Source organism: Actinia tenebrosa, unplaced genomic scaffold, assembly GCF_029948245.1.
Source record: "Actinia tenebrosa isolate PJP-AT-01 unplaced genomic scaffold, QUT_ActTen_1.0 PGA_scaffold0__85_contigs__length_37466705, whole genome shotgun sequence".
Taxonomy (NCBI): domain Eukaryota; kingdom Metazoa; phylum Cnidaria; class Anthozoa; order Actiniaria; family Actiniidae; genus Actinia; species Actinia tenebrosa.
The window spans coordinates 29,101,780-29,171,347 of NW_028292569.1; the positions used below are offsets into that span (position 1 = coordinate 29,101,780).

The 69,568-nt window shown below is 39.3% G+C and overlaps 6 protein-coding genes and 1 long non-coding RNA gene across 13 annotated transcripts; 3 read left to right on the plus strand and 4 right to left on the minus strand.

Moving 5' to 3' along the window:
- Positions 1 to 2,118: 2,118 nt before the first annotated feature.
- Positions 2,119 to 3,335, minus strand: LOC148914026 (uncharacterized). Its single transcript, XR_016121582.1, has 2 exons — positions 3,134 to 3,335; positions 2,119 to 2,850 (listed from the first exon to the last, which is right to left on the minus strand). It is a non-coding gene; the product is annotated as an uncharacterized LOC148914026 (long non-coding RNA).
- On the plus strand, positions 2,761 to 16,441 carry LOC116286329 (uncharacterized). 3 transcript variants are annotated; one of them, XR_016121575.1, is made up of 19 exons: positions 2,761 to 2,986; positions 4,132 to 4,309; positions 5,066 to 5,297; positions 5,890 to 6,087; positions 6,279 to 6,383; positions 6,467 to 6,574; positions 7,202 to 7,376; positions 7,570 to 7,706; positions 8,122 to 8,232; positions 8,322 to 8,362; positions 8,678 to 8,846; positions 9,897 to 10,051; positions 10,862 to 10,988; positions 11,490 to 11,675; positions 12,780 to 12,961; positions 13,482 to 14,088; positions 14,390 to 14,595; positions 15,274 to 15,339; positions 15,832 to 15,901. XR_016121575.1 is itself a non-coding variant. In XM_031692804.2 (19 exons), the coding sequence occupies exons 1-19, from the start codon at positions 2,761 to 2,763 to the stop codon at positions 16,053 to 16,055; spliced, it is 3,306 nt and encodes a 1,101-aa protein (XP_031548664.2). In that variant the 3' UTR covers positions 16,056 to 16,441. The 3 variants fall into 3 exon arrangements, 2 of the variants coding, with proteins under 2 accessions (XP_031548664.2, XP_031548665.2); XM_031692804.2 differs by having other exon boundaries at positions 14,390 to 14,468; positions 15,832 to 16,441; XM_031692805.2 differs by lacking the exon at positions 6,279 to 6,383 and having other exon boundaries at positions 14,390 to 14,468; positions 15,832 to 16,441.
- Positions 16,442 to 16,780: 339 nt separating this feature from the next.
- Positions 16,781 to 34,419, plus strand: LOC116286331 (uncharacterized). 3 transcript variants are annotated; one of them, XM_031692808.2, is made up of 9 exons: positions 16,781 to 18,461; positions 19,191 to 19,352; positions 20,184 to 20,293; positions 31,278 to 31,455; positions 31,988 to 32,216; positions 32,690 to 32,899; positions 32,996 to 33,283; positions 33,603 to 33,705; positions 34,043 to 34,419. In XM_031692808.2, the coding sequence occupies exons 4-9, from the start codon at positions 31,334 to 31,336 to the stop codon at positions 34,318 to 34,320; spliced, it is 1,230 nt and encodes a 409-aa protein (XP_031548668.1). In that variant the 5' UTR covers positions 16,781 to 18,461; positions 19,191 to 19,352; positions 20,184 to 20,293; positions 31,278 to 31,333; the 3' UTR covers positions 34,321 to 34,419. The 3 variants fall into 3 exon arrangements, with proteins under 3 accessions (XP_031548668.1, XP_031548669.1, XP_031548667.1); XM_031692809.2 differs by having other exon boundaries at positions 16,781 to 17,838; XM_031692807.2 differs by lacking the exons at positions 16,781 to 18,461; positions 19,191 to 19,352; positions 20,184 to 20,293 and adding an exon at positions 28,990 to 29,591.
- LOC116286330 (uncharacterized) lies at positions 23,198 to 28,814 on the minus strand. Its single transcript, XM_031692806.2, has 9 exons — positions 28,250 to 28,814; positions 26,923 to 27,100; positions 26,533 to 26,749; positions 26,240 to 26,380; positions 25,984 to 26,124; positions 25,239 to 25,790; positions 24,856 to 24,991; positions 24,168 to 24,233; positions 23,198 to 23,538 (listed from the first exon to the last, which is right to left on the minus strand). Exons 1-9 carry the CDS (start codon positions 28,485 to 28,487, stop codon positions 23,288 to 23,290), a joined length of 1,920 nt encoding a protein of 639 aa, XP_031548666.1. The 5' UTR covers positions 28,488 to 28,814; the 3' UTR covers positions 23,198 to 23,287.
- Positions 34,420 to 47,825: 13,406 nt separating the features above from the next.
- LOC148914027 (uncharacterized) lies at positions 47,826 to 54,167 on the plus strand. 2 transcript variants are annotated; one of them, XM_089039321.1, is made up of 2 exons: positions 47,826 to 52,612; positions 52,925 to 54,167. In XM_089039321.1, the coding sequence occupies exon 1, from the start codon at positions 47,826 to 47,828 to the stop codon at positions 48,750 to 48,752; it is 927 nt and encodes a 308-aa protein (XP_088895447.1). In that variant the 3' UTR covers positions 48,753 to 52,612; positions 52,925 to 54,167. The 2 variants fall into 2 exon arrangements, with proteins under 2 accessions (XP_088895447.1, XP_088895442.1); XM_089039316.1 differs by having other exon boundaries at positions 47,826 to 52,260; positions 52,460 to 54,167.
- Positions 52,872 to 57,653, minus strand: LOC116306633 (uncharacterized). Of its 2 annotated transcripts, none has more exons than XM_031716711.2 (3): positions 57,450 to 57,653; positions 54,485 to 54,952; positions 52,872 to 53,193 (listed from the first exon to the last, which is right to left on the minus strand). In XM_031716711.2, the coding sequence occupies exons 1-3, from the start codon at positions 57,529 to 57,531 to the stop codon at positions 52,931 to 52,933; spliced, it is 813 nt and encodes a 270-aa protein (XP_031572571.2). In that variant the 5' UTR covers positions 57,532 to 57,653; the 3' UTR covers positions 52,872 to 52,930. The 2 variants fall into 2 exon arrangements, with proteins under 2 accessions (XP_031572571.2, XP_031572572.1); XM_031716712.1 differs by lacking the exon at positions 57,450 to 57,653 and adding an exon at positions 57,353 to 57,437.
- Positions 57,654 to 61,165: 3,512 nt separating this feature from the next.
- Positions 61,166 to 68,669, minus strand: LOC116306628 (uncharacterized). The gene is made up of 4 exons (XM_031716706.2): positions 68,203 to 68,669; positions 63,996 to 64,145; positions 63,605 to 63,901; positions 61,166 to 62,390 (listed from the first exon to the last, which is right to left on the minus strand). Exons 1-4 carry the CDS (start codon positions 68,300 to 68,302, stop codon positions 62,131 to 62,133), a joined length of 807 nt encoding a protein of 268 aa, XP_031572566.2. The 5' UTR covers positions 68,303 to 68,669; the 3' UTR covers positions 61,166 to 62,130.
- Positions 68,670 to 69,568: the final 899 nt, after the last annotated feature.

A 69,568-nucleotide genomic window follows, 5' to 3' on the forward strand; every position in this document is an offset into this window, starting at 1 on the left:
CTTTTACGGTTTTTCTTCCCCTCAGGGGTGTGGTAGGGGTAATCCATTGGTCATCTTTTTCTACTCCTTCTGATATAGGGTTAGGCCTTGCTTTAAATTCTCTGAGAGCGGTTCTTCTCCTTTCATTTCTGACCAGATCTTCTGGAGCATTCATCTTGGCAAGTCCTTTAGCAAACGTTTCCCATCCAAGAGGGTCAATACCTTTGCGCGCTCGTAAAAAATCCCCCACTAGATCTCCAATGTGTGAACCAGACAAGGGCTTATCTTGGTAAATCAACTGGCCACTACGATCCCACTTCATGATATTAGGGTGTTCACGAATCTTGTTTTGATTAAGAGTTTCCCCCTTCCTTTCAAGGTCTTTGGTAAAGCCCTTAAAATATCTCGTTCGATCTTATCATCTTCTTCCTGCTCTTGTGGTTCTAAGGAGGGTTTCTCTTGTTCTTTCACTTCACTTGGGATCGGAGAATCCAGTTTCACCTTCAAGGGATGATCTTTCCGCTGATTGTAATACGTCAAGTAATTTTGCAAATTCTGAACATATTCCCGCACTTTTTCTTCATCAGTTAATTCTTTGCTTTTCAAGACATCTTGAATATCATGATCCAAATCCTTGAGTCTGGAAGTCAAAGGTGTGGTGTTGACTTTTTGCCTTTGTTGCAATCTCTCCAAAGTCTGTTCAGGGACCAGAACCATCTTTCTGGTATGATTCATTTTACAAAAATTGTTCAAAGACAGCTAAGGCAGGTGGGAGTAATACAGATAGAAAATTACCTCCTTTCTGGATCAAAACCTTTCGATTCTCTGGTAACGCTAATTCTTTATCCACTAATTTCAGCAAAGGAGTTTTAAACTCGGTCAATTTAGCTTTTTCCTTTAGAGTGATAGGTACTGTAGATTTTAACACATTATGCACACACTCGCAAAGAGTCTGGATTAACGAATCGTCAGCTTCTTTCAGGATAGATTTCACTTGGTTAGGTTTACTAGTAGAGAATACCTTCAAGTGATGGTAGTTGTTTCTCGCACGGCGACTCATGGTCAACTGAATAAACTTCCTTGAGTGCTGATCTTTTTATCCCTACTTGACGTAAGCGTATTGCGTATCGTCCGGAAAGATGTTGGTTCGTAATCGAAAATCCTCTAGGGTCTGGGGCTTGAGATCACAGAATAAGTACCCCCGAAAAGTTTCCCCGAAAAAATATCGAGCAACCTCTTCTGCTAGAAGAAAAATATCTAACTGTACGCAAAAAAATAACGTGCAAAGGTTGAGCTAAAAAATAAATATCATGCAACCAAAGATCCTGGAACCCCCCTCCCCCCCCTCATCAATTATCTAATGGTCCATCCCTAAAAGCCAAGTGTAATGACAACGGATTCAGATGATGAAAGGAAAAGACACGAAAAAGCAAGATGCCACGAATGTTGCAAGTGGGGTTTTGTCAAAGAAGCAAATGAACTAAGTGTAGATAGTTATTACCAAAACTAATTTTCTGTGTTGCTAGCTTTATAAAGAGAAGTTACTCAGTATCATTATCATTAAAGTGTGACCCGCGAGGTTTTGATGTCTCGTTCGCCCGACTTAACTGTCTTATATTGATTCAATCGAATCCCCTAAAGGATGAGTAGAAACCTCCTCCATAATCTGAAAATAATAATAATTATGATTATGATTATGATTATGATTATGGTGATGATGATTGATGATGTTGATGATGATTGATGATTTTGATGATGATTGATGATGTTGATGATGATTGATGACGTTGATGATGATGAGGATGATGATGGTGATGATGATTGATGACGATGACGATGACGATGATGATGATGATGATGATGGTGATGATGATGATGATTGATGACGATGACGATGATGATGATGATGATGATGATGATGATTGATGATGATGTTGATGATGATTGATGATGGTGGTGATGATGACGACGACGATGAAGATGATGATGATTGACGATGATGATGATGATGATGATGATGACTATAAGAGTTGGAGCACCTTAAGAGCTTAGGTCTGGGCATCCAGAAGTACATACTGCCATAATAATAATGATAATAATAATAAAATAAATAAATAAATAAATAAATAAATAAATAAATTGAGTTATCAATTTACATTTTTTATTTATAGAGTGCAAACAAAATATCCGTGAAACACTAATTACTAAATTGTTCAAAATAGTGCAAATTAAACAAAAGAAAACAATAGAATTAGCATAAAATAGTGTAAGTTAGTATAACTAATATTTCATTGTTTGCACTCTAATTTTAATTTTTATATAAAACAAAGTTACATTTGTTATTCCCTTCGTTGAATAATGCACAATTCAGGAACATCTGGATAGCGCCAGCATAATATAACGATTTAAAAGAACTAAAACGAAGAATTCTCATATCAAATCATGCACCATTACTAATTACTGAAATATGATGAAACGAAACAACAAGAATATTTTGCTAAGTCTCTTTTCTAGTTTCACTTCAACTATCCATCCCTCGTATTTGCACTCTGTCTTTCGTGATGTTATGAACGATTTCGTGACATCATCACGTGATTACCTCGAAGTTCTGTCTGGGTCAAAACGGTTTTCTTTTATACTAAACATTTTCTTGGAATTCTAAGCTTTCAGCTTGAAGTTTGCTTTTTTAACCCATGTTTCATCGCTTTCTATCGACGAATCTAGTTATTTAAACGTCGCAGATGTAAAATCTTCGGCTTGAATGAGAGTATTCTAACAATCATGATTCTAGGATGTCGAGTTGTTCGAGGACCAGACTGGAAATGGGGCGACCAAGATGGAGGAGAAGGATGTGTTGGAACAATTGTTGACCTACAAAAATTTGCAGATGGTCAAACATTGCCGTCAAAAACTGTACTGGTGTGTTGGGATAATGGGAAGCAAGCTGATTACAGGACTGGATTGAATGACTGCTACGATTTACGAGTCTTTGATTCCTCTTCAGCGGGTACATTTATTTGTTTATAATATTTATGTATTTCACGCATATATGTAGTATAGTATAGTATACCATAATATACCTTCAGATGTGTCATATTTCTGCTGTAATTAATCAGAGAAACCATTACATTGTAACTGTCATAACTTACTTTACCTTGGAACTGCATATTTTCGTGCATATACATCAGCCTCGGATTGCTTGATTAATTCAAACCCAAGGCGGAAGTCAATATTTAGTTCAGTTCGGTCGCTTTGCTTCGTTTATCAACTTCATTTTGTAAGCAGTCAAGAGAAAAAAATGAGATAATTTCAAAAGTTCTTGAGACTATCTTCTCTTCTAGTAGCTATGTGAGATATTCTCAGATTGTTTCAAACTTATAACAATGAAAAACCATTGATGCTAATAATTCCTTGCTTGGTCGATCAATGCCTTTCGATTCTTCAAGATAAATAAGCTTATAGGCACAGAAGTCTATTTTTCTTTATTTTTCGTATTTATCCCCAAACATTTTCATTAAACTAGTTCCTAGTTATAAATTGGTCTTCCTTTATTATTGTTCCGATTTTGATATAGGCCGATCTTTATTTACGTTTTTTCCTCATTAGCATTAAAAAATTTTAAGCTACAAGCAAACCGACTCCAGGAATCGAAAGAGAATGTCTTATTTAGTACTACTGAAGATTTGAGAATAATATGTTCAATATTTTGGGAGTAAAATGTTTTTAAAAGCGGTATGATTAATACAAAGAAACGTATGGTCGTGTGACAAGACTTCCGACCCTCGACTTACTACCCTAGACCCTCGACACTCGACCGAAAGACAGACTCTATTATTACATGTAGCAAATATGATTATGCATCGATTAGACTTCGAAAATCCTCTTTATCTCGTCTCCCAAAACTGTATCCTAAGCAACTCGAAGAGGTCATCAGCCTTTCCACCTTTTACTGAATTTTGAGTTTGTAGTATACTGCACCGTACATCTTGATTGAAAATATTTTATCATTATCGTCACGACAAGAAGAAGGATTTTTATTTTATTTTGTCTTACCGAAAAATGTCTTCAAATTGAAATAAAATTTGCATCTTCGTTTGCACACACAGCATTCTCTATATATATTATATCTCTATTTTTTATCTTGGTTTGTAGGAGTTGTGTTTAAAGATTTTACTTGTGATGGATGCATGACCTCGGGCATCACAGGAATACGATGGCACTGCACAGTATGTCACAACTTCGACCTGTGTAATGTTTGCTACATGAATGATGTGCATGACAAAAACCATGCATTTATTCGTTTTCACATATCGAACGACAGAACCAATGGGTGAGTGATAAATATAAAAGTACAAATTATATGATATTGCATGGAGTCTTGAATTAGTATATCGTTTGCCAATAGAAGGGTTTCATGGCAACCATACGCCTGGTTTCAGTTTGGTAAACATTATTCATTCTAGTTTATCTTTCTGGTTTATCTTTCGAGAGGATCTGGGACCGAAACTAATGACGACTGCAAAATAGAGCACGCCATGTAAGGCATTATGAACAAAATTAGATAAATTAGAGTTTCGTCAGTTAGATAGAAAACCATATTTTGCAAGAATTCAGGGTATTCCCTTCAGACGGCAAAGGAGTCTCGTGGACTTGCCTCACTACATCTTCACTACATATTATAACCAGGATATCTTGAATCTCCTTATTTTGAGCATTCTAACTGATCCCAAGGAGCTGAGGTTGATAACGGGACTTCTATGTATTTGTCGAAACTAGAAAACATTGCACCATGTTCGCCATCCAAGAAAAGAAACAGCGCAATTGTTTTGCGTTATATTAAACGTTTTTATTAGTGTAGCTGCATGGGCTGATTTTATTACAATATTGCAAACCCATCCATTTCGCATCATGGCTGAACAATCACGTCCATCCGGTTCGGAAGCAATTCCTAATAATTCTTCGATGCGGTGGGTGGGTGGGAGGGAGGTACAGGAGAAAGGTAAACTCATACCAACACGGCAAAGGTTGTTAGACAAAAAATTAATAACTAGAAAAACCAACCTTTAAAATATTATTGATTTTTCAGAACCAATGTTGGAAAGCACTCTGACGCTGTTGAGAAAAAGATTCGCGCCACTGGAATATTCCCTGGTGCCCTAGTAAAACAAGGACGGGACTGGACATTAGACAATGACTTAGGCTCGAAGGTTGGAGGCGTAGTAGGGCTAACTGCATGGGAAAATACACCCAGGAGTGCAGTCCTTGTAAACTGGGGTAACTCTTTTGAAATCAAACATAGAGTTGGATATGAAGGCAAAGTAAGTGTACATTTGTGAATTAAGGGTGGCGTAGCAGTAGACCTCTCGCTTTTCTCCGCAGGGATCTCGGGTTCCATTTCTGGCCTCGGCATCACATGTGAATAGAGGTTGTTGCGTTTCTCCTTTTTTCGGATACTTCGCTTCCCTAACCCCAAAACTCAACCCCTTACCGGCGTTTGCATTGCTACGCGGCCACCCCAGACAAAAATATAGACGTGCACTTTGCAATAGACTGCCGTCAATCAAACAAGTTGACGTCATTTACACGCGTTTGGATCGGCCCGGCTAGGCCCGGTGAGTGTGGCTCATAATACTTGTAAACAATCGACCGACGTTTTGGCGCCTTTTGAATTACACACGTGAGTAAATGGCGTCAACGTGTTTGATTGACGGCAGTCTATTGCAAAGTGCACGTCGCGATTTTTGTCTGGGGTGGCCAAGTAGCAATGCAAACGCCGGTAAATTCCAGCTCGATCTGTAAGTTAGTTGTGCATTTGGATCTGTTTGCGTACCGTACCTTTGCGAAAGAAAAGCAGTTGTACGTCGGATTTGTTGTTTTCTAATTGTTATCGTAATAATAATTCTTTTATAGATGGATTTATGCCTAGTCAAAGCTGCAAATGGGCCATGTTACTATAAAGACCATCTCCCTGTGGTATCTACGATTAGTATGCCGAGGTCAGGAGGGAATGAATTGAGAGAAGGAGACATGGTGAAAACGGAACTGGACGTTGAAACACTGAAGCAGTTGGCGGAAGGTCATGGGGGATGGGTAGATGCAATGCAAAAAGTGAGTTTGCAAAGTTTTCACAGCCGGTTTCATATTCCAAACCCATAAGATGACACTCTTCGAACTAGCTTTATTTCCTCCCTAGTCATTCGTCTCTATTTCTTCTTTATCTCCTGTTAGTGGGCTTCCTGCAAAGGGCGGCTTTCCCCTCTCAATGTAGTAACCTCTCATTTCGTGTTTTGTTTTTCAAGGTAATCGGAAAAGTAGGTAAGGTTGGCCGTATTGATGAAGACGGTGATGTTCATGTCCAGTATGGATTATTCAATTGGGTATTTCATCCCGAAGCACTTTGTAAGGTACGATGCTGATTTTTTAATTGCTTTTTGGTTTTGTACGTTTAAGTTAGCTAGTGCTCTTGATGCTCTTCTTCATTCATAAGGTAACTATAAATTTGCGAACTGGAGACAAAGTCAGAGTTGCCGGTAACAAAGAAACAGTGATGAACCTACAAGAAGGTCATGGAGGCTGGAATAATGCAATGGAAAATGTATGTAATATATCAAAAAATATTTGAATTAGCAAGACAGACATTTGACATAGATCTTGCACAATCCAGGGATTTAATTTCCAAATGCTATATCGAAATAACAAAGGGTATAGAGTAGACCTGGGCACCGAGTTAATATGGAATAAAAAGATCTCCTAAAAGCTTACATTGCGCATGGAACAAGGACTAGCTTACCAAGAATGCATGTTTTGCACCAAGCTAGGAAAATAAATGTACCATGTTGGCGATGCACGCACGGAATAATTCTAATGGATGACACAATTTTTTATATAGCGTTGAAAGCTTACCAAGCATGCAGTATATTGCATAAAGCTGGGAAGATGTAAATGCTTCATATCGTTAATAGTTTTGCTTTATAAATTAGCGAGCACTGAGCTCGAAAGTTCGGAAACAATTTTAATTGTTGAAATTAAAGGAACAGGCTGTTGTTAGTATTTTTGCCTTATTGACACCGGCCGAAAAGAAGGGCTGTCCAAAATCTTGATGACCCTTCCTCAAGATTACTCCGGAAACTTTCTTCTCAAAGGGAATTCTATATAGGAGTGGCGCATACATACGGTATGGACCTCGCACTCGATTATTATATATATTACATATGTTTTCCAGGTATTAGGGAAAGCTGGTAAAGTGATTCGAGTTGTTGATAATGGAGATATGGTGGTTAGCATCGAGGATCGTGTTTGGGTTTTCAATCCAGATGCTCTTATTTTGGAGTCCAAAGAAGAAGAGAGAACGCCTGCTGGACATGAAGATCCTTCTGCCAGCGCTACAACTGCCTTAGGTCAGTTTGCGTAAAGTATAACTCTACTCATGTAAGACCTTGAGTTCGAGAATTGAATCAGGGTCGCATTGGTGAGAGGTGAGCACTTTCACCTCTACGTCACCCATGCTTTTGGTTTCCTTATTTAATATAATGTTTGTGGAGATTGTAACAGAAAATGTATGGTGACTGAGCGAGTGCACTTTTCTTGTAGAACTTCTGCTTCACGCTATGCTTGAAGGAGTGTCAAATGCTTCCAGTTCAGAAACCGATTTTGAACCCCTTTTGGTGGCTACTACTGTTGGAAACTTGGAGAAAGTCAAGCAGATCATCGGTAGCAACAAAGCCTTGGTAGGACAATTTTCTGTTTCTATAATTGACATAACACCTCTCTCTCTCTCTCTCTAGAACCTCTGCACTGAAGTCAACTTTGTTTTAAAAATGATGATCAGTTGATAAAATAGTTTTTGCTTTTTCTTCCTTTAGTTTAAAATCTTCCTTCCTTCCTTCCTTTCTTAATTCCTTCCTTGCCTCCTTGCCTCCTTGCCTCCTTGCCTCCTTGCCTCCTTGCCTCCTTGCCTCCTTGCCTCCTTGCCTCCTTGCCTCCTTGCCTCCTTGCCTCCTTGCCTCCTTGCCTCCTTGCCTCCTTGCCTCCTTCCTTCCTTTCTTTCTTCCTTTCTTTCTTTCTTTCTTTCTTTCTACTCTTGTCTCTCCTTATATTTTATACTTACTTGCTTTGCTTAACCATTACTACACTCTTGTCTAGGTAAATCAAAAATTTGCCAGAAACAAGACGCCCTTGCAAGTGGCCTGTCATCAAGGAAAATCTGAGATTGTGTCTTATCTACTGGAAAACGGAGCTGACAAAGAACTAAGGGTAACTATGGTTCAACGTCTTACAACTTTGCATCTTTTAACATTTACTCACATGCAGTATTTTATTTAAAACTGTAATTTTTGACATAGGATGAACAAGGTTACACAGCATTGCACCATGCTGCTTATGGGTGAGTTCTATCGTACGTTATTTGTTTGAAGGAAGAATATAAGCCTTTTTAACTGCATTGTCATTAAATTAGCACGCTTTATGTACGCAGTCCATCCACCCACCCAATCACCCACCCACCCACCCATCTATCCATCAATCTATCCATCATCCACCCATCCACCCTCGCACCTATCAGACCAACAATCCATCTATTCACCCATCCATTCGTCCGAACGTCTGTTTGCCTATCCCCCCATACCTTTTCGACCTCCTCGTTTATTTTAGATCGATTACTAACCAATTCAGTTAATTCATTTCATTCTTGTCATTTCAGTGACGAAACCGGTGTTTGTGTTGTAGTCATGCTTTCTGCTAATGCCAAAGTGAATCCAACCGATTTGGACCGAACCAAGGTAACACCTCTCCATCTCGCTGTTCAAAGAGGCAATGAAGCAGGTGTGGTCGCTCTGGTACAATCTAAGTATTGTGATGTCAATTGCCAGGTACGAATTATAATTGTAAATTTAAAGAATATTTCATGTGAAACCAGGGAGAGCTGCCTCTTCTTATCCCCTTCACCTTTACTTTCACCATCAGAAACTTATATAAGTCCGTTATGAGATTCAGCTCCCATAAGTTTCGTCCTCGGAGATGCTATGTTCCTCATTTCCAAGAGTTTCCTGAGACGATGAAAGGGAAGGTTTCACATTAAACCCTTTCCTGTAGTTGATCATTGCTCTTAGAGATTATTTCATGCTTGAGGTATTGGAGAGTTATCGTTAAAATCGATTCCCAAAAACGCTGTTGAAGGTTTCAAGAAACTATGCTACGATGTTACATTGTTACTTGCAACTCCTTTTGTCCATAAAATTGTAGAAGGCACTTGAGGCCTATTCTGGATCCTTTCCCCTCCGCGGGGAATGGCAATATAAGGCAATAGTTTGCTGTATCGAAGATAAAAGATGACGGAGCGAACATATGTCAAGATATAAGTTGCATGAGACATCGTGTGACAGCGATTCGAGCTGTATAATAGACCATTTTCGAGTTCCAAATTACCGCTGTGTTCCTTGATTACAGACTCATTTACTCAGGGTTAGCCTCGACTCAGTGTCTAAATATTCACAAATACCAACAGTAAAGTAAAGAATGCACAACTTCAACAATACCGCAAACACTTTGAAATTCCACCGACCTTCACAAGAACTCATAAATATTCTGCAAAAAGTCGAGGCCAACCCTGAGCAACAGAGAACTCGAAAGTGGACTATTCTTTGTTTGAGCAAATCATCCCTAATAATAATGTACCTTTTCAAGCGTTACTAGTCGTGAAAAGGTACATTGATATCAGGGATGAATTACTCAAACAAAGAATCGAATGTTACCCCACTGAAGACCAAGTGTTGATTTCTTTATTTAACAGTACTGCTGGTAAATAAAGAAAATGATTCTGAAAGGAATCAACACATGGTCTTCAGTGCATGGGAAAACATAAAAACGCAAACAAAATCTTCCTCAGTATCAATTTTCTAATGCTTTATCATTTTATAAAGGACGTATTGGGAGACACACCTTTACATGAAGCAATTTTACGCAGTCAGAATAACATATTTTCCCATCTACTCAAAGCCAAGAACCTGGATCCAACTATTTGTAATGTAAATGGATTCAACATACTGCATTTGGCCTGTCTGAAAAACTGCCAACAGTAAGATCTGTTTTATATGTGTGCATATATGTGACATATTATTTTATACACCGAATTCAAAAAACGTTTTCATCGCCAAAGACGAAAGGCGATAGATCATTCCGACATGGAAATGGTTTCATTGAATACAAAGAACATCGAATCAGTCTCAGCACGAAGGGCCATACTCTTGACGAGAATAATAATAAGAAGCACAAGTCATTCCAGCTATTCTTGAATCTTGGAATGACATATATCTTATTTATTTTTGCCTATCGCCTATTGCCTATCGCCTTTGGCGATGACAGCGTTTTTTGAAACAGGTGCATGTATAATGCTTTTAAACCGAAGATGATACAGAAGTGCATCCATTGTCCCAGTAAATCTAAGCGAGCGCATCCTAATTAGATTATTTTGGATTTTGCTTTGAAAATTCGAATTTATTCCAACGAGCTTTGTTCCTGAAGCCTCTGGTTGCCGGATGTAGGGGGGGGGGGGGGGGGGGGGGGGGCAAGTATCTACAAGACGAAACTGTCTGTGCATATGGGCTAGAATAGAGGTTTTGCACCATCACATGAACGGCTGCCATATTAGATGGCGGAACATTGCTATCGTTTCGTTATTGTTCTGCCATCCAACCACAGGCATTCCAAGCTGTATTATGAGCTTTGGCAAGTGATAGTGCAAAACCTTTATTTGGAAGGGAGAAAAGCTTCCAGTTTTGCCCGCATCTCTAGCTCTGTACTTGTTCTTGTTTTGGTGTCTAACATATCTTTCTGTCCTCATACATTTGGACATTAAAACATTTGCCGTTTTTGTATTTGTTTTCAGTGCAGCCAAGTTATTGATAGAAAAGTTTCCAGGTTTAGTGGATATTACTAAAGAAGATGGATTTTCAGCTTTACATGTGGTTTCAATAAATAACCATCATGAAATTGCCAGACATTTGATTTTATCGGTAAGCGTACATTCCGTGAAAACAAGACTGACTAGATTTGTGAAAAGAAATGCTACTAAGGAAAAAAAAAAAAAACCAAATTAAAACCAAATTAAACAAAATAAAACGCTTTCGTTGCGTTTCGTTTCGTTCGTTTGCTTTGCTTTCGTAATTGCGTCTCGTTTCGTTCGTTTGCTTTGCTTTCGTAATTGCGTCTCGTTTCGTTCGTTTGCTTTTCTTTTGTAATTGCGTCTCGTTTCGTTCGTTTGCTTTGCTTTCGTTTCGTTATTTTGCTTTGCTTTCGTTGCGCCTCGTTTCGTTCGTTTGCTTTGCTTTCGTTGCGTCTCGTTTCGTTCGTTTGCTTTGCTTTCGTTTCATAATTACTTTCGTTTGCTTTGCCTTGCTTTCTTTTCTTTACTCTACCTCCTCGTTTCTTCTTTTTTTAATTTATTATTTTTAACTTTCTTTCAATCGTAATCAAATATGGGTTTTAATAATTGTGTTATCAAAATTTTTTTTCAGGGTCATTGTAGCATCAATATGCGAAACGATGAGGGCATGACAGCTTTAGCTTTGTCTGTATCAAGGAGTCACAAAGAAATGATCGAACTATTGATTGAGCATGGAGTAGATGTCGATGTGGAAGATAAAGATGGAGACACACCCCTTCATGTTGCTGTCATGAAACACTGCATCGTACACTTAGGGGTAAGTTACGGCATCCATGTTTGTTTTATTGTTATTTCCACCAACATGGCGCCATTTCTTTTGCCACATCCAACATTTTTACCAGTGTCGCTTTCTTATATAATCCAACCTGGCTAGTATGTCTTTTGTTTTGTTATCCGGCCAACATGGTGGACATGTCTTTTGTTATATCATCCAACATGGTGGTCATGTCTTTTGTTATATCATCCAACATGGTGGTCATGTCTTTTGTTATATCATCCAACATGGTGGTCATGTCTTTTATTATATCATCCAACCTGGCTAGTATGTCTTTTGTTTTATTATCCGGTCAACATGGTGGACATGTCTTTTGTTATATCATCCAACATGGTTGTCATGTTTTTTGTTATATCATCCAACATGGTGGTCATGTCTTTTGTTCCATCATAAACATGGTGATCATGTCTTTTGTTAGATCATCCAACATGGTGGACATGTCTTTTGTTATATCATCCAACATGGTGGTCATGTCTTTTGTTATATCATCCAACATGGTGGTCATGTCTTTTGTTATATCATCCAACATGGTGGTCATGTCTTTTGTCATATCATCCAACATGCTGGTCATATCTTTTGTTATATCATGCAAAATGGCGGCCACGTCTTTTGTTATATCATCCAACATGGTGGTAATGTCTTTTGTTATATCATCCAACATGCTGGTCATATCTTTTGTTATATCATCCAACATGGTGGTCGTGTCTTTTGTTACATCATCCAACATGCTGGTCATGTCTTTTGTTATATCATCCAACATGGTGGTCATGTCTTTTGTTATATCATCCAACATGGTGGTCATGCCTTTTGTTATATCATCCAACATGGTGGTCATGTCTTTTGTCATATCATCCAACATGCTGGTCATATCTTTTGTTATATCATGCAAAATGGCGGCCGCGTCTTTTGTTATATCATCCAAAATGGCGGTCATGTCTTTTGTTATATCATCCAACATGGCGGCCATGTCTCTTGTTATATCATTCAACATGGTGCTTACGTTTTGTCATGTTACTAGGTATTATCTTATTTCCTTACGAGTTAATGCAAAGAAACAATAACATTGTCATTTCTTTTTTATTCCAGGTCGATTTTCAGTCTTTGGGGTTGGATGGTCCAGCAGGCAACGAGGCTGAAAAAGCCATTGCACTTTTCCTAGTCGCCCGCGGTGGAGCAAAATCTGACTACAGTAACCATCAAGGAAAGACCCCACTGGACCTTTGTATTGATGAAGAATTGAAGGAGATGCTCAGGCGTCAAGACTTAGTGTATGTTTATAATAGCCTGTTGTATTGGAAAATCGCACGATCTCGAGTACAATTCGGAATTTATAGGTACGAGTGATATTTTGAAAGTTTTCAAAATTGGACGAGCCTTTATGCGAGTATCTATAAATTCCGACTTGTACGAGAAGATTGTGCGATTTTTTGTTTAGAACAAATTCAACAAAATTGAACAACTTAATTGGGACTCTATACAGAGTACAATTTGGGACTGTACTCCTCTTGTCCAATCAGAATCGAGTAATTTTGTAGAGTGTATTATAATAATATGGTAATACAATATATACTATGACGCGCGTGTGGGTCAAAGTTGGTTTCCACGCAGCCTTCTTCTTGGTTACTTTGGTTCCAGAGATCTTTCTCTGTACTGACATCGGTTTAACTCTAGCTCGCCACTAAGAAAAAACTTCTGCTAGCATGGTAGCGCCAAACATAAATTTCTAGATCACTTGGGCTGTTATATAAGTTTTTAATGGTAGTTGAATTAAAGAATATTCTTTTGCAGGCGAAGAAATAAATACCAAGGTGGAACTCCAGCTGCGTTGGCTACACAAGCACGACCAGTGCCAGGTTCTTTTCGAGCTCCTTCGCCTAGGACAGCTGTTCCACTACCGATAGCCTCTCCTGTTGCAGGAAATCCTAACCTGATACCAACTTCACCAGGTTCTCCAAGGGAGCCTTGTGAGGCTCCTCCCAAGTCATTTCCAGAACCTAAACCTATTCCAGCTAAAAGTGCCATAGGGTCATCTGATGATGCCAAAATGTTAAGTACAACTAAGCCTCTTCCAATTGATCCTCCTACGCCGGTATCAAAGCTTCCAGCTGTTGTTCCAGCAATAGTATCGTCAAGACCGATAAATACAAAGGCTATGGCCACTGCGCCTGGGCCTGCAACCCCATCTAGATCTACTGCTGAAGCGACTCCTGCTGGTGACATACCCATGGCGTTAGCGAACCTGGAATTAAAAGATGACACATCTGCTTCGAATGTTGTAGGCACTTCTTCTGCAGAATCCGAAAGAAGGAATACTAATAATGACATATCGTCAGAAATAAGGACCTCTTCAAATGAAAAGGCAAAAATGGTCAAATCACAGAAGACTAACGTACAGGTGAGTGAGTGCCGCCTGTTCCAATTTCAAACCTAGAGGTTAAAAGTGTTTCATTCCGACGTAAAGAGTATTGCTATAGGGCAAAGACTCTAGTAAATTGGCATTATATGCTTTGTAATAAAGCTTAGATATATCTAATTTATAATCTAGTTTAATTGTCGTCCAATTGTCAAATATCGTCAAAGTACATCACATTTCGCCATATCCTTGGGTAAGTTAAAGATAACCCCAGCTGCCCCACAGTGAAGTCTTTTAATGAAATTGATATACACCCAAAATTTTGTTGGTTTTCTGTTTATAGGATGAACTGTGTCGTTATTGTAGAGAGGAAAAAGCAGATGTAATATTCAAACCTTGCAACCACAAAGTTGTGTGTCAGGGTATGTACTGGTAGCACTTCACTGTCAATAAAAGTCAAAAATGGGTAGCATGGGTGGTGCAGTGGTTTACTGCTCGCCTCTCACCACTGTGGTCCGGGTTCAATCCCTGGCTCAGACTGGATCATATGTGAGTTTCATTTGATGTGTTGTGGTTCTCTCCTATGCTACGAGAGTTTTCTCCGGGATCTCCGATTTCCTCCCTCCTTTAAAATCAACATGTGAGTTGAGTGTTGTATGTTGTAAATATAGAATGTAGTTGTAGTGCGTGTGTAGGGAACCTCACGCCGAAGAGCCCCGTACGGGAAGTCCGGGTAGTTGTAAAATATAAAATATAAGTAAAAATAATTTACGAATGATAAGTTACATTTAGCTACGACTTTTTTTTAGCTAGGTCATGGTAAGCTTGCTTTGCAAAATAGACCTCCACCTTTAGCGTAATGTTTTCCTTTTTGATAATAAAATTATTTGTTTCATTTGCATCAATTTTCATGTGTCGATCGTCTCATGCACAACCACGTAAACAAAACAATGATAGTCTAGCCAGAAATGGAAAACATTGTGCCCAAAGTAAAGAGGTCTATTATTTCAAAAATTGAATATTAAACAATATTAAAGCAATGGTCATTCACAGTTTACATATATCAAGTTCTGGATGCACTTGAAAGGTTCCCAAAAGAAGAAAAAGAACACACCGAGTGTTGGTGACTCTTCATTGTGCAAATTCAAACATATGTTCTTTTTTAATTGCGAACTTTTCAATTGCATTTCAACAATCAAAGGGGTTTTTCCTATTTCCTATTTACAGGTTGCTCCCTGAGGGCAAGATTTTGCCTGAAGTGCGAGAAAAAAATCAATAGCAAACTTGCTCCAGGTAACTAAGTGTACGGTTAGTCTCAAAGCTTAGAGTATCATCATCCATGTAGAATAACATGCAGTATACAGATATTGGGCACCTCTTTGCAAACGTACCCAGTCAGCGATTTTGGGGAAAGCGTCAAATTGCATGCAAAACTTAAAATAGAGTGACTTTACTTCTTCTGAATCAGAAACTCTGCATATTTAAGGTGCTTTAGCGGTAGAGCACTCGCCAGTCAATTCTGGGGTCTCGGGTTTCATCCCTGGCTCAGCATCCGATTGGCATCATTGTTTAGACTCTTCCTTTATCCTTTCTTTTTTTCCCCTTTATTCGAGGGTTTTTTCCTTGGGTTCTCCGGTTTTCCACCTCCGCAAATTCCCAATTCGATCCGAGAGTTTGAAGTGCCCTTACTTTATCATGTCCAGAGGTTTGAATGTAGAATATTGATTTTTTCTTGTAAAATGACCAGACCATATGAACAACTAATTGTGCTCTTACCATGTTTAGGAACAGAAGCTCCACTCTTGTCCTTAACACACATAAAAAAAGATTATGAAAATAAAATAAAAGAATTAGAGCTTCTGGCAATTTGTCGAATTTGCATGGACAGTCCAAGCAACGTGGTATTCCGACCGTGCGGTCACAAGTGCTGCCATGAATGCGCTAGAAGATTGTACAGATGTCATAGTTGTAAAGAGAAAATAGATGAAAGAATTGTCTCATATCAGTAGTAACTGGACTGCCGAGATAGGTTGCAGAAAGACTACAATTCTAGCTGGGCGGACTAGTTCTAATAATTTAGGAATGGAAAGCTGTAATTACATATGATCATGAAGTCCTCAAATGGGCTATATCTGTGCTCCATTTGAAAGAAGGGAAAGGAATTTATTATATATTAAAAATGACAAGAAATAGCCAAGATCCAAGATTTATCCTTTAAAGGAATTCATTGCTGCTTACTTCAAATGTAGATAAGATGATTTGTGCTTTGAAATAGCGCTATCTCATTTCAGTTCGATCTTTTATGTCCATAAAATAGAACGAGGGGCCCACGCGGGAGTGGATTTCAAAGATTCCGCTTCAAGTAAGAAATAGATAAAAAATTGTTTTAAACAAATTTGTCTTTTATTGCGTCTGCATTTGACATGGAGTTGCAGTAGGGAGGGTGGGGGGGGGGGGCAAAATTGTAAAGCTTTCCATGTGATTTTGCAACCACACCCCCCACCCCCCTTCCCTCCATGTGCTAATAAATAAAAACCGAGAGAATAGAAAATGTGTGGCAAGAGCTGTTATGGTTCCAATTTTTGGACCCGGAAGTAATTATTATTCAAGTGAGTAATAATGTTATTCATATAAAAAAATTCCGGGTCCGTATCAAAAGCATTTCTGTTAAGTTCGTGCTTGCAATTGTCTTCATTATGATTTGTTGTACAATACCCTGATTTTTGCGCTTGGAGGAAAAGATTTTATTTGCATTTTTGTGTGCCCAAATGTACACTATCCAGTACCCAAGCATTTTCCCGCCAAAAGTAACGCGCGCGTTTGTGCGTGGCTTGCCTGGACACCAGAAGCCATTCACTCGTCTTCCGATTCCCTTTCTTTATGTATGTATTCTATCAAGAAGAAAAGGGGTTTTATCGATCAAAAGCTCTATTTGAACTCATTAATGTCGTTCTAGGAACAGCACAGAATTCAGTAAAACGTGAGTATGTAAATATTCCAAGATATTGAAGGTTTTTATTGCGAAATGCAAGTAGTTTTGACATTATAAAGATACAAGATATTGAACTCAACCTTAACCATCAATTAAGCTTACATTTAAATATGAGGCTCATCTTATAAATTGTGATGCATCGATTTTGCACCAATACCATCCTTGATAACCTATGCTAAATATAAGTCACACTGGCTTCGGGACTGGCAAGAATCAAGCTTTTTCTTCAGCTTGTTCACACTTAGATCGTTTCAGATCGGACCAATTTTGACTCGATTCAATTTAAACCTTGTACGCTCACACTACATTCGGTTCAGATCGATCGCGATCGCTTCCGATCGATTCAATCGTTCACATTTGTTAACATCTTGTTTTGCTGGCCAGCGGCAGTACACGTAATTTTACAGCGTTTCCATGGTAACTCCTAAGGCTTTAAGTTACAAATGGCCGACTGTCAAGGTTTTGAATTTATATCTTTGCTATCTTTGGTGAATTTGTGCATCTTTATCAGGTTAAAGAGGCTAAAAGAAAAATCTCGTCGCAGAATTGAACTTAAAAGGAAACGGCTACACAGGAAACAGAAAATATACAAGCGCATTTTAAAGATTCGCGCTGGCGTGCAAACCCGAGGTTTGCTAGTGAGACAAAGCATTGTAAGTTGTTGTTTCAATTCACGTTCAACTTGGGTATTTAAACGGAATACAGATGTTTGGCAGGATGCTATTACAACATGGACTGCGAAGGACTGGCATGACAATATTAGGATGTCGCAGCAAACATTTTGGCATGTCTGTGATATGGTGAGGGAAAGGATAGAGAAAAGGACCACTCGATTCCGTGCGGTCAAAAGTCCTGGAGATAGATCGATTTATTTTGAGTCGATTTAAATCGTCGTTCGCATTGCTAGTAGTTAGATCGGTTTGATAAAGATCGATCTAAAGTAAACTACCTCTCGAGATGGTCTAGTTTGGATCGTTTGTGATCGATCTAAATGCAAGTGTAAACAATAAGAATCGTGAGCGAACGATCTGAATCGATCTAACTGACCCTAGAGTGAACAAGCTCCTTGTCTATCGGTGCTGATCCGGATCGAAGCAAAAATTAAAAAGATCCGATTTCAAAACGACTTTCAAAAGCGTAAATAACCAATATCAAACCTTAAAATATACTTAATAGTAACGATTTAAGGTTTTATGTTTTAATCTGAAAATATGGCCGTGGAAGAAGCTACAGAAAGACGAAATTATCAGGGTCTAGGATAAATAAAGATGGCGGTTTTAGGTAGCCTTGGGACGATCATAAGCTTTGTTGGTTCGTATAAACAAGCGATAATTCTTTGGGATCATGGTACTCATTTGTAGTACAGGGCTGGTTTTAAGGATGGTTTGACCTGCCGATTCTAATCAGGACTCTGCACCATTAGGTACACACCATTGTTTTTGTATTAAATTTGATCAACTTTAAACAATTAGTTGGTCCATGGTTGGACACACCCAGAAGTGGGAGGTTAGTTGAATAGCATGAGGTTTTGCACCATCACATGCTCATGCCCATAATACAGCTTTGGCTTTCTGTGGTTAGATGGAAGAACAATAAAATTCTTAGAACTTAGCTTTTGGGAATTGAATTCCTTTTCATGTTAAAGCAGTGTATTCTTTCCTATCAATAGATATCACTTCTGGTTGACTGAGGGGTAACTTATATTGGGAAGCTTGGAGGAGGATATCTTGGAGGTTGTTTGTGTATTTGAATTTCTGGAGAATAGTAATTTTTGAATACTTTGAGAACTTATTTTCACATGTTTTGACTTAAAACTTGCTAGTTGCATATTAATTGCCCCCCAGTCAACACCAAAAAGTCATGTGATTGACAGTAAGCAATTGTTCCTGCCATCTAACATGACTGCTGTCATGGGATGGTGCAAAGCCTCTATTTCAAGGAAGAGTAAGTTGTTGAAAAATAGATGAAAAATAGAAAAATAAATAAAAATTGGTTAACTGTTTGGCTATTATTGTGAACAATCTGCACCATACGGTAAGGTGTCAGTAAGTGGTTGGTAAGTGGTTGGTAAAATGTGTCGGTTAGTGGTCGGTAATGTAACAGTAAGGTGAAATAAAATATAACTATTCACCATTTTCTCTAATCCCCCCAGGATAAATGTGGAAACACATTGAATGCCATATTGCGGAGCAAGCTTCCATCTTCTCCGAGATCATTGGTTCTTGTGAAAGGAGTACCATATTAGACCCAACCCTGTGCAGCAAGGAAGGTCTAAAAACTTGTTACATTTGGCCTGTATCAAAAACGACACTCAGTAAGAAAAACTCGATTCACAAAATTTATTATGATTACCATGATAATAGAGTACAAACACTAAAAGTGTGCAACACTGAATACTGCTAAATTATGCTAATCCTATTGTTTTCTATTGTTTAATTAGCACTATTTACTGCTAAATAGTGCAAGGTGTTGCACACTTTTAGTGTTTGTACTCTAATAGTTAAATATACAGTGGTTCTTTCTAACAAGCAGACACCTTATCAAGCAGATACCCTTTTATTAAGTGGACATTCAGCCTCAGATAATGGTTGAATGTTTCGTCCCGTTTTCACTCAAAGGGAATCTCGCTTCTGATAGTGGAAATTTCTATTAAGTGGAAACAATGCAAAGTCCTGGAAGCATCTGCTTTAAAAATGCTTGATTTAGTGACTAACTCCCCCCCCCCCCCCCCCCCACACACACACCCCCACCTACACAAAATATTAGAGAGAGCCGTGGTAAATAAGAGAACATACCAACAAATTATGTCACACAATGCTTGAATCTGTTTTTTCTTTCAAACTATATTTTCTTTTGCTATTTAAATAGTAAACCGTTAATTGTATTTGTCCTCTTATGTAATACAATAGGAATTTAACAGTTGGTCACAATTTGGTTTTGTACCTTCTCAGCTACACCTAGTGATCATGAGTACATAACATTTTGGCCAATTTTTGACGTCATATTGGGTATATGAGAGGACATACCATGTTAAATCATTGAAAATTTGTTAATTATATACAGGTTATACCAGGTAGTAGGGGAAGACTTTCTTATAAGCACACTGTGTACACTCACTTACATTTTCACTACCTTTTCCTTGCAGGGCATTAAAGGAGCTAGTTAGAAAATACCCTTGGTTACTGAGAATATACATAACACCCAGAAGCATCAGGTATTCCTTGAATATGGCTGTCTTGAACAACGAATGAGTTGGTAAGTTTGCAGAAATCTATTCAAACTTTGATATTCCCTATTAATTTTTTTTAGTGAAGCCATTGAGAGTGGCAGAGGATACTAGGCTTATGTTTTAATGCAAATATGCAGTTTAAACAACAGTTTATTTACTTATTTATAATATAAATCATTAATAAATTAATTATAAACAATACTTATAAAAAATTATAAATAAACATAAAAATAATAAAAACAAGCATAATTTATGAGGGATTTATGAATTTTGAGGGGCACCATTTTTCCCATCAAAATTTAGGGGAGCTATCATGGAAATAAGGGGGTCATTTTATATTTATATCTATTTAATTTCTGCAATTCTTAAGGTGGAGGGCTTCGTTGAAAATGGTGTAAATTCTAAAAACTCAGAGCAATTAACCCTCCAAAACCATAAATGATGAAAGGTTAACAAGGGTAGTCTAAAACTCAAATGTTTGACTGTAGACTTCCCCGTGTCCTTGAATTTCTATTTTTTCCATCGTTAAATGGATGTTTGCAAATGCATTCGACTGCTTTTCTGCCTCCACAACTGCCGCAATCGTTCGATGATGGATACCATATATAGCGGATCTTTGTGCAAATGACCAGACAAACTCACCTTTACACATTCATGAGACCATAAAAGATCCAGGACTTCTTCGTAGTTCCAAATGATGTCTGTGTCTTTTTCAAGCGTAGGATGCAGTGGAATAATGGCTGAAAAGGATCGCTTTTTGATCACAATCTTCAGCATGGGATAACTCCTTATCGAGCCATTCCATCTGAACTTTATCCAATCCGCCGTTGTCTGCGATGTAACGTTTGGCATATCCTTTACCACCCCCAGACAAAAATTGTGACGTACACTTTGCAATAGACTGCCGTCAATCAAACACGTTGACGTCATTTACACACATGTGTGATTCAAAAGGCACCATAACTCGTAGATTGTTTACAAGTATTATGAGCCACACTCACCAGGCCTTATCTTTCCGTGTAAATGACGTCAACGTGTTTGATCTCAGTGACATTGGTAGTGTTGTCCGTATTTTCTTATTAGCAAACATATTTTGCCATCTCTTCTGCCATTTTGCCCTGTGGTGGGTACTGCTTTGATGGGACCACGTCTTCCTCATACATGCCACTATCATCAGGTTCACTGAGTGTCTCATGTTCTACATCACCATTTGAGTCACAATCATCATCATCATCAGCCCCTTGGAGTGCTGATCTCATGAGATGGTCTGGAAACTGCTTTGTTTCTGCCATGTGCCACTTAGCAATAGTTTTGCGGATACATGACTGTGATCCCTTGACATGTTTACAATACCAGATGTATTTCTCCTTGTCAAAGATAACACAAACTCTGCCATCAAAAGACCACCATTTCTTCCTCCCATCTTTATCCCAGACACTGAAGTTCAGATATCGAGAGGAAGTGTAACTTTCATTAGTGAGTTGTACAATCATTGACACTCCAGCTGATATAGCAGCTTCCTGATACTCAAGGCACTCGACTTTTCTCACTGGCTTTAATAGCTTGAGAGTGTGCACTAAAACATCAAGGCTGTCACTTGTCAAGACTTGTTGTGGTACTCTCTTTGGCAGGAAAGGAACTGACTGGAGGTGGCTAGAAAGATAGGGTTGGAGATCACTCCTTGCTGCTGTATCCATGACTTGCTGGCAAGTATGGCCCTGGCATTTCATGACAGGAGTTCTTCCATTGGGACAGTACTGTACATGAGTACAAAAACTAGCCCCTCCCCGATTTCTTCTCACCAAGAAAATTCCTGATGTATCATCTACACAGACACCTGTATGGTAACTTATTGATGATACCATACCATAAGAACCACTACCCATGCCTGTTTTATGCTGACTGTCAATATGAACTTTGACAAATCAATGACAACCCTATCAGTATTTACTCTATACACCACAATCTCCTTGATTTGTGCCAAACAATAGTTTGTCAAAATCTAATATAAATCATGCTAAAGATGTGACAAGATTTTCAACCTGTCTGCTTTTAAAAGAGGTAATATACAAGTAAATAAATCATAAACCTACTAAGCTAATGACAATATGATGTAGCAGTTCTAAACACGAACATTCCATACCATCACTAGAGCCGCACTCCAAAAGCTGAAGAACGTTTCCTAATGCTATTGTAGTTATGGAATGGTGATGGTTTCGCTTCAGTGCCGCCATTTTGGTTTCAAACCCATCATGCGAGAATAGACTTGTGCCTACCATGCATGTGGACATGAGAGCCTTGTATTGGTACATATGGCGTCTCAGTCTGTATTCCATGTATGGTAGTCGTACGACAACCCCTTCCCTCTCCTTGGCTCTTTTTGCTCCTTGGGCTTCATGTGGCGTAGTTCTTCCCTGCCATTAAATTTAATACAGGGATCCCAAAAGAGAATATAGAATATATGGAGTAGCCTGCGGAAGAGGATAGAAACGCGAAGCATTATGTTTTCATTGGGTACGAAGTCCGTGCGTCAGGGGACTTCTGACGTAATACTACAGATATAGCATTGTTTTTATTCATGAGTTATGATCAACCTTTCATGAATACCGCCAAAATCGTCACGACAATGAAAATCTTAAGACTGCAGTCAGGAGTCATGTTTATAAATGTTTCTTACTTGTTTTCTTTGACTTTTTCATGTTTTACGATAAGCCCAGTTCTTCACTAGTAACGACAATCGCATTCGCGCAGGATTTTGAACATGTTTGAAATAGGTAAGCTTGCGCTCACAGGCTCGCGCTGTTTGATCTCTAGCGGACTCTTATAATTTCCCGCCATGCCCCTTCCCCGCAATTTAAGGCAAATGTATTCTTTTGAAACGCATTTGTTTAAAACAAGGGAACACGGCAGAAATGATTTGTCGATTGGTCTTTTTGTGGTACATGATTTAATTGTTTGGTCTTCCTATTGTATGATGTATGGTGATCAATTCCAACCTTTTGATATTCAATTACAATTGATTAAAACATTCGCTTTCTCTCAGTTATTAATTGTTTACAAATAGGGCACTGGTTGTTGCCTTGACCAATAAGATCCGAGCATTCCATACATGTTTTGTGTCCACAACCAAACAAGACATTGCATCGTTCATCCATACAAATGGGACATTCTAACTCTCGTTTAGCTTCGTCGAGTTTTCTCTCCAGCTCTTTCAACTTTTCTTTGTTATAAGTATCCATTTCGTCGTCGAGTTCAGGTAGTTGCGAGCCATCTAAAAAATATCATTAATAATGAAATAAATCAAAGGAACGTGGTCATCCCACTACACATTTTAAGAGGTGAGACTCCTGAAGTCCCCCACCCCTCCAATATCTTCCACACCCCGCCCCACCACAAATGGTTATTTCAACGGTGCTGCCCCGGACGTATCCTATTAGTCATTATCATTTGCTTAGCCTGCGTGCCTCCGAACGTTTACTATTTACGACAGAAAATTCCGGATGCAGTGCAGGCTACATTTGCTCGGCAGACATCTATTTTATTTGCAATCTATCCTATTTCACTTTTTGAATACTTCTGATCAGCATTTAATAAGAAATGTTTTAAATTTACCATTTTCCATACATCGGTTCACTGGTCAAACACAAAGCATTCAGTCAAGGTTGCAAGATTCAAATTTGAATAATCCTTTGAAAGCACCTTGGCGCCTCGCATGAGCGCTTAGTGTTTGACGAGTGAACCGACGTATGAAAAATGGCGGTGAATATACAGTTACTTCAAAGTCAAAACTCCAGCCATTTCATTTTTTCGCTCTTACAGCAGTATAGGAGACAAACACATGACAGAAACAATTCCAATATGACCCAGGACTGAGGAAGCTCAAACGTGTAACATGAATACCTGATGTGGATTTTTTATCTATCGGTTGGTTGCACTCGTGACAGCGCTTATACTTCCTGGCACACCCTGCATATTATAATGACAATGAAATGATATTATGATGTGGTCACATAAAATAGACCAAGCAGGGAAAAATCATGTTTTTCTCATTGTGCATTTAGCCCAGTTTATTGTGTGTTAATCATAAGATAAAACTTGCAGGTGTATAACGAGAGTATTGCCCAAGTAATCTGGCTTTTCGTCCTTTTTGGTAAAACTGAGGAGCATATATATGATCTGATAGTTGTATAAGTTATCAATAATAGAGTGACTTGGTTCTAGTGTAGCGTTTCTATTTTCTCCAACTTAGAAATCTGACTTTCGTCTCTCCTCCAATATAAGTGGAGCACATTGTTGGGTCAGGGGATGTGTAGGAAAGACATGAATATTAAACAGTTGTTAGAACCACGATGGTGGACTTTTAGCCGGACCTCCCTTCGTTAAATCATGAGCAGATACCTGTATTAGTTATCAGTTACAGTAAAACTTGGTGCAAGTGTAGTGTTTCCTATTAGTGCGACTGCGCCAAAGTCCTTAGAATACCAATAAGAATGTGATTGAATAATGTAAGAAAATCTCTGAGAGTCTTGCCTTCGGATCATCTTAAACCGGTAACAAATAGAATATAAATAAACAAGGTTGCACTTACCAAAACAAACTTTATCTACAAAATGTCCACATGGCTCAAAAAAGACCTTCGATGCTTTTTCATCGCAATAAGTGCAAATAATATCGCGTGCTGGAGGTTTTTTCGTCTGCATCCTACCCCTCGTTGGATCCAATTGCTGTAAAACAATGAAAAGACACCAGTTAATCCACCATTGGAAGTATAAATCACCACGTTTAAATCCATTGGATAATCATGGTGATCCCTTGTAATCGGGCATGAGCCATGGTCTGGCTAATCTAAATTAAAGAATTATACTTTGGATTCTTGGTTGCTCTAATTCAAACTTAGAGATGATAATACTACAAGGTAAAATACAGTAGGAATAAAGAAGTATGCATCAATGGTAATTAAACGTTACTCACTATCTTGTTCCCCAAACTTGCAGCCAAGGACGCAACATTTGTCCTAGAAGGAGCAACCTTAGCCTCTTTTTTTTTCGGTTCTGGAGAGATGTTAACGGAGCCTGCAAGTATTGCTGAACGGGGTCGAGGTGGTGGGGGAGCAGGGTAGGTCTTCTTGGAAGTCTTTGGTAATGTATTGGCATCAGAAGGGTCTGCCCTAATTGCAGGCTTAGGAGGTGCCGGAGCTCTAGATTGGACGGGCGTTCTTCCACCGGAATCGCCCTTGTTTAAATCGGCTTGCGACATCCTGTTAACGATATCCTTGACTTTCTTAATTGGTTCTGTAGTAGGCTGGTCATCCTTGGCCTCTGATTGTTCCACTACATTGCTGTTGCTAGAATTATTATTGGGCAAACGTTGCCGTGAAGGCTTTGGTAGCGTACGTGGAGGAGGGGACTTAATAGCTGATGTTGTATTATCACTTTGTTCACCCTTTTGAAGACGCTTGATAACTTCGTGTTGCAATTCTTTTTGTTGATCTTCTGCGTTCTGGTTACTTTGAACGCTTGACTCCTGAAAATTGGAAACGTCACATGAGATCGTTAGTTAAAAGATACCATACAAAAGTCTTTAGTTATCCTGCAATTATAAATCTAGTCAGCAGCTAAATGAAATATCTTAGCTTGAATCTAAGACTGATGGCATGGACAACATTTTCCATTAAGAAATGACTTGATGTAAGACGCATTTAAAGCTTAACCATTACCATCTTATGTTGGGCTTGCTTTTCAGATGAAGTGGAAAACTGCTTTTTCTCCAGACTATTCATGTCATCTAGAGATACTGAAGGAAGATGGTCCTTGCAGTATAATGGACCGAGGGAGGGCGTAACCAGTTCTAAATCAACCTGAAGTGAAACGAGAATCGCATCAGTAACAAAATAACAAGGAAATCTGGACTGAAAAGCGCTTTGCAGACAAACAAACAAACAAAACAAAACTATAAAATAAAATAACCATTACCATCTTATGTTGGGCTTGCTTTTCAGATGAAGTGGAAAACTGCTTTTTCTTCAGACTATTCATGTCATCTAGAGATACTGAAGGAAGATGGTCCTTGTAGTATAGTGGACCGAGGGAGGACGTAACCAGTTCTAAATCAACCTGAAGTGAAATGAGAATCGAATCAGTAACAAAATAACAAGGAACTCTGGACTGAAAAGTGCTTTGCAAATGAACAGTCAGGGTAACAGGGTAATAGTCATTTCCCCCATTAACTTTAACCGTGATAAAAGAACATGTTTACTTATTCTTACTTTTCCTTTATGACCAACTCTAAGGTGTAATTCACAGAAGTTTTCCCAGTCCACTATTGCTGCACTTCTTGGAATACCTTCCCAAGACGCTAGTTCTAAGACTTTTCCATTCCTAAGAGATTCTGACGTCCAGTCATTTCCAGTTTTCACTATTGCTCCAGGAAATATGCCCTTGGCTTGGATTTTCAAGCATCCGAAACGCTGCCCAACGTCCACCCTACAGCGAAAGTACGCGATTTCAGTTAGGCCATTTTGTCAGTAAATATAAAACTTTCATAATAAATTAGTTATAAAATAATAAATTAATAAATAAATTTTAAATTAAACAAATTATTTATCAACATTCTTAAAAGAAATGGAGCTAGAAAGCGGAGCATGCGCACTACTCACCCATTAGCACTGTCATTCGATACATCGAATCGCATAAAGCTGTGGTTCATGTCATGTACATCCTTCATGTAACACAAGGTGCATAAGCTGTAGTTAGGACACACTGCACATTGCCATCGCATTCCAGAAATACCTGCTTGGTTGCATTCATTACACGAATGAGATGAGAAATCGATACCTAAAATAATTTTGAAACCATCATTTATGGCATGCAAGGCCACAGGTAGCCCAAGCTTGGTTTCTGTGGTGTCCTGCCTGTCCTTTTAAGATTTTTTCCCCCACCAGTAAGAAATTATTTCTTACTGGTGGGGAAAAAAATCTTAAAACGGGTTAAATTCAAAAAATAACCACGCAGAGCAAAAGAAGTGCTTTTTCTCAATGATCAGGTAAAATTTCGAGGCTTTATTTCACGTTTTAATGATTTTATTGAAATTTTTGATGAATCTCCATACATTTCCTTATAACAGGACACCACAGAAACCAAGCTTGGGCTACCTGTGGCAAGGCTTTAGTCATTTAAAATTCCCTATACGATAGTTTCCTATTTCTGGGGTACAACAAACTGACTCAAAATCCCATGAGATAAAAATTACAATGAAACAGCCGACATGTTGGTTGATGATTCTCTGCATGTTGTTATCGTCAATCAACATGGCGGCTATGACGTAATATTCACCTTAATAATTCCCCTAAAAATTTGTGTAACTTTTCGCCGACACGACGTAAGATGTTATATCAGACACGCACTAATTCTTAATCAATCCATGTTCAATACTAATATAAATGGTTATTCAAAAATAATGTGATTTTTTTTCAATGTTCAGTGATCGTGATGTAGTGTTAAATAAAAGAGATAGGTAATGTCGATTTGCCAGCATTACATCCGCGTATTAATCGAATCAGTGGAAGTTTCTAAATGGATTCCAAAATTATTTACATACGCTTTACATACATACACTTTATTGTGTCTCCCAAAATGGGCTTTTCAGCTACAATATGCTAAATATTAAATACTGAATAAATACTAAATAAAAATATTTTAATAGATAATATAATCCAATAAATGCTAAAAATATTAATAAATATAAATATTAAATTTAACCCTAAAAACTAGTAAAAATTATAAAACATAATACAAAATAAAATATAATATAATGTTGATATAATCTTCTTAAAATTCCTTGTGTTATCTATGGTTCTTGTTTCAAAACTTAGTTTGTTCCAAAGCTTGCATCCACGATAATCAAAACATCTCTGACCTGTCTCCAGACGACATTTATGAATTTGTAAAAAAACAATTGGAATTTTTAATTAAAGTTTATATTACCTGAAGGTGCCGAGTCCAAAATTCGTAAATCGTAACAGCCGTCTAGTCCAGCTCTATAACATCCTTGGTAACCAGTATCCCAATAGACAAGCACTTTTCCCTTTGGTAAGGGACTTCCATCTTGAAAGTTTTGTGTGCTTGTGATTGTGCCGACAAATCCTTCGCCTCCATCTTGGTCTTCTTCTTCTTCTTCAAACTCCCAGTCAGGGCCTCGAACCACTCGACTTCCGACAAGCATATTTTGAATAATCAAATTATTCAGCGAGATTTTACAAAATGTAAGCAAGTTTATTTCGTCGAGTTTAGTTCCTTATCATGTTTTCAGGAAATTTCCTTGAAGGTCTCAGCCGTTCTTGGAAATGAACGCTGAGTTGGTATTTGATTGGAGAGCATTAAATTTGTTTGGAAAGATAACAAACAATTTCATCTATATATAGCTGACAAAAAAAGTCCCTTCGCCGTTACTTGACTTGACCTGTTTTACATTATCTACACTCGAATAACCGAGTCGATATTGAATAACAAAAACTTCGGTTTTCTTAGAAAAAGCGGAAATGAGTGGATTGTAAATGTTGGAGTAATGCTCATAAGTAAGTGAAGCAGTTTTAAGTATCTGTGCTTATTCGTTATGTTTGGTGTTTATTAATTGAAATTAATAAGTAAGTTATGGAAAAATATTAAAATTATTAAAATATTAAAATTATTTATGAAATTTAAATTATTCATTCATCGCTAGATTTTTTGGGGGAGTATTTGATCGGCCAGTGTAACATAAGTTACCGTTTACAGCACACCAGTGATTTTCCCTTAAACATTAATTCCTATTCCGACAAAGGTCTAAAATTGCAGGTATATACACTGCAAAGCAAAGGAAACAATCGCAACCCCATCAAAACAAGGGAATTTCTCTTCAAACCTATCATGACGCAATATTTCCAAGAACTTGTTTTTTTATTAGGAATGAATGAAGCTAAATTTCAGTTCAGTTCAGTGTTGCAGAATTGATAGGATCGATTCCATTTGCTGCCACAAAGAAAAGTTTAGTGATTGACTCAAAATCTTTTAGATAATCTATCCAACTGATTTCCAAAGACTTCGGTAGTAAGAAAAATGTTATTGGGAAGTCGAGTTGTTCGTGGACCTGACTGGAATACGAGAAATGACAGTGATAGTGTCGAAGTAGGTTCTGTTGGTACGATTATCAATCTTTATCATTTTCAAGATGGTAGACCTTTACCAAAGGAAAAAGTACTCGTTCAATGGGATACAGGCGAGCAAACATGCTGCAGAGCTGGACAGGATGGCTACTACGATTTGAGAATTTTGGACTCCGCACCAGCTGGTAATAAACTTTATTTAACACAGAATTCAGAAAGTTGAAGAGCCTTATTTACACTAAAGCTACGCGCTTTTAACTGTAAGGTACAACGCTAGAGCGAACGTCTTGCTGTTTAAAACTCGTTAACTCGGTTTGAATTGTGGGGAAGGGGAGGGTTCCTTGACTACGGTCTACGAGCCAAATTTCGTTCTTCGTTCTCGTTTAAGGAGGCTCTGGGTAGTTTTGGTCTGGCACACCTAGCCGCATTGAAACGGCTACAACTTCGTCTTGAATAACTCGATCTGCAAGCGCTTTTCACACAATGTCAGGAAAGGATTAAAGGTTTCAAAAATGATAAATTAGTTTAAAGCGGCCTTTTCATTATGACGTAATGATGACATCATAGAAATCGTTTACCGCGTATTTTCTCGAAAACTAGACCGAAACTTTCAAAGCGACTTGCACCAGTCGATAGTATTCATCAAGGCACCCAACATATTGCAATATGAAAAAAATGTATGAGAGCGTTTTTCAAATATTACGCGGTGAATATTTTCATGGACTTTTACTATTATTTCCAGCGTGTCAACTTTATACCCTCAAAATCGGGACTTTAATTTAGTGGATTCAATATTTTTAGTAGCTAATATTGACTATAGGACGGTAAATAACTTATTTATTTTTTTCCCCTATTTTTTTACTTGTTTTTGTAATCGTTTTGTTTTGTTGATACTGACAAAATACCGCCCGCTGAAACGCTCATAACTACTTTCGCTCACGGGCTGCTTGTTGATTATTCACGCTTGACTTCCGTGTTATTCCTTGTCGTGTGCTGTTAGTATCGAGCGTACTTATTTTTATTTGACTGCCTTAAAACCCTTCAATGCATATGAAATTAAAGGAAAATATTTGTAAAAGATACATCTTTTAGTGACTTCATTTAGAAAAAAATCGTTCGACGATTTTTTGAATGCCGCTTTCAACGATATTTTCTATCGCTTTTGACAACAAATGGGGTCATTTAGCTTCATATCAAAAAATCCATAACGTTAGAAAGAAAGTCACAATTTGATTCATACTCAATAAGGACAGTGTCTATATCCGTACCTATATTCTAGCTACTAAAAATATTGAATCCACTAAATTAAAGTCCCGATTTTGAGGGTATAAAGTTGACACGCTGGAAATAATAGTAAAAGTCCATGAAAATATTCACCGCGTAATATTTGGAAAACGCTCTCATACATTTTTTTCATATTGCAATATGTTGGGTGCCTTGATGAATACTATCGACTGGTGCAAGTCGCTTTGAAAGTTTAGGTCTAGTTTTCGAGAAAATACGCGGTAAACGATTTCTATGATGTCATCATTACGTCATAATGAAAAGGCCGCTTTAAACTAATTTATCATTTTTGAAACCTTTAATCCTTTCCTGACATTGTGTGAAAAGCGCTTGCAGATCGAGTTATTCAAGACGAAGTTGTAGCCGTTTCAATGCGGCTAGGTGTGCCAGACCAAAACTACCCTGAGCCTCCTTAAACAGATCCATCAAAAATATCCTTTTGCGCATGGTAGTAATGAAAAATAGTTAGGTTAAAACGTCATGTTTTATAAAATCCACGCGTTTTTAACTGTAATATTATTCACAGTTACTAGCTCCATTAAGATTGCATGGGAGCAAAATTTTCATATCATAACTAATGTTTCCAGGTGTAAAATTCAGAGGCTTTCAGTGCAATGGCTGTCAAGAGGCGGATATCGCTGGAATGCGATGGCACTGTGCAGTATGTTCTAACTATGAGTTATGCACTTCGTGTTACATGAATGATGTGCATGATAGGAACCACCACTTTGTACGGTTCAATAATCCTAGTGATAGTTACAATGGGTAAGGAATATACGAATCCACATATTCATATCAGTCATTTTTGTTGTCGATGTCACAGCAGGTTTAAAAAGTAGTATACTAAACTGTTAGCCAATCAGGGTGCGTGTCATTTCCTGTTTTTTACATTTTCATAATATAATGACACACTTCTTTTGCGTGACCTTCAAGTTCTAACTCTTTGACTTTGACACCCCGATATGATCGAGAAACGGTTATAGGTAAATAATTCACCGATAATCTTTGACAAAGTGCCTTAAGAATGGTACTTACATTCCTTCCCTTCCTTCCTTTTTCATCTCTTTCTACTTTTTTATTCCAATAACGTTTTATTCCTTTCCTTCGTTTTTTTCTGTTCCTTCATTTTCTTTCCTTATTTTCTATCTTTCCGAATTTTCTTTTCAAATTTTCCTTTTCTAGTTTTGTATTACTTGTTCTTTTCTATTCTTCCATCTCTTTCTTCGTTTCCACCTGTTCCACTTTGTGTTTGTTTCATTACTTTTTCTCCTTTATTTTATTTTTATTACATGTAAAGCATCGAGGTTGGAGAGCGTTCCACGTCTTTCAAAATCCAATCAAGAGGAATATTCCCTGGTGCAAAAGTGCGAACAAAAAAAGACATGAAATGCTCATGGACCTCGCCAGTCTTAATTGGTGGCCAGGTGGTGAATCTGATCACATGGGATGGCATACCAAGAAGTACGGTACTTGTAAGGTGGGGAGAGGTTGGTGAGCAGATACTTCGGCTTGGTTATGAAGGAGAAGTAAGATTCCAATACTTTTATTTATAACAAAATTAATCTATAACAATTTTTTAAATGTTTATTTATACAAATTTCTCTGCAGCAGCATCCGTAATTTTGGCTACGACGACATGGTTGTTTGCAATCGTTCAAATTATTAGGAAAGGAAATGTGTTTAGTTCTGGCTAGCTTGACTAGCCATGTAGGCGTTTTTGCATGCCGATATATGTGACTTTATTGGGCCAAGAGCTGAGGGTCTGGTTAAATAGGCCAGTTTGTCCAATTTCTCCTGGGACGTATCTTTCACTGATTGTTGCTGATCGTTTGTAAATCGTCCTTGTTTTATGGGCTGTTTGGTTAGATCGCTGCATATTTCTAGTCGGTTTTACGTTTCCTATAGTTATTATAATCACACAGAAGGCGTTTATGCATGCCTTAAATATATCGTAACTTCTTATCTCCTATTGAAGCACTAAGCCACTGCTAATCCATAGGTTGATTTGGAGGTGATTCAGTTCGCACGTGGCCCTGATTTTTACCCCAATCACCTACCCATGGTGTCTGTTGGTGCACATCTAAGGTTGATCAGTAAGATCATAAGCTATGACAAAATCTCAAGTGAAGAAATAACGGACGAGGCGGAGAATGCAATCAATTACTTGGATGACTTACTGTCCACGTGTGATGTTCAAAGCAATGCTATGGTGAGTATTTATTAGATTCTCTGCCAAAATTAGATGCCTTAGAAGAAATATTACTTTTGGCTGATTCCCATTGATTTATCGCAACTTTCATTACAGCTATGCAAAGTCAAAAGAGATATACAGGAAATGCAGCTTGCATTTGAAAAATCTGCGAACATCCAAAAACCGGCATCAGTGTCTTCTAAGCAAGAGAATGAAAAAACCGAGTGTCCTCCTTGCGAAGACATGAAAGATTCTCAATCCAGTTCAACGTCAGATGTTGCCTTGGAAAACAATTCGTTTCAAAATGACAATCATTCTTCGGTGTGCACTGACACAATAGACGGTGGCAACGTCGATAATGCAAGGGTTCATCACTTAGTCAGAAAATTTTCACCTGATGGTGTAAGTATATTTGTCTTTGTCACTCTGTGAGAAATTCCTTTTATTGCTACTTTTCATTGGGTTGTGATGAGCTTACACCTATTTGTCTTAGCTCAGTCAGTCACCGCTCTCCCGGTCTTTGTTTTTTGTATTTTCATATTGCTATTTATACTACAGTGTTTTACAGCGATTTCGGCCACCGAGAAATATCGTATCTAAAATATCAGCCAATCAGTTTTAATGTCTTCGTACTTATGGCGCAATAAAATTGTTTTGCTCGAAGATAAATTCGATTCTCCGCGCTCCCATGTATGATTCTGTATTTATTTGTATATCACAGGATCAACAAGAAGGTCCAATCCCTGAAAATGAACGAAAGGAGTACGAAGTTTCAGAAGCACGGCGACATGTTTCCTGGATTATACGCAAATTTGAAAAAATGAGTGAGTTGAATTGATTTATTGTTTTCAAAATTTGCAACGTGCAATACAAAGGCATGCTGTGATGTTCAGTTATACCCATTTCATAACGACACCGACAACACAGTCTTTTGAAAATTTGATTGACAGAAGCCAAAAAATCATCAGACATCTCCAATTATAGTTGTTTGTGTGTAGAGGTATTCTTGGGGTGCATGTTACGTCATAGCCGCCATTTTGGTTGACATTGACTAAAGAGTTGGTCATGGTGTCTTTTGTTGTGTCATTTTATTCTCATGGAAAGGAATGCAATCCATGAATTACGAAAGAAAGTGTAAAATTAAACTCTTATTTTTGGCAGCATCATATGACATGCCCAATTTCGACAAAAAGCCAATGGAACGTCCTCTGTACGTCAACAATAAGGTTCCTGCTGTATCCCCCCAAAATAAGAATGTCCCCAACAAGAGTTCTACCTTAACCTCCCAATATGAGAAGCAAGCCACTGATGATATGGGCACAACTTTTTTGGAAGAAAAGCCCAAGAAGGAAAATTCTGAATTTGAAGCCAAGGATGACATCAGTGCTGATGCAAAATATGTCAACCGTCTTGTACGCCGTTTCGAAGAAATAGAGTAAAAACCGACAGGTTTTACTATTGCTTCGCTTTATGCTAAACCATGCATTTTAATAATGATGAAAAGGTAAATTATACACCGTGAAAAGATGAAAAAACTTACTGACGTTTCGTACGCTAGTCCTTCGTCGGAGTAAAAGAGAAAAAAGTGGTAGAAAGGAGTGTATATATGATAGAATAAGACAAAAGAAACCAATGAGAGCAAGGTAGGCAAGGAAACAAAAACAAACAATCAAAGGACAAAAGAAAAGGTTAGTTGAAAGTAAAGCGTTCATTAATCCCGTTGGGACTAAGAGTGCCCAATAGGTGAATAAGCCGCATTTCTTTGGTCTTGCGACAATCATTGTTGCCGTTAATCGAAGAAAGACCGAAAACATAACTAATGACTAACCATGACTAACCAATTTGTCAATTTGTTTGTTGGTTATATCGAAAACCTTGTTTTTCAACAATATACTGGACCTAAACCTGAGTTTTTTGGACGGTATATTGATGATTGTATTGGTGCTACTTCTTGTTCTCGTAATGACTTAGATTCTTTCATCTCTTTTGTTAACTCTTTTCACCCTGCCTTAGGCTTTACGTGGGAAGTTAGTGAAACATCAGTCACTTTCCTTGACATCTTGCTTAGTGTTAATGACCACCGTCTTAGCACTAGTGTCCATTACAAACCTACTGACTCTCATTCTTATTTACTCTACTCGTCTTCTCCTCCTAAGCAAACTCTTAACGCTATTCCGTTCTCGCAATTTCTTCGTCTTCGTCGTTTGTGTAGTGATGATCTTGATTTTTCTGTTAAATGTTCCGAGATGCGTTCCTTCTTCCTTAAGCGTAATTATCCTGCTCATGTTATTGATCGCGCCATTCGTAAAGTTTCTACTATTGATCGTACCACCGCTCTCACTCCTCACACTCGTCACTCTAATGATCGCATTCCTTTCACTCTTACGTATCATCCTATTAACATTTCCATTAAACCCATTGTTAACCGCAACTTTTCTCTGCTTGACTCTGATACTCGCACTTCTGCTATTTTCAACAACCGCCCTCTTTTTTCTTATAAACGTGATCGTAATCTTCGTTCTTTCTTAGTCAAGGGAGTTCTTCCCTCTAACAAAGAACCTGGTACTTTTCGCTGTTCTCGTAAACGTTGTTATACTTGTCCTCACATAGCCTCTCACACTTCTGTTGTCGGTCCTAAATCCACTGTTAAAATCACTGACCATTTTGTTTGTACAAATTCTAATGTTGTATATTGTATTAAATGTACCCGCTGTAATCTTTTGTATGTGGGCGAGACTGGCCGCCGTCTTGGTGATCGCATTTGCAATCATCTGTATGATATTCGCAATAACGATCCCACCAAACCAGTTTCCCGCCATTTTAATCTAGCTAACCATTCTCTTTCTGACTTCATTGTTTTCGGTCTTTCTTCGATTAACGGCAACAATGATTGTTGCAAGACCAAAGAAATGCGGCTTATTCACCTATTGGGCACTCTTAGTCCCAACGGGATTAATGAACGCTTTACTTTCAACTAACCTTTTCTTTTGTCTTTTGATTGTTTGTTTTTGTTTCCTTGCCTACCTTGCTCTCATTGGTTTCTTTTGTCTTATTCTATCATATATACACTCCTTTCTACCACTTTTTTCTCTTTTACTCCGACGAAGGACTAGCGTACGAAACGTCAGTAAGTTTTTTCATCTTTTCACGGTGTATAATTTACCTTTGCATCATTACTGTTTCATTAGAAACACCGACGCGGCTCACACTAGTTTTTAGCTAGTTATATCTTTCCATGCATTTTAATCTTTGATTTGAGAAATGCATTCCTTACTCCTTCTCAATCAACTACTAAATTTTGACTCGTACATCGCGAATCCAAAGTGTTTGATCTGGAAGGCAAGATGTACAGTTTAACAAATTCCATGGGGCTTTCTTAAAAATTATGCTAATGAATACCCTCTTCAAGCTTAGAAGCTTCCAACTAACTGAAACCATAAAAAGAGATCCTGATTAATTTTTATCAATTTTTTATTTTTGTATTCTTTTTTGCCTAAATAAACCTCAAAAATTACGGAAATTTTCGCTATATTGATTAATGTAATGCACAGAAACAATAAGGCACTAGTTGCGTCGCCCGTGATCTCTCGGAACGTGGCTGCTTGGGAGTTATGTCAGAAACTGAACAGTGGAGCTAACACTTTTACCTGTCCAAAATTGCATAAATGCTTTTTGTCGTGTCGCGTCCAGGCCTGTCATGTCATGTCATATCGTGTCGTGTAGTGTCCTTTCCTATCGTTTTCATTCCGTGTCGTTGCATTACGATGCCGTGCCCAAGCATTCGGCTTGCATGAGCAGTAATTTCTCGCCTTATTGCGTCAATATTTTGTTCTTTACCGACCCGTGACATGTGCTCCGATTCTTAAAACCATATAGCACGATAAATTATAGGTGTGAGCAGCAGTAAGGGGGACTCGCGATCGATGTCGTATATTCACGGGTTTTACCCGCGTTATTCCGAACGCGTCCGAGTCGGGTATTACCCGCGCGATAAGTCCTTACTGCTGCTAGTTGTCGAAACGATGGGAATCGTAAACGGAGGTTAAGATATCCTTTACATATAGATGGACGCCATCACGAGCATTAGAAATAAAACTGTGCGCAAACTGAGAACTCAGGTGTTGGATCGCCTGGATGCTGACTTTGCCTTTACAACGTTTATGGAGGGCGATACGGACGAGACAATGACATATGAAAGAGCAGAAAGGATAATCAATTTGATGCCCGAAGGTAATTACCGTTTGGAGTTAACATTTATAAAGTATTTAGACGGTGAGTGGATGATAGAAAAGGGGCGCAATCCAATACGGGCGTCAGGTAAGCAAAACCTGTTTGTGCTGAATAAAGACACCAGGCCCGGAGCACTTGAAGGAATAGACATACTGTTCTACGAGGTCGCATACCCGGTTACTGTAGTTATTTACGGCGCGTACGAGATTAAGAAACCAGACGTTAAGAAGCTTAAACCAATGCGACATCCCGGCAACTGCGTAGGAAAGTTAGTAAGAGAGTTCTTCGAAGATTCCTCTCGGGGCGGTAAACTTACCCTAAAAAGAAGAGAAGCCATCCAGAGATGGGAAGATGCTACTCGTAGGGCTGGAGCAACTATTGACAACATCAAGAAGTTAGAAACTGCGTTAGAAAGGCGCATACACGTGAAAGACATTACCGACGGCTTTATTTACCCAGGAACGCACAAATACGGAGGCAGAGGTGCTCCTATAGTCATTTATCAGCACAACGCACACGCATGGAGAGAGTTAAGGTTTCCTAAAAAGAAGGAGACAAAGGTCTATAAGAAGTCACCATTGACAGGATTAGTTCATGAGAATTCCATTTGGTTAATGGACGCGGAGGGAAGTCAGTTTATGACCCAAGATGGTACTCTATACCGACCGGAAATGGAACACCTGCGCATACAAAGTGCATGTGAATCCCTTGGTGAGGACTTCTCAGACGAGGTCCTCAGCTCTCGTAGTTTGGACTTCTTGGCTGCCAAGAAGAGAAACGGCTGGAAACCTACCCCAAAAGAGTTCAAAGATATAGCTAAAGCTTGTGTAGAACACGGTCACGGTGGTCTGTGGAACATGGAGTACGACGAAGACGAGTACGTGTCTCTGGATATGAAACACTGTTACCCTGCAAGTTTTAAAGGTCTAGGGGATTGTAAGGAATATTACGACCGTTACGGACATCCAGACTCCCAATTCTTCCGCGTTTCGTTAGACGGTCACTACGACGTCCCAGCAACTGGATTCGTACGATTAACGTCTTGGAAGTTGGCTAAAGACTTACATCCAATAATCTATGCGTGGTATGGGAAGCACCTGCAGGAGAAAGAATGGATACCGGTGCCCCTATTGAAGTTCTTTGAAGAGCGCAAACTTTTAAAATACACAGCGCATGAAGCCATACTTTGTCACAGCGCCTTCACGCAATGGTTACCGGAGCATAACCCCACAGCGCGCGTGGTCATAGGTAAATTCACGCAGGGCGCTAAGGAGGGCGAGAAACACATGCAGCGACGCCTGATAACAGACGAAGGAGAGTTAAGCTTCCTTATTAAGCGCGCCCACGAACAAGGAACAGTGGTGTCTGTGGAGAAATGGGACTACTTCATAGAAGGTCAGAAAGAACAGAAATGGAATGCACTTTGTTACTACCAAGACCACAGGCCGCAATATTACCACCTGCGTGCGAGTATGTTAGCATATGCGCATATTAACCTACTTGCGATGCTCCTACGGTTTGACAAAGAGGACGTTCCGCGCGTAGCCACGGATTCCTTGTACGTAAAGCCTGAAGTGTTAGAGAAGATGAAAGAATTCTACACCGAAGATGAGTTGGCGGAAAGTGGTCAATGGCGCGTTAAAGATGAGGAGATAAAAGCATGGAGAGAACGTGTAGAATATCACGGAGAACATCTTTGCGGTAGCGTGGAACCAACCGGGGAGCCACTGCCTTCAGTTGCTGATCCGATTTCTTACCAACGCTTCTCTTACCTCTATGGTACCGGCGGTAGCGGTAAGACGACGCGCGTCTTGGAACTCTTTCCTAGGATAAAGGTGCTAACGCCAACGCACCGTTTGGAAAGGGAACTCTGCGGTATGGGCTACGACGCGCAGACCTACCACAGCTTCTTTCGTTGGAATGGCCAAAAGTGGGTACCTGAAGCCATCCATGACATACCTCCGGTGATACTTTGGGATGAGATTTGCACCGTACCTTTAGAAATCCTCAAAGAATTCGTAGAGTTCCTTCGCGGGAAATGTCAAGTAATATTCGCCGGAGATCCATGCCAGCCTCCTCCAATAGCCGGAGAGATGCCCCACGAATGGCTGAAAGATTTCGTAGACCATGCGGAGGAAATCAACACAGATTACCGCAGTAAGGATCAAATAAGAAACCTGAAAGCGGAATTGAGGGGCCTCAGTGACGCCGAGCAATGCAAAACACTGCGCAAACGCGTACGAGCGAAGTCCTACGAGGACTTCCTTTACACATGGCATCCAAAGGACCTGGTGCTGAGCAGCAAACGCGCAGCACAGTCTCGCATACAAAAGGATTTGCTAAATATACACCGAGAGCGCTTCCCTACGCATCCCGTACCTGTTTGCTACAAACCCCACGACACCCGCATGCAAAAAAGAGACGTCTGGGTACCTGGTACCGACATCCAACTGCAGAACGCAGTAACGCACGATAAAGCCTGGGTACCCATAGAAAAGGTGGAAAAAATAACCTCCCATCCAGACTGGCGCTTGGGCTATTGCATGACAGTCCACAGCGCGCAAGGGCTTACCATAAAAGAAACCTTATGGATCATAGACCAGCGGCTGTGTTGGAGCAACCTTATCTACACCGCCGTAAGCCGCGTAGAATATGCCAAGCAGTTGAAAAGAGCCTGGGGTCCGCAACTGCGTTACGATAAGACGCCAGAGGACGTAGCCAAAGAAAACATTGCCAAGAAACTCCTTCGCTACAAAAGACACGACGAAGAAAAAAATATGACGTTCGACCTATGCGTGGACGACGTCTATAAGAAAGGGACAAGGTGTGCCAAATGTAACATACCTCTACTATGGAGGTTTGACCCAAATGACGATCAGCAGTTCTCCGTGGATCGTATAAATAACAAGCGCGGGCATTGCAGAGGCAACGTAAGACTGACATGCCTAGAGTGCAATCGGGCGCGTGGAGCAGCACTACTCTGAGTCTTTGGGAACTATGAGCAGCTCTTCCTTGACAAATCCACGACTTGGGCCATCTAGGTAATACAACACAGGTTGCCCTTCCTTGGTGACGGACTTCGAAATCTCATACGTTTCCAGAGACCAGTTAGGATCCGTGGCTTTCTTACTGCCACCTTCGAGTTCCCCCGGCTGATAGAGGTATCTGACCACTATGTTGCGGGGGAGCTTTTTTTCCTTCAGTCCGACCGCCCTTGAACTTCTGACGTAGGACTTGTGTTCCACGTGTTTCTTTTTTATAGCATCCTTGGGTTTCATTCCCGTAGCCCTGGCCGACTCGTTATTTAAAGCCGCGACGACCTGGGGGAGCCGCTGTGTCCATTCCCTGTTGCGTTTGGAGGGATCTTCCAGCTCTTTCCAATACTGGTACCCAAAGAGACGCTCGGCCAAGGTCTTATTGAATCTTTCGACGATGCTCTGACCCCTGTGGTACTCAGCTTCGGCTCTTCTAATTTTAGTGTCGTGGTCTTTCAGGGTCTTAGCAACCACGCCCATGAACTCCGTCCCCGCATCCACTTGCAGCAGCTTAGGCCATTTCAAGACGCGCTTATAAATCCTACCTAGGGCTTCTGCGACTTCCCCAGAATCCTTGCTGGTTATGGGTTCGGCGTCCTTGTATCTGCTTGCGATATCAACTACGGTCAAAGCGTACCTATAGGTCTTTCTTCTCACCTTGTCGTGCGGCAAGAAAAGCAAATCCGCCTGATGAACTTCATTGGGGGCATTTACGGTAAAGCTGGGCCTGGGAATGTACTTGGGCACGGGAAGATAGACCTGCCAGAGGGTTTGTTTTTTTAACCAGTTCTTAGCCGTTTCTTCTGATACCCTGGCCGCGGTCGCGAGTTTCTTGATGGCCGACGCTCTTTCCAATAGCCTTCGGGCCCATAGTAAATCCTTTTGAGTTTGTCCTCTACGCGGCCCATTATATGAATTCCAAAACAAGATTGATCTTACGTCCGTTAAAATCCACCGTCTTTCCGTCCACTTTAATGGTGATGTTTATGCTTTCTACCAAATTAGACAAATCATAGCTTAAAGAAATGGGAGTGTATTCTACCAGGTCAAATGGATTACCCTTAGGTGGAAACTTGGACATTAGATTACTGGGTCCTTCATTAAAGTACGAGCTTACTAGGCTGCAGTAAACTTCGTAGTTAGCGGGAACTTTCCATTTTACGTCAAGTTGACCATTGATCGTGGTACTAGTAAGGCCCAGGAGTTCTACCAATGAACTGTCCTTTAGATTGGCGCTCCCACTATTTTTCTTGAATTTCATTTCATGGGGTAATCCTGTGGTAAGAGTATATCCATGCTTTGCTAGCTCCTTAGCCAGTGTTATGGGGGTGTAATGGGAATCTGGTATTTTTGGTTTGGTGGAAGTCACGACGACAAAGCCGCCAATTAAATTATACCAAGAATTGTACAAAGAGCAACTAACCAACCTAACCTTATGGGCTTTGATGGGGGGATTCAAGTAAGTGGTAAAGTCATTCTTGTCGCTTTCCAAAAAGACGATCATTATATTAGATACGCCAAGGCCACGCCTCCGGCCAGCCCTGCGACTCCTACAAAGACCAATTCGCTATCTTTTTTGTTTTTTAGACGGTTGGTAGTAATCCTTAAACTGAGGCTTTCTTAACCTAAAGTCGGGGTGTGCTTGCGCATAGAGCTTAAAGGCGTAGGCTGTGTTTTCGAAGTTCTTGTCTGCCTGCATTTTGTCTTGGTAGTTCTTGTCCAACCAATCCCTGTAAGCTTGTCTTTTTTCATTCCAAGCCGCCACGTCTTGCTGATACTTTTCCAGCGCTAAGTCGTGTCTCTTTCTTTCGGCAGCCAATTCTCCGCTTTTGTCGCCTCTAACTAATCTATCCAAATATTGACCACCATAATTAGCTCCAGTGAATGCTAAAGCTGCAATAACTCCACCTGCAATTAAACTAGCCATTTATATATTACGCCGTAGGCAGGTACTTTTCCTTCCGTAGGTAATCCTTTAGCATGATAGCCCCGCCTACGGCAGCGGTCATCTTAGCAAAATTAGCGAAGCTCTTGCTTGGGTCTTCAGTAAAGTCTTCTTTGAGCACTTTCTTGCCTACCCAACCAATACCCGCAACGATGGAAGTAATAATAGCTGCTTCTTCAACAGTTTTTAACAACGCGGTCGACATTATATTACAGAGCGAGAAGGTTATTACTCCATTTCAGGGATCTTACTTTTTCTAACAGCCGGTTCCGCAGGCGCGTGCACGGGCGCGTGATATGTTGGTGGTTTTACCTTTGGCTTCGTAGCCCGCCATTGTAAGTAGAGGCTGCCTGCTGCTATAGCAACTCCTATCGCGCCGATGACGTAGCCAGGATTAATAAAGGATTCCTCTTCCTCCACCTTTTCCTCCTTCTTTGCTTTGTTCTTCCTGTTCATCTCTGCGAGCTTCTTCCCCGCGGCAACTCTGCCTGGAGATTTAGCCTTGGTAATCTTCTGCTCCTCTTGGGGCTGCTCTACCTTCGACTCTGGTTCACTCATTTATATCTAAGGACTTGAAGGACTTGACAAGTAACTTGATGACGACTTGGCAATGACTTAACGGCGACTTGACTAAGTACTTGAGGTGACTTAACGGCGACTTGACTAAGTACTTGAGAATGACTTAAGTAAGTACTTGAGGACGACTTGACTAAGTACTTGAGGTGACTTGATCAGGTACCTCAGTAAGTGCCGCCTGGAAGACCTTTTCGACTTCTCTGTCCTTCTTGAAGTCCTTCCAAGAGGCACCAAAGGTGCCCGCAAGTTCCTTCAAGTCGACATGCTGAGCTACGTGCAAAGCCGCAGAGGCGACTGCCATTAACTTACCGCACTTCAAAGACAACCAGCCGCATGTTATCTTAAGTTCCTGGGCGATAACGTAGTCCTCGCTTATGTCCTTCTGTAGTTGCTCCACGTCGTCTATGGGCAGCGCAAGTCCAAGCAATTTAGTCGCAAGTCGGATAGCGGAGTCTGCGACGGCGTCGGTGGTCTTACTTGCAAGGGCGGCCTCGTACCTCTTATGGAACTTTTTGACTTCCTCTTCTGACAACTTATTAACCTGCTCATGGTTGAGGTCCTTACCTATCATTTCCTTGCACTTCCCAGAAGACACAAGGATGTTAAGTTGTTCCTTAAGGTTACTTTCGTCTAACTGTGTGGGGACTTCTATCAACTGCTCAATATCCATATACATTAGGAATCATAGATTCCAACCGTGTAGGGAAACCTCAAAGAGAAGATCATCTTGGAATGTTGGTGCGTCTTTAAATGCCGCATGTATTCGTGTAACTGTTCCTTGCTTATCTCGCCGCCGTAGTCGCTTAAGATGGTTTCCAGGTCACTCCGGCTCGGAGTATAAAATACGACAAGTGAACCTATGTTTTCCCTGAAGGGCTTAGAGACGCTGGTAAGTTGCTGGGAGAGCAACCAAACGCTGATATTGTCATGTCTGCCGCTGAAAGCGAGCTTCACTAATTCGGAGGTGCGTCTTTTTACGTCGTCACCGCAGGCGATGTCATCCAGTATGAGGAGTGTCTGTGTATCTTTAGGGAATTGCTTGTGCCAGAACTTCAAATGGCTGGATAACTCATTGGGGTCTAAGATATCTACAAAGAAGTCGTCATCTTTCACTCCTATGCCCGTCCAGGTGCGGTTATTCACGTAGGTGGGGCATAATAGCACTATGTAGTCGAAACGGTATCTAAAGGGTCCTAATAGCTGCTCCACGATGAATTGGGTCTTTCCGCAGCCGGTGGGTCCTACGATCAGAGCGTTACAAGGAATATGGTTCGGATCCATTATATATACGATGGACCCAGTGGAAGCAGTGCAAAGAATTGCCACCGACGCAAAAGATAAAAGAGACACCATAGAAATGCAAAGGGAGGAGATAGACCGGTTAAAAGAGCGCGTGCAGGAATTGTATGACGAAATGTGCGGTCTGAAGCGCGCGGAAAGGTTTAGCGCCTTGTTGACAATGGCGGGCTGGGCGAAGGAAAGCGTGCAGGACTTTATGCGGTATCCCATATAAGGCTTAAATAACACTTAGTTATAATGAAGTGCAAGCAATGTGAAAGGGAGTTCAGCAGCAAGCAGCGGTTGCAATATCACGTCGAAAGACGGGTATGCAGTAAGGAAGTAAACAACGTTACCGTTTGCGAGGACTGTGATAAGCAGTTTAGCAGCGCGCAGGCTTTGGAGTACCATCGTAATAAAAGGGTTTGTTTAAAGAATGTATGCGTGCGCTGCGACGAGGACGTTACCGACGCCTGGCACCAACATAGATGCTACGGTAATTACGATCTGCTGGGCGTAGCATGTGAGGAGCACGGTGACGTTGCCGCCCGATGTTGTCCGCAGGAAACCACGAAAGAGTTAACGCAAAGGAAGAAAGAAATAGACGAAACGTTCGCGGAGTTTGACCGCGTCGAAGGCGTAAGGTGGGAAGATAGGGAATATTGGGAGGCCAACTGTGAGCGCTGCGGCTGTCAAAGGAGCGGTCAACATATTTGGCAGTGTTTGTATGAGGGTCAAGGCGGCTTTAAAGAGTACTTAGATCGCTTTGATGCTTGGCATGCCAGTAACGAGATGGCAAGGAAAGCCCGTAGAAGTTAGAAAGGACCTAAAATAGTAAGATAGGGTTTGTGCAAAGAGTCTCAAATCCCATTCTTATTTTTCTTGTTGTTTGTTAAGTATCATCAACATTTAACAAAACAACAAGAATAATAGGAACCCCTTTTAAAGGAGGTTGCAGGATAATGAATAAGAACCCTTTTAAAAGAAGAGCGGATCGTCACTACCTTTTTTCGTTAAGGGATGTAGTAAAGTATGACTTGTGCAAAGAGTCTCAAAATACGACTTTATTTTTCTTGTTGTTTGTTAAGTATCATCAACATTTAACAAATCAAGAAGAATAATAGGAACCCCTTTTAAAGGAGGTTGCGCACTAAGAACAAATAAGGCATAGACCTCTTTTCGTGTCCCAAAAGACGTCGATTCATATTCCTAGGTAGTAAAGTATGACTTGTGCAAAGAGTCTCAAATCCCATTCTTATTTTTCTTGTTGTTTGTTAAGTATCATCAACATTTAACAAAACAACAATAAAAATAAGGACCCCTTTTAAAGGTATATGCTAGCCTACGCAGCCGCATTCTTTGGAGGATTCCTAATCACCCTTTCAATATATGGACTGTATTACGTGCGAACTACCAGCCGATTGCATAATCCCTGAAACCCCCGCAATTCGTGAGGAGAAAAAAATACACCTGCCTTCATTGTGGCAAGGTATTCCCCGAAGGATCCTTTGTGGGGCATTGGTGCTCCGCGGATCCTAAAGCGCAGCGGACTTTAGCAGACGCGCTAGTAAGCTGAGGAACGAAGCTTAGCTATGCAGAGGACTCTCGGGCTCATACTTGACTACGTCAAATACCCACCTGCCATCCTTTTTACCATGACTCATGACATGGGTAACGTCCTGCCCTTCAATGGCGTACCTTATCCTATCGGGCGCCCAAAGGGTGTATGTTCTTTTTTTATTCTTTAAGACCAAGCGCAGGCGGTCCAAGTCTTCAAAGACTACGTAATTCTTTATCTCGTAAATCTCCCCCCCCCCCCCCCCCCACCAAATCGCGCCAGTGCGTTTGTATGAACTTTAACTCGTTAAATTTATCCTTGTTCATATATTCTATGAAATATCTTTAAGTGTGTTGCCAAAGTCTCCGAGGTTTTAAAGACCTTACAACACCACCTGCAGGGAATTCGTAGGTGTTCAGCATACGCAGTGATCTCCCTGCAGATTTCGTCGTAGTCGCTGCTTATGAGCACCTTATAGCCGTTTTCTTTGTACCTCTGTAAGAGTAGTTGCTGATCCTCAGATAACCTGCCATTGCCTTTCGGGGTCTTCAGCTCTATGCAGAATCCACGGTAATGTGTGTGCGCATTCAAGATCATTAAGTCGGGTTGACCGCGTTGATATCCTTTCTGCCAGCACTTTATACGTTTGCCGTCCGAATCCTGCAGTTCACCTAGACCAGGGGCTATGAGCATTTGGGGGTAGAATCTGCGGATGTAATCGACCACTTTCTTATGCAGGTCAAACTCATTTTCTATTTTGAATACTAACTTGTTTGGACCGTCAAAGCGTCGCTCTATTTCATACTTACCTGTCTTCCTTAGCGTAGGAAGAACTTCCTCCAAAACCCAATCCTGGAATGTCTCTGCCGTTGGCATCTTAGAGCTAAATATTAATTGATACAACCCGGATTCGGTTACGTACAGGAAATCTGGGTGTAAGTTGGAAGGGAGGCGATTCACCTCCCTTCTAAGTTCACTAAGCCTTTTCTTATACTTTTCGCGAACGTGCACCTTAATTGCATCCTTAGGGTCTGCGTAACCCAGCGCTAGCGCCACTTCCTTTGCTTTGAAGTATAGTTTATCGCCTTGCACTATGCATTGCAGTTTGGTTTCGTTGTTTTCAAATACGCGAAGCATTGTATATATAGCATATTTTTTATGGCCATCAATAGGCAACGCTCTTTAGCTGATTCATTTCCACGCTCAGTTGCGCGTCTGAGACGACGAAGATGTAGCAGTTTATCTTGTCAGCATCCTGCGCGGAGGCGTTCTTGGTGCGCTTGATCTCCAATGTTATGCCATCCTGCGTATTTACTAGACGTAAACCCTGACCATGTAGGTCTTCGTCGTTGATGGTGCGCATATCAATCCACAGCGCGTACTTATCCTTAAAGAATTCCTCAGGGCTAATTTGGTCGCCAAACTTGCGCTTTGCCTCCCTGTAGACGTCTTCAGGTTTAATTCCCTGGGAGTAGACCTTGTTTGGAACGCCGTTAATAGACGGGGTACGCCCACATACAGCGTCTCACCTGGCTTTGCGCTAGAAGGCGTGAATGTGACCCGATGAAAGGTGCGTTCCGCTTTCAGCCCGCCAACCTGCTTAGGCAATGCGTTGGGATTTAACTTTGAGCTTATCATATATAATGGAAGTAGAAGGAACGGATTTTGACCCCCTTACCGAAGAAGGCCAAGTTGATATTAACGATGAAGAATACGAGTCTTTGCTTCCCGATGACAACGTAGACAAACAAGGCCTCTTCGACAAGCTAACACGCAAATATGGCGTCAGGGCCCGCAATGCTATGCGTTCCTTAAGAGATAAATTCAAGTCTAAGAACCCCCACACGCCCATTCCAGAGTACTTACAAATGGAAACCCTTGGCGTGCGGTCGGACTTAACAGCGGACCTCCTCAAGGACCTAAGAGAGCGATACCCAAACATAAACCTGGCTCCTTTGGACTTCCAAATAGGAGACAAAGGGCAGGCTCAAGTTAGAGAATCGGGTAGGGAAAAATGGCACAACCTGTATCAAAGGAGAAATACCAGCCTGCTTAACAACCAGCTTCCAAAAGGAGTCACAAATGCGCTTGGAACGCCCAACTTGACGATACTAAGCACTTTGACAGAAAAGGAAACAGAAGCTGCTCAAAGGGCCTTCCGTAGAGGTATTTCGAGGCCTGCCACTAAAGATGCCCTCAGATCCGCAATCAGACTGCAAGAGGAGCGCCAGGAAAAACTCAACCAATTAGAGACCGTCGAAGAGGAAAAAAAGCAAACAACTTAAAGAACTTCCAAAAGATAGCGACGCGACTGGAGGCTTAATGAGATACTTAGAGAAAATAAGGACTGAAAGGGAAGCACTTAAGAATGAAATACAGGAAAATAATATAACCATCGATGACCTTACGCGACAACTTGATGACGTAACCAAGAAAGAAGGCGGTCTCGTCAGTCGCTTCGAAGCCGTCCAGGAGGAAAACCAAGCATTGCAGGAGCGTATAGAAGAATTGGAAGACGAATTCATTAAACAAAATGAACTAACTACTAAAAGCCATGCCAACGAAATCGTAGACTTTAGGAATAGACTTTCTAAGGCGTTGGACGAAAAAAGCGACGCAAGGAATAAGTTAAGGGCTGCTTTGAATGAAGCGGCGGGAAAAGACACGGAACTACAGCGCTTAGGACAAGAATTAATGGAGTCTGTTGACAGAGAAAGGCAAGTAATGCTAGACAAGGCAGTGGCGGAGGAACAAATACGGCAACTTCAACAGGCCGTCGAAGACTTGGAGTACGAAATAGATCGACAGCGAGCAATAATCGAAGATCAAACTCACCCTGAAGAAGAAAGGGAAGCAGCCCAAAAGGAAGTAGAAACCCTTCAGGAGAGAGTTGCGGAATTACGGGCGCAAATAGAAGGTAAGGAAAAGGAGCTGGGGCTTACCACCAAGAAAAAGATAAAAAGGGCCCTTTTGAAGTATGGCGTTCCACTGGCATTTGCGGTTGCTATTAGTACCGTAGTAGGAGTAATCCTATCCGCGCTTAAGGCTACAGGCGCGGGCGTAAAGAAATTAGGCAATGGGCTAACGGACTTGGGAAAAAAGATGGCAGCCGGTCTTCCTGGGCTGCTGGGTTCGGTTGTTTCCTTGGCACTTAGGGCCGGCGGCGAACTGTTAAAGTTCGTGGGGAATAACATCTGGATATTAGTCGTCGCTATTGGAGTGGTACTCCTGAAGAAGATTCGGGGATGATCTTATCTGGGTACGTTACTGGTGGCTTATCGTCGTCAGGCGCCCGAGGCGTCCTCGACTGGGGATAAGTAAAGATAGTATTCGCACCGCCTTGATAATGCGGAACTAGCGGTATGGCGGTCATAGTGCTAATGGTCTTATGATTATAAACGACATTCGGGTCCCAAAAGACCCTGTTTATCAAAACATATTGGTCGGTAACCGACGTAGAAATGTCGTAACTAATCTGAAGCTTCGCATACTCGCAACTCGCTATCACGTGGAAGCTTATCGGCGCCGTCGTTTCGGCGGTTTTTACTAATTCCACCGAAAAGTGCGTTAAACGACTGCGGCCGCTACTTACCCCGTAGGGCTGCAGTGGCCGATCGTTCTCGTCGAGGATTCTAAACCCAACATTAGGGGTATGTCTCGTCGATATGCTAATAGTGCATATGATTAACCCTAAACCTCCAACCTTTACCCACAGCCCGGTGTCAACCCATTTATTATCGTCTGTGTAGCTCTTATCCTCCAAAAAATGTAGAAACCAATCTTCCTTTGCGTGTGGGTTCATATATTTAAAGACTAATCACCGTAAGAATGCTAATGGTCTTATGATTATAAATAGTATCCCTTTGATTTTCTATGCTATTTATGCAAACGCTCCCGGTGTCATCTACGCGTATTTGCAGCTTTACCTTCCCATGGCAATCAGCAACCATGTGAAAAGTCCAAACCGATAAATTTTCGGCGCTGGCTGGGTTGGGCTCTACGGAGAAATGCGCAGGCTCCCTGTTGTTTGTCTTATTTCTCATAGGCTGCAGTACGCCATTCTCATCCAGGAACCTAAAGCCGACGTTGGCGTGACTACTCGTGCCAATGCAAATACTACAAAGGATCAATTTCTTTCCTGAGTAATTCAAATTCACGGACATGCCCGTGACATCAACCCAAGAGCTCTGGTTGTATTTTTTCTCGCCTGTGTAAGTCGTATAGACACAATCTACTCCAGCTACGTAGGGGTTGTTCATCGCCATATATAATAACTCAAACCAATGCTTGCAGCTGCTAAGCCGGCTTTTAGTAAGTTGTGGTCATATTCCTCCTCCTTTTTAGGCGCTCGGTATGGCTTTGGTGGGTCTGCGGGCTTTGGCTTAGGTTTTGACTTAGGCGGCAATAAACTTAAGTGTATCTTTTTAGGCTTATCGACAAAGTTGGGAATGCCCTTCGTGGTCTTATGGTTTACGTCGTTTATTCCAGGCTTCATATCAATCGTAGCACTCTTAAGTTGGTTGTTGTATCCTACTACGGAAGCAGTATTTATGGATAAATTACTAGGCATTAACAAGCAATATGGCGCTATTGCATAATCCAGCTTTTGCCTAGCATTTTCTATTGCTAACTTGTAGCGATTTGCACTCTTGTCAATATCACCCTCCAAAATCGAAGTTTCAAATAAAATCAAGGATTCTTCTCGCGAATTCTGTGCGGTGCCACTATCCCCAACTATATTTTTTAGGGTGTTCACTTAAGCTCCAAGGATGGTATACACGTAAGCTTCTATGCTACTGTCCAAGCGTCCACGACCAACCTTGGTTAACCCCTTACCTACTTTGGGTATGAAATTAAGGTATTGCTTGTTATGCTCATCGTTAACCATTTTAATAATCAGCGGATTAGCTCCACCATATTTACCACCCTCATCTTCGAATAAAGGCCCATCCCTCACTACTTTCGTTTCCCCCTTTGGACCTGTTAACATCTACGCCCAATTCTCGAGCTGATAATGGGTTTCGTTGTGCGAAGCCATGGTCCATTTTAAATTTAACGCATGGACTTCCTTATCACTTAGCACATGCCCACCAATACCCCAATAAGCCCAAATGTGCCCCAAACCATTGTTAGCACCAGCAGTACATCGAAAATCCCTCCCTACTACACCAAAATCCACACAAATTTTATTATAAGCTGGAACATTATACCTATTATCTCTCGGATCAAACGCAGCATCTCCCGGCAGCGCAGTAACACCCATTTCATAAAGTATTCTTCGGACGGTAAAGTGAAAGTGAAACATAAATATCGGATCTTTCATCATATTAGCGCTTACCCCACAGCCACTGGTAGCACACCAAACCGCAAAGTTCAACTGCTGCGGCCAATAACGCATGTTGGGGCCGGTCGTCCATTCGTGGGCTTCTTTCGCCGTCTTATGAACAATGGGGACTTCTTTAAAGATATCTCGCACCTTTAGCTCAAATGAATAGTCTTTAGAAACTCGCGCGTTCAACGTTAAGTCCATGTTTAAACGCTCGTCAAATGAAACCGCTGGCACTGGATAAGTGCTCGTGGTGGGTAAAAGCTCCTTCGACCAACCGGGCTTAGCCGTTGAATGCTTTACAGGTTGCTTAGGTACGTGTGTAATAGTTAATTGCTGCACCTGATTACCTACTTGCTCCAGCTTCGAATGTTCCAAGTCTGCATTGCTGTACATTCTGGAGCCTTTAAAGTAAATCCCATCAGGTCTCCTTTCAAACTTACTGGCGTCTGCATGTGGAAATAACTTCCTAAATGCTCTCCAGTTGGCATAATCACGGTTGTCGTGATGTGGCTGCTCCTCAATATCATTTCCAAAAGCGTCGTACATTAGTATATAATGGATGTTATACCATCAGCACCTCCACTTTATCCTGAACTTCCTAAGGATGCTGAAAACTTCAGGCTCAATAAAGCAAATTTAATCCTGGCTTACTTGGAAGGGCAGACAAAACACTACGAAAAAGTTAGGAAGAAATACGTCAGAGCCCGGAGTACGCTACATAAGATTGCGATAACTTCCGGGTCCATATCTGTTGTGTTAACAGGCACCGGCGTTGCTACCTCACTCACCGGACCTGGAATAGTCGTTGGCGTTCCCCTGGCCAGCGTTGGAGCCGTCTGCGGCATTGTTTCCGCTGTTACGACAGGCATTATGAAACAGTTGTCAAGCAAAATATCAAAACACGACACGACAATAGCTCTGTCAAGGGCTAAAGTAAATACGATCACCGATCTTGTCTCAAAGGCTTTGCGTGACAGAAAGATAGACGACGTAGAATTCTCGCTTATCTTAGCCGAAGAGGAAAAGTACGAGAAATTAAAGTCGGACATAAGGAATAAAAAAACAGTCGTAAAAGATCTTTCCGAGGAATCTCGCAAAAAGATCTACCAGGAGGCAAAAGAAGAGCTTCAAAGAAAGCTTGCTCAGTAAACATCTGCTTTGAAAAGAGCGTGACGGGATTTCGTTTACATATCGAACGACAGTCTGGAAATTACGCGTAATCTTATGCCATAAGATTTATGCTAATTACTCATCTTATGCCATAAGATTCACTATCTTCTTGGAATCCATCCCAAGAGGGGGTGGTTGGGGTCGATTTCGTGAAATACTTCGTAGATTACGTCAGGGTAATAAGGAATATCCTTATCCAGCCGACAAAACATCCACTCGGCTTTTGTCATATCAGAAACCTCAGGAATAGACTTACCGGTAATTTCAGACAAAAGATAGGGAATAGCTTTGTAATATTTCCCTAGTTTTAATTTTTTCAATGTCTTCCTTAAGCTTTGCGGGGTTGGCTCTTCTAAGTGGTCTATGATTTTCTTCTTTACTTCATCGTCTAAATATACCGGATGTAAACCTTGGATATGACTCATCCAGTCCCTAAAGTATTTTATTCTCTCATAAGGTGTTTTCGTACGACCTCCATTGGCGTAATACTGCTCTCTGGTAGCATTTGGTACGGCATTACGAATATTCTTACCACACTCGTAACACTGTGCTGACGTGTCGTCTTCTATTTGCATTTTTTTACCACAACACCAGAAACCCCGAGGCTTGGGTATGTTAACTTTGAATCTTAGGCAAATCACACAGAAGTCATTGGTGAACTTTTTACATTCATGCATCGTATATCCAACAACTATTTTAACCTCCGTTTACGATTCCCATCGTTTCGACAACTAGCAGCAGTAAGGGCTTATCGCGCGGGTAATACCCGACTCGGACGCGTTCGGAATAACGCGGGTAAAACCTGTGAATATACGACATCGATCGCGAGTCCCCCTTACTACTGCTGTGTGAGAAAAGACAAGTGCAAGTCTGTATCAATTTGTATCTATTTACGCTCCTTACATATCCCTTCATACCACAGATAAACTTATTGTATTGCGTCAAAGTACACAAATCCCTTCCGTTCTACGATGGCATTTGGTGTCATTTTGGCAGATCCTGAATTCAGTTCGCATATTTTTGGACTTATCTCTTTTCCATACTCAAAGTTGAATGACATGCACTGTGAAGTTCGCTGACAACGAAGAGCACACTCGATAGAAGATCTTGCTTTGGTTGTCATGAGAACGCTGCCCTTCAAAGAACGGTCTACGTAGGTAATTTCGCTCCTGAATAAATCCGCATTTGGTCCTGTAAGTGTTAAAAATATAGTATATATAAATCATAAGTTAAATGTATTTATCTGTGAGAATTTAATTTAATTCCCAGCTTGTTTTATGATAGGCATGTCGGGGAAGTGAAGAAAATAATAATTAAAAATTCAAGTTAAAAATCAAAATCCGTATCAAGAGAAAAGCCCAAAGACCGTTCAACATCGAGCTATTCATTTGTTTGCCATTAATGGTAGAGAAACACCTACCAGTGACTGGGAAAATGTCCACGTTCCCACCAACATTCTTAACATTAATCTGAATTGGTATGTGAGCCCCTGATTGATTTGATTTGATTTGAACATTTGGTTGACTAGGAAACCTTAAGTTTTCTTATTCATAAGTATTTGAAATTAATGATCGCAATGTTTTCAATCGGCATTAATCATATAGCCCACAACACATGATATAAAAAGTGTCTAATGGACCTCCTCGGCTCTGGAGCGCTCGAGAGTAATGTTGTCCCATTTCATACCAACCTTGAGAATAATATTTTTTTGTTCGAGCTGTTTCCATATTCATGTGTCCTCTCATGTGCAACCGAGCGCAAGCCTTAAACACAGAAATGATACTCTAGGGAATGACACGTGGTCTGAATGGGACAGCATTACGTCAGAGCCTAGGAGGTCTATTGCGCGAGATCGATGTTATTATCCCCTTGCAGTATTTGTGCTACTCTAATATACATTTTTAGCTTGGGCGTAATGTTATGCCCATTTCAGACCACGTGTAATTCCCTTAAGTTTCATTTTTGTTTATTTGGATGCAAATGAAACAAAGAATCGTATTCCAAAAAGAATGACACTTAGTCTGACATGGGTAAATAAAAAAATTTAAAAAAAGCCCAAACTATAGAGGACTATTGGCATAAAAATGAGGTATTTAAATACATTGGTTAAAATTTGTTACTAAATAATATAATCAGTAGTAAACCATAGTTAGCTTTCTCTTCAATCTCTGATGATGTATTAATACGATATAAATCCTAAGGAAAACCCGTGCTAAGGCGGGACAAGTCTTTGTGTGACCAAATATAAAAGAATTCGCCCAAAATTCTGAAAAAACAAGGTAGTGTAATTTGATGGGTTATAGAAATGAAATCTAAGGTCGGGAGAGCCGTCAATAGAAAATATATTCCGTTTCCATGGCAACCCTCTATTTTGTGTTGCGTTTCGGAGAACACGCTCGACCAGTCAGAGACAGAGAGAGAGAGAGAGCCGGGCACATTTTATTACAAATTTTAAAAAAAATTAGAATTTCATGTTACCAACCTTCCTTGCATGGAGTCTCTGGTTTCCTTATTTGGAACCTACAGTAGACTGTAGAAATATCAATACTTTTGTTTGCTGTCCATATCCAAGCAGCTCCGTCTGCTATGTCAAAAACTGGTCCTCTTGGCATAGACAAGCTACCATTGTGGTGCGAATTGATGGAATGCATAGTAGCATGGTCCCAGGAACTATCATCAAAACCTGCCACATTCCATCCCTGTTCGGCAACAGCTGAACAGCGCCACGACGAGTTGGTAATTAGACCATTGCTGAATGATCCAAGAATGCCGCCATTTTTAGTAGCACCAATACGACAGCGTAGTCCTATGACGTTTGAATTTGGTGGTATGACGTATTTGGTGACTGTTCCATAGCCTTGGCTTTCCAGACCAATTTGCTGTCCATCCACGAAGACCCTTAATGTATTGTCACATGTGATATTTGCTGTGATGTTCTTCAGAGATGAACCTGCAAAAGAAGCATGCAAATCAGTGATCGTGAATGATATATTTAAATCTAAGCTTAGCTCTACAAAGGTTGCTGATAACCAATCATTGAGGAGAATAAGGCTATTGAGCTCGAACATAACTAGTGGGACTGTATTTGCCATAGTTTCTTTTCTTCAAGGCCAGTACCTAAATGAGACCAAGAGGCAACGGAGCTAGACAGTCTAGGGTATATACTACTGGTTATTTTGCACAGTCGTGCGAGAATGAAGTATGACCAGCGCGTTATCTTTTCTTTTTTGACAAGGATTGAGGATAGGGGTAGATCAAAAAAACGAAGAAGCCCAAAAGTACGTTGCGCTGTAATCTGCTTGAAGATATGTATCATATTTTCTTTCTTTTCTCTAGTTACTAAAATTAGCTTTTATCTGGAGAAAAATTTGACATCTCGTAACCATTAAAGGTTCGACCAAAGCACGTATTTTTGCACAAAGACCGGTGGTACTTTACGCAAACGCATTAGACCAACAGATAACTGACTGATCAAACCAAACAATCACAACAAAGTGGACGCTAAACGTAAACCTAAGTAAATAAATGTTAATTAATATGAGCGCGCCTACCGGAAAAACAAAAGCGAAAAAAAGAAATTTTCTTTGAAGTCTCAGAATATGACTTACGAAAGATTAAGTTTTGATAAAGAAAAAATAATAAAGACTAGTTTTTATTTCCAAGAGATTCTTTTTTAACAAAGAAAAAATAACAATGAGTTTGCAAAAGATGAATTTTCAGAATCCCTCTGGAAAACTAGGTAGCTTAAGCAGGGTGGCCTTTGAAATCTTTAACTTCCAAGAGATTATATTTCAACAAAGAAAATATAACAATGAGTTTGCAAAAGGTGTATTTTCAGAATCCCTGGAAAAACTAGGTAGCTTAAGCAGGGTGGCCTTTGAAATCTTTAACTTAAAGAAAATATAATGACTTCAAAAGGTGAATTTTCAGAATCACTCGAGAAAAGAAGGTCTAAGCAACATGACCTTGGGTGGACTGATAAAGGCGGGAATGAGAAGGTCTTACGAAGTTTATTCCAACTGGAAAAACTCTTCCTTAATGAGGAGGAATCCTTGAAAGACAATTGGATGACGGAAGATCATTTTCTAGAAATTAATATCTTAAGGAATCTAGTTGGAGAAATCAAAACAATAATAAGAGGATGCTGTAAAAATGAACCTCAGTAAATGCACCTAATTAATGAGAGAAGTAGCGTGGCAGTGTTGACGGAAATAATTGATATTTATTCCTTGATAAATTGGTAGCAATATATATCATTCATTAGAAGGAGAGGACATCACAAAAAAGAATAAATATTGTGACTCTACTTATTGTTCTTTTTGTCTTCTTCAGCAACAAAACTTTGGATAATTAGATCTAACTGGTGTCCCTCCATAGATCATAGGTTAAAATATATAGGGTTGTGCTCATGCATTGAATGATTTATGACTATTTTTTAAATTCTTTATGTATATCTGATTAATATTATTCTATATATAATGCGCGCGCTGCTCATGCCGGTTTGAATATCTATCAATGCGCTTTTATATCACATACATCTCCTAAAAGATTCACACTAACAGAAACTAGCTGGGTGTCATGAAAAAGCCTAGTCCATTTATTCTGCTAGCTTCCATATTGCTATATAATTATCTCTTTTTCAATCGTTTTGTACAAAACCTCAATTTTCTTGTTGCTTTTGACAATGACGACAATTTATTATTTTGCACCTTAACAATTCATACAGTACGATAATATGCAATAATATTTTTTCTTTTACTAAGGTGCGAGCTAACTGAAATTAACCTGTACGAGCCGTACTAAGCCAGACACTGTTGCTTTTTATCATCTTTCCATTTGCTTTTCCTAGCTTGAGTTTTCCTGTCTTCATTTGACTTAACGACCCTTAACAGTGTTTGTACTGTTACATCGGTATGACAAACTTAATGACAAGAAACCTAGCTAAGAGAAGTACAGATGGAAACAGCTAAATTACTTTTGTTAGAGACGTAGGCTTGGCAGAATAGGATATAATAGAAGTGTGTGGATTTAGGAACTCATGGTTTAAAAAAAGAGTACAATAAATGCATACATACAATTAATAAAAACAAAAGATCATTTCTTGCGTACTTGTAAAAGTTAGTTATGCTTTTTATCACTACATAAAATAATTTTTGAGATTTGTTTCGACTGAAAACTCATTTCATTTAAAAAAATAAGATTTCATTTGATTCCTTTTGTATTCGATATTCATTACAACTAGTATTTCTCTCCTCAACATCTAAGAAGTTCGTTTATGACTTCGTATTCCAACTACTTGCATATTATGGGGTATTATGAGAGACTTATGGGCTGGGGTTTTTCTACCTACAATTCGCGTCGATCGAAGACGTCATTTTTTTTCAGTCATCCCTCCAATTCGACGCAGCTTCTATTACAAGAACGAAAAATTGTTCCAAAAGACTTACTTGGCTTCGCACAATAGTTAGCTTTCGAGACAAGACTCTGCATAAGTACACCACAGACCAAAAATCCCAAATTCCACAGCATTCTCAAGTTCAAATATTTAAACCTTGCTTCAAGTTATGACATAAGCTCTGATGGGAAAGCAAACTCAATGACTTGCCAGGGCGCCTCGTATCTTCGCTATAAATATCCCTCAATATAATGTATTCATGATAAATAGCTTTGCTTGCTCAGTAAGGGGTTCTTTACAGACAGTCTATTGAGAGTAGGACGTTAGATCAGTGTTTGAGATAGCGTCTCTTAAATCAAATCTTAAATCCTTATCTGTTCACTTCGGTTCTTTCCATTATCAATCATAACGAATCTTTTAGTCGAAACTTAATTGACATCTTATATTTTAGTGCACTCGACTTTTAATTTTCTTTCAAAAATAAAATGAAATAAAAATAATGAACCAAAAAATAAGAGAAAAGTCTTCATCAACGTTTTTTTAAAAGTTTTTTTAAAAAAAAGTTCTGTTATTGGCCCAATTTCTTTTCAGTTTAAACTAGACTCATATATGAAATTTTAAGAGTTGATAATTGATAAATATTTAAACTTGTAAGTAAATAAACTATTATTGCAAATAGCCGTGTTGTTTCCTTAGTATAAGACTGATTAGTATTTTGCAATCAAATCCTAAATCATTATTAGTGTTTCTTAAATTTGCATTTCTCTCTCTCGTTCGTGATTTCTGCGAACTCGTTTTTTTTGTTTTTTGTTTTTTTTGTTTTTTGTTTTTTGTTTCATGACACATGTGTAAGAAACATAAAGGTTCTTTTTTTTTATTCAAGTTTTATCATAGTTTTATAACAGAGCAACGTATAGTATCGTAATAGATCCCTTGAACTAATTCCCAATCTGGATGACAAAACAAAAATAATTCTCTCCTCTTGAGGATTGAATTCTTTTTTGATGTATATATTTCTCATTATTTCGGACCCCCGGATAGGGATTGAGTGCAAGGAGAAAAAAAGGCGGGGGCTGCCGTACAGTAGACACCCTTAGATTACAACTAATTAGAGCGTGCACTAGGTAAAGAATACGGAGGAACGCCACTCATGCAACACAGTCATTCATTTGATGCACTCCATCAAGAAAACAACACGTTGGGAAATTTTTTGATTCATAACCATAGGTCTAAATCTCTTTCCTTCGTAATTATCATTGTAAATGCCAAAACGACGGATGTACACGGATATGAACGTCCAATCATTTTTTTACTGTCACCATACGCGAAATGGTTTGCCTGGACACTTCACAACATTTAAAATTGCATACATTTTCTTCAACGTTTCGCTCATTTTTTCCATTCCTTCCTTTTCGCGCTTTTTCCGTTCTCTTACTTTTCCATCATTCGCTGTGAAGTGCGTCTCTAGTCGCTCGAGATGTCAAGATTTTGATGTCAGAAAATAAGGATTTGATAAGACGGTGTTAATCGGCTTTCCCTCAATCGCAATATCCTCTTGCTTAATACTTCCATTTAAGATTTGATCGACTCCAAGGTAGTTGGAAAACCGATTTCCCTTCTTTTCATTAAATCGAACTAATAGGTTATTTGCAGCCTTGACGTACCATATGGAGGGGATGGCGTCACATTATAAACCATGTTGAGGTGTACTGAATATAATCTGAAAAACTGACTCGAACGATATCATTATCGTAATTGAGAACTTGCTTACAGGACCAATAGAGGTTTTGCACCATCACGTGCTCACGCCCATAATAACGCTTTGGCTGCCTGCGGTTGGATGGCAGAACAACGAAATTCCCTTTCTCTTGGGAATTGAATTCTTTCTTATGTAAAACGACTGCATTGTTCCTGCCATTTAACATGGTTGCCATCACGGGATGGTGCAAAACCTCTATACGCCAAACTCATAGTGCAACATGCGATTTGTTCTTCGTATATAACATTTCTTCATTTTGATTTATAAAATGTAAAGGCTTCAGACCCATCAGCTTTAGCTTCCGAGAGTCTTAATGTCCGGCAAAAATATATAAATAAATAAATAAATAATAATAATAATAATAATAATAATAATAATAATAAAATAGAAAGTTCTTTATTCTCAAGCAATACTTCAATTCCTTGCCTTTCTTGTTGATTTGCATTCAAAAATATCGCTCTAGATCTCGGAAAGGAAGTTTTTAGAAAACGCTCTTAGAGTTTATAAAAAGATAAGATAAGATCATTAACTCCATCGAAATCAGATTTTCTCGGATCTTTTGCTTTCATATATCGACTACCTGAAGGAAGCATATGAAGTCAAGAGGTTAAGAACAGGGACTATTATTATTAGTGCATGTTGGAACTCCGTATTGACGACTTTCAACTGATAAAGATTGAAGCTGTTTATAATGGATATTGAGTGTTCAAATGATGTCTTCAGAAAACAAGCCTTTCTTCCGTTCTCTCTCTCTCTCTCTCTCTCTCTCTCTCTCTCTCTCTCTCTCTCTCTCTCTCTTTCTCTCTTTCTTTCTTTCTTTCTTTCTTTCTTTTCTTTCTTTCTTTTCTTCTCATCAATTAAATTCCTTATAATAGACCCGTTTCTAATTCCAAATTACTGCTGTGTTTCTTGATTACAGACTCATTTGCACAGGGTTAGCCTCGTATCAGTGTCTAAATATTCACAAATACCAACAATAAAGTAAAGAATGCACAATTTCAACAATACAAACACTGAAACTCGACGGACCTTGACTGGAACACCGGAATATTTTGCACAAAATCGAGGCAAACCCTGTGTAAATGAGTGTGCGATCAAGAAACACAGCGGTAATTTGGAATTTGAAAAGGGTCTATTTCTTTCGATCCATTTTATACGACTCTCTATTCCTCGCTGATTGATATAAATAATTGTTACGCGATGGATCGAGCGATTATTGACTAAACTCAATGAGATATAACTGACAATTATAAAGAACTATACACTTTAGAGTTGATGGCCATGATTTGTCACCTTCACTAACCGTATAGAATTAATGCTTTCGATCCTATATCAACATATCTCTGTCTGCTAAATTAAAAAACGATCCCCATGACTATCTTGAACTAAATCTTTATAAGAGGAGAACTGCGATCACACTCATGGGTCTTTATTTTCGTTGTTGGCTTTCTCATAGCAAAATTACAGAAATCATATATATCAGAGTCACAAAAGCTGCTGTTTCTCAAGAAGTGGCTTTGAATATCAGCCAAAAGAGATAAACAGAACCTAGTGTTAATTTATATTCATCTAATAAATAGTTTTATTATATAATTACCAATGAAATATCTATTTTTCTCTATTTCGAAAAATTGATATCTTCACACGTGAAAATAACACCATTGCGATGGCTATTCAAAGATACACGGAAAGAATTGCCTGAAAAAGCCAAAACATACTTCATTGATAATTATATAATAAACAGAACATTACATGGGCGCTTGGAGATACGCTTAGAGATCTTTTCAACACTCGAAGATAAAATTCGTATCTCCGCGCGCCCATGTAATATCCTCTATATCTCACTGTTTTACCATTTCAGACCTCGTACATTACCTTGATGAATTTGTTCATATATAGAGGCTTTGCCCCATAACTTTATCACAGCCATCGCAGGAGGCAGGAACGATTGAATCTGGTCTAATCTGATTTACGTGAGAACAAATTCGGTTTCCCAGGATGGGGGGGCGGGGGGGACTTTTGTTGTGCCTCCTGTGGCATGGCTGCCATCACGTGATATCACGTGATGGTGCAAAGCCTCTATTTTCGAATAATACCACTAATGAATGACAAGTAATCTGAAAGGGATAGTGGTCAGTCCATGCAAATAGAAAATCACTTCGTGATGTAAAATATTTAGACATCATTTCTTTGACTGCTATTTTTGTCATCAACATCATTGACTAGTAAACAAGAACTTAATTTAGTTGCACACCAGTATAAATTGCGAGAGTCTTGGGTTCAGTTAGCACCCCAAAATAGAGGCTTTGCAACCATCACGTGCAGGCAGCCATGACAGGAGGCAGACACAATTGAATCCGATCTAATCTGGTTAACACATAAAGGATTCAGTTTCCCAAGGGAATTAGACTCTATTGTTGTGCCCCCTGTCGTGGCTGCCATCACGTGGTGATACTTCCTCTAGATTTCCAGGTGTGTAAGGTCCCTATGGATGGATTTCAATCATGCCAAAGGGGGTGAAACAACAAAAGAAACAACTGCCGTGTATGGCTCAGGTCAAGCGTCGAACTTGACATGAGCCGAACTCAATAATATCAAAGAAAAATGCCTTGTTATCCATTTTTTTCAATTTGGTTCGACTCATGTGAAGTTCGACGTTTGACCCGAGCCTTAGTCGATATAACAAAATAATTCATTTCACCATTATTTTGTTGAATTTAATCAAGATGGCGCTTACGACGTCATGTGCAAACGAAGAATTCTCGCGACATGAATTGGAATTCGACGCTTTTGGAAAAGTAATGCTTGTAAATAGATATGAATACTGTTTGATTCATAATAATTCAGTGATATAAACAAGCTAGGAAGGGTACGCCCTTTAAGACATATAGAGACATTAGTAAAACAAAAGGTCCATTTCCAAGCTTTCCTTCCTCGTTTCTGGCTACGTTTTTTGAGCCCCTTTCCTTACAATTCAAAATCCAGCCTTAGTAATTTCAAAATACTGGAACCCTTTTCTGGAGGACGTAGAAAATGCGCCTTTTTGATCGTTTATTTCACATAATCTTTCTTTCTTTGTCGTATCATATTCAATATTAAACGACAGGCATCCAGGTGTATTCAAGCATCCCATGCCGCATTCAAGAACATTTCCAACAGTTGTAGTCTTCGTCACCGAGTTCTTCAGAGCCTTGTCTTTCCATTCATTTTTTGTTGTGAAAAAACGGAATCTTCCTAAAAAATGAAAACGTCAAAATACGTTGTTTTTAAATGATCTTAGGAAACAATTGGCTTTGTAAACGCTTTGACCACTTTTTGGAGGGAGGGGGTCCTTTCTTGGTAACATCAGGTAGTGTTGCATGCAGCGATTTCTCTTTAAAGTTTTCGCACAAAAAATGATATGTTTCGACTTCAGATTTGAAGAAAAAAAAAGCACTAATTTATTCGCATCAGTGAATACGGAAGGAGATATTGAGGAAAGGAGATATTGAAGAGAACTTCTAAGTACCTATTAAATTTTGCAATTTGCAGCGATTTAATTTTCTGCCAAGAAAAGTTAGAAAGGAATTTTAATTTGCGCGTTTATCTGTAACATAGTTCGTTGCGATCCAAAACATTTTTATTGGATGCGAAAAAAATGCGCTGGAAATATAATAGTCACACGTACTCTTTACTAAAACATCTATCCTAACGACATCATCATCATCATCATCTATTGCTGTCGTGGGTCAACCACATAGCTGATTCTACATAAAGTAAATAGTTGAATGGTAAAATATTTCTTGATTTGAGTGATGCGTCTTTGAGTGAAGGTTTATATTTCCAATATGCTAATGAGTGAGTCTATTAAGGCTTAATTAAATATGCAAAATTGAACTGGTTTACACAAACAGCATTTAAAAAGCGTCATTATTTTACTCATGTTTTACATGAAAGTTAAATTGATTTAGTTTCCTCATAATGATCAGCATTAAGTATTACCAAGAGAAAATGAACTAAGAGAAGGAATCCCCGTGCCCCATCATGTGCACACTTTGACGCTTCTTTTTTTTAGAATCATTGATGCTATTTTTAACTCGTTACCATGCCCGCGCGTTAATCATGCTTCCTTTTAATGACTCGTTTTAGGACCATAAAGCGCCATAATTCTCTATGTCCACAACAAAAACACAGGCTTTGTTTACTGCAAGACTGGAAGCCGTCTACCCTCAAGAAATCAACCAATCAGGTTCTTCGCTCAAAATAGCATCAAACTGTGCACATGATAGCTACAAGGCTATATAGGTAGGATTCCTTCTCTTAGTTCATATTCTCTTGGTATTACTATATAGATACGACAAAAACACTCAAATACCTTAATGACGGAAAACGTGCTGAATATAATCGAATGCATGCGCAAACGTTTTTTTTTTCTTAAGTGTACACCGAAAGATTGTTAGTATTCTTACTTTCATTGCATCTTGTAACCAGCAATCGTCTGCAGTAAATCTCCATGTCATTGCCAGCATCGTTAGTCCATATAAACTTTGCACCGTGAGCAATATCGTGTTTCTGTCCCCATGGTAATACAATTCCCCCGTGAGTATTTGTAGAGAGTTCTTGGGCCGGGGACCAATCCAGATCGTCAAAGGTCTTCTTGTTCCATCCTGCCTCTAGTTTTGGCGTGCATTTCCAATTGTGATCTGTTATAAGGCCGTTGCCAAGAGACGCAAGAATAGCATTGCTCAAAGAAGAGGAATTTATTCCTAAACACATCAAACGAAACACAGTTTAAAAACAATTCTCTTAATACGTAGCCATAGCAATGTTTGAGTGTGTTTATAAGAGTTGTGCATTTACCTTTACATTTGACTGCAATGACTTCAGAGCCAGTGCTAATGACGTACTTTCCTATAGTCGGGTATTCTTCTCCTCCAATGTACTTACCATCTATGTACACATCCAGATAATTATCACAGGTGATGTTTAACTGGATGTTTTGATTTATACCTAAAAGAAAAGAGAAGATTCAGATCCTTAATAAGCTTCTTTACTTTGGGTGTAATAATATTTTCCATTTCAGACCATGTGTCATTTCCAAGAGCATCATTTCTTTGTTTAACTGTTGCACATGAGTGGACACTTGAATAAAGATTTAGTATAGCTCTCCAACAGAGAATTTCATCCTCAATATAGAGAATAGACCTATCACGGATGCGCTTGACTGACCACGAAACAATGGTTTGAAGTCGAAATTGAACTTGATTCTTTTATTCATCAAGTTCAACCTCGACTTGAAACCATTGTTTCGTGGCCAGTCAAGCGAATTCGGGATAGGTCTATTGGCGAATTGTCCATATTCATGTGTCTCCACATGCGCAACCGTTAAAAAATGAAAAATAAAATGAAATAAAATACTCTAGGAAATTTAAATGACGGACGATTTGAAATGGGAAATGATTATGCCCATGGTAAAGTTAGAGGCCTTGGACTATACAGTCAATTCAAAAAATGTTGTCGTCGACCAACTCAAGCCTACGCGACTGGACCGAAAGGAACTCTGGGTAGTAAACATTGAAGCCGAGTTGACTCCATAATTTTATCTGACTAGTTATGCCTGGTAAAACTGTCCAATACGATCTCGCGACTTATTTTAGTTTTGACCAATCAAAATCGACCCTAATAAACAAATAATCGCATGTTAAGAGCCTCTTGACATGTTATAAACTATTTATCACCCTTTTCTCCTCTGAGCAGATATCTTATCTTATCGTTGTATAAAGTTGGATCTCTAACGATGCATGCACACACTACATACACCATGCTCTCTCACTGTGAAAAGAGTCGGCGCAAGCGCAAACGCAACCAAATGGAAGATTCAGTTGTTCTTGCGATAGCTTGCGCTTGTGCTTATGATTGAGTCAGCTTGCGTCGCATTTGCATTTGAGCCATGCTTTATGAACAGTATGAACTTGTCCAATTGTCTATTCAATATTCTAATAATGCCCTTCCACTTCATGCGTTTTCATATCATTTATGCATTTTGTTATCTCTATCCTATAAGAATATATTATACATCCTATCATATCAGTATATATTTTGATATATCCTTCCTGTAAGAAAACGTCCTAACATGCCATTTATGCATTTTGATTAGATACATCTCCCCATTTTTTTTTCTTTCTTTTTTTTTTTTTTTTTTTTTTTTACAAATTCCTAATAATTTTTTTTTTTTTTTGATCAAGCAAAAAGGCAGTGTTGTTGTTGAAAATAGTACATTAAACTGAATAACAATCCAAAGTCAGTGCGCGCAGTAGTATAACATTTGAAATTTTGATTAAATTTGAGAGCTATAGAAAAAGAACCGGAAGATGGAAAGCTTTTGTTAGATCAATGATGAATCGATAACATGGGGACAGCAGTGGTGCCAGTCGGAAGAAACCTCAAATAGTAGAACTTCACATTAGAGAAATAATACTCAGACTGCAAACGTGTTGATATAAAAGCTGTTTAATTTTGACACAATTGCCAAACAAGACTGATTAAGAATAAAACGCCTCACTAGTGATAGAAAAAGAAACAATATGAAAATTATGGAGATTTAAGGCGTATTTTTTTATAATCATATCTAGCTGATCTGAGAGAAAATGCTAGCCAATCAGAATCAAGAAAATTTGAGAAGCTGACTGTGTCCCTTTGCTTTCTTGAAATTGTCGATTTCAAGGCCGCCAAACGAAAAAAAAACTTTGTTAATAAGAGGTTTATAGAGTACAAACACTAAAAGTGTGCAACACTTTGCACTATTTAGTAGTAAATAGTGCTAATTAAACAATAGAAAACAATAGGATTAGTATAATTTAACAGTATTTAGTGGTATTTAGGTCACACACTTATTAGTGTTTGTACTCTAGCATTAACATAATAATTAATTAGTTTTATATTTTTATTACGATGGTAGATTGTTATTATTGTTATTGTTGTTGTTGTTGTTGTTATTACTATTATTGTTATTATTATTATTATCATTATTATTATTATTATCATTTTCACTGGTCATTTTCACAGGCTTCAGCATAACACTGCATTTTTGCAAATTCTTTAAAATTAGTGAAAAGGAATCGCAATGACCTGCAAGTATTCAGATAAAAATAAGAATATGTGTCTTTGTCGGGAAGGTTTGCAAAAGGTTAAGGGAATTGTAGGGAAACGATGAAAACGTGGACACGTTTGCCGTTTGCGCGGGGAAGGAAAGAAGGGGATCTTAATCTGCCTACACTATTTCAGATCAACTGGATATTAAGTAATTTGTTTTTTTTTCAAACATTCGATGTTCTTGTTTTATAATCGATACTTTGAAACCATCTATTTGCTTTTAATTGTCAATGCCAGGGCACGGCTAACTCGCAGATGGAATAGGAATTTAGCGTTTGAACAATAAAAGCCGGTTAAAGATTCGTCAAGTCAATAACGAGACCTAACAAATCGAATCTACTAACAGACATCAGAGGTGAGAGGCGATGGAGTGCACTACGTCTTGCGCACGACCTCGCTGTAGTGCAGCAAAAGGCAAAACGTAAATAACAGATATTAAGATAGTGAATTTTGTGAACCGATGAAAATCAGTCAGGTATGCGTTTGGGAACCAGACAAGAAACGTCCATATGTTCTATTGGATCCGGCGGAGAGAACTGGCTTTACTTACGATATACCGCGACAATTTCAGATTTGGGTGACGCGTAGTTCTATATGAGATTAATAAACTAGATATACAAAAGTGCCCTTTTATAGTCAGTGCCCGAAAATGTCGATATTTATTTCTATATACTGATCTCAATCAGTTCAGCATTCGTTATACGTTCGCGCATGATCCACATTGTTTTTGAACACCCAGTTACTAAATCAGTATCACTGGTCAACAAATTCGGCGCGTTCATTTATCATGCATAATTTCTTAAGTAAAAGACATTTAAAAATTAATTTTTGAACTAAGTTCTCCTTAGAAAAGAAATTAGTATTCCACTCGTGAATCTAGAAATACTAACACACGTGACTCAGAGAAAACGTAGCCTTATGATTGGTTAATTCAACTTCGGCACGTGCTCACGTCCATAATAGAACTCGGGCTGCCTATGGTTGGATGGCAGAACGATAAAATCCCTTTGCTCTCTTTTTCATTTAAAACGATTGTATTGTTCCTGCCATCTAACATGTCTGCCTCTATAGTAATTGAAAAATGCTGACAGACCATTGCGCATGCTCTAAAGGCTGAATCTAGTATTACGTAGTACGTGAGCTTTTGAGGCAGGCAGCTGTAGTAGACTCATTAGACGTATAGATCGCTACCATAGTGTCAAATCAATTTATCTCCTAATATCCGCTATCAAATTGAATACCGTATAGATTTGTTACCACGAACAATAAAATCTACATATTAGAAAATTTAAGAAGAACCGTGAATTTGGATTTTCGATATCAAGTTGAACGCGTGGCGGAGAAATAAGCTCCTTAGGTCTTTAGTCTCTTTTCACGGAAATATTTCAAGTAGAAACGTCAATTTATTGAAGTATGTGGAGTTCTTTGTTTGGTCTAAGGACTACTGCAAGGTCTTACCCACACTAAACATATGAATAAATCCTTTAAAAATAAATAAAGAAAAGAGAAAAGGACTCGAAAAAATGGATAAGCCGAAGAAACAGAAACAATTTCCTAACGTTAGGTTTTCTTTAGAAATGTTCAATAAAAACGTTTTCTTTATTTAAATAAATTAAATCGACTTTGAAAAAAGAAGATTGATGTTTACATAGACAAACATTCTTAAAAAACATTTTTTTTCCTGTTCAGAGAAAAAAAGCAAAAATTCTGAAACATTTCTCTTAAAGTTAAAAAATAGTTAAGATTTGAAGAATTGAAAAATAAAAGTATTTTAAATTCTAAAAAATATCGAATTTCACAAAGACAATATTGAGTTATGATTTTTTGAAGCTGGCATCGTCCTAAAGAAATAACAATAAGATGAACGAATATAAAAATATCTTATTCAAAATATATCACGATGCGAGGCTCTTACCAGTTTCACTGCACCCAGATGATTCGCTTCGAGCGATCCAAGAGTGAATTTCCAGGCATAAAATAGTTCTCCAGAACATATATTTTACCTTTGACTTCATTGCACCGAAAAACTCCTTCCACAGTCCTTCCTCTTTTTATCAGTTTAGTTTCCTTTTGTAATTTCTAAATTGATAGGTGGTACACACATTTACGTATCAAATCCACGGGAAGCGGTGCTTCAAACAAGGTTAGTAAATACATAACTTTCCAAGGAAATAATTGCTTAAATTCATTTGCCGTTCTCATCTGAAAGGTACATTACTTCGTATGAACTAAATTGACCAAGAAAAATTAAATTTATGAAATGGATCCTGTGCATAAATAAGCCAATAGCAAGTCAGCCTTTTCTTTTCAGTAAATCCCTCTGTTTATAGAGTATCGTTTGTGATTGATTGAAATAGGAGACTTACTATGTCAGCCACAGTCTGATATTCTTTCGCTATACAGTATATTGATGTTATAATCTTTCAGTCACCTCAGGTTTTTAATATTGTTTACTTTGTACTTGAGTTGAATGAAAAAAGGAAGGTCAAAATGACAAGCTGCACAAATCATTTGACGGGGCGTAAAGGGCGCCGCAAAGGAAATGTTGCGGCAATCTTGTACGAAGCACAAAAGGGAACTCTACGAAATAATATAAAAGCAAAATGAAGAAAGATTAAAGGCGCTCCAAGTTAACAGATAAAACATCAGCTCAATAAAAAAAATATGTAAATATCCTTTAATAATTAGAATTTTTAATTCAGAATGCAAAAGAGAAAACAAGGAAAGGAAGGAAGTAGGAAGGAAGGAAGGAAAAGGGAAAGAAAGAAAAAAGAGAGAAGAATTTAAATCATGATGTGCCGTAAATTTGAAAATGAGCAAAAATTTAATTGTAATGAGGTGAAAAGATGTTGCCAGAAGGCTTACTTTCTAATTAATTTGAAGTGGCCTAAGTTCCAATCAGCTCTCTGGGAAACTCATTAGAACTGCACTAGTGCAGCCAGGCACAAAGAACTTCCTACGTATATACCTAACCAATAAACTATCGTTTTCGTCTGTTCATCATAATCTTCTTCACATATAACAAGCCGTTAATCAATCCAGCATGCAAACTCCTTTCATTATTTTAATGATCGTTTGCATTTTCAAGATTATATACATCCTAGCATTAGCAAATGGCTTCAAAGGAAACGCCACTTTTTGTTTTGGAACTGGAGAGCTTTAGCACTGAAACCTCAATCTGCAGTTCGACGTCAGGCGTTTTCCGTCAACTTTCATCATTTAGCCAAGGCGTCATAAACGAAGTCGTTTCTGAAAGAGCCGCCATATTGAATTTCATACAA

What these genes read in the sequence shown, in the direction of transcription:
- LOC116286329 (XM_031692804.2), top strand. Translation starts at nt 2,761, where the DNA reads ATGATTCTAGGATGTCGAGTTGTTCGAGGACCAGACTGGAAATGGGGC. An exon ending in ATCCCGAAGCACTTTGTAAG is followed by an intron (nt 6,384 to 6,466) that starts GTACGATGCTGA and finishes TTCATTCATAAG; the next exon opens with GTAACTATAAATTTGCGAAC. An exon ending in GAGCTGACAAAGAACTAAGG is followed by an intron (nt 8,233 to 8,321) that starts GTAACTATGGTT and finishes TTTTTGACATAG; the next exon opens with GATGAACAAGGTTACACAGC.
- LOC116286330 (XM_031692806.2), bottom strand. Translation starts at nt 28,487, where the DNA reads ATGCTTGTCGGAAGTCGAGTGGTTCGAGGCCCTGACTGGGAGTTTGAA. An exon ending in TTTGGACTCGGCACCTTCAG is followed by an intron (nt 27,101 to 28,249) that starts GTAATATAAACT and finishes AAATTATTTTAG; the next exon opens with GTATCGATTTCTCATCTCAT. An exon ending in AGCAAGCCCAACATAAGATG is followed by an intron (nt 26,125 to 26,239) that starts GTAATGGTTATT and finishes GTTTCACTTCAG; the next exon opens with GTTGATTTAGAACTGGTTAC.
- LOC116286331 (XM_031692807.2), top strand. Translation starts at nt 29,360, where the DNA reads ATGTTATTGGGAAGTCGAGTTGTTCGTGGACCTGACTGGAATACGAGA. An exon ending in CCTAGTGATAGTTACAATGG is followed by an intron (nt 31,456 to 31,987) that starts GTAAGGAATATA and finishes TTACATGTAAAG; the next exon opens with CATCGAGGTTGGAGAGCGTT. An exon ending in GAAAATTTTCACCTGATGGT is followed by an intron (nt 33,284 to 33,602) that starts GTAAGTATATTT and finishes TGTATATCACAG; the next exon opens with GATCAACAAGAAGGTCCAAT.
- LOC148914027 (XM_089039321.1), top strand. Translation starts at nt 47,826, where the DNA reads ATGAGATACTTAGAGAAAATAAGGACTGAAAGGGAAGCACTTAAGAAT.
- LOC116306633 (XM_031716711.2), bottom strand. Translation starts at nt 57,531, where the DNA reads ATGCTGTGGAATTTGGGATTTTTGGTCTGTGGTGTACTTATGCAGAGT. An exon ending in TAACTATTGTGCGAAGCCAA is followed by an intron (nt 54,953 to 57,449) that starts GTAAGTCTTTTG and finishes CTTCTTTTGCAG; the next exon opens with GTTCATCTCTGAAGAACATC. An exon ending in AGAGACTCCATGCAAGGAAG is followed by an intron (nt 53,194 to 54,484) that starts GTTGGTAACATG and finishes TAACACTTACAG; the next exon opens with GACCAAATGCGGATTTATTC.
- LOC116306628 (XM_031716706.2), bottom strand. Translation starts at nt 68,302, where the DNA reads ATGAAGTCAAAGGTAAAATATATGTTCTGGAGAACTATTTTATGCCTG. An exon ending in ATCTGGGTGCAGTGAAACTG is followed by an intron (nt 64,146 to 68,202) that starts GTAAGAGCCTCG and finishes CTTTTCTTTTAG; the next exon opens with GTATAAATCAAAACATCCAG. An exon ending in CATTGCAGTCAAATGTAAAG is followed by an intron (nt 63,902 to 63,995) that starts GTAAATGCACAA and finishes TGATGTGTTTAG; the next exon opens with GAATAAATTCCTCTTCTTTG.